Here is a 72,089-nt window from a genome sequence, read left to right on the forward strand (position 1 = left end):
AGCGGCAGTGATGATTGTTCTGTTAAGCTATGGAATATCAATCAGGCAATTCTATTTTTGCACTTGGTGGATGTCAGCTTTGAAACTAAACGTACTAATGCCGTCTTATTTTTTATTGTGTATATTTAATTATGGATGTTTAATAAGTTCCTCTTATGTGGATTGCTACTGCAGGGAGAAAGTATTGGTACAATCAGAACAAAGGCCAATGTCTGCTCTGTTCAGTTTCCATTGGATTCTAGCCGTTCTCTTGCATTTGGTTCGGCGGATCATAAAGTTTATTATTATGATCTTCGTAATGCAAAAGTTCCCCTGTACACATTGGTTGGACACAATAAAACTGTGAGTTATGTTAAGTTTATAGATCCAAAAAACATTGTCTCTTCATCAACGGACAACACATTAAAGCTCTGGGATTTGTCAATTTGCGCTTCTCGGGTTATTGATACACCTCTTCAGTCATTCACAGGCCACACAAACATAAAGGTATAATCACTTCTGATATTATATAAACCATCTTTAAGAGTATACTTATTGGTAGTACAGCTAAGACGTTTCGATGTGGATATTTCTTGTAAATTAATTTACAGCATTGTGATACCTTGTGTTGCCCTTCTTCTCAATGTCGTAGATAAATTTACTGAGATAACTACTCTAATAAGTTATTGTTATATGATTAGTATTTGTGCTACTTGTGAAAATACTTCTGTAGTTAACATGCGCTGTATTGTTTACTTTTTGCAGAACTTCGTGGGTTTATCGGTATCAGATGGTTATATTGCAACTGGCTCGGAAACAAATGAGGTACTGCTTATATTTCTTTATTGGATTATTAATGAACTGGTTATATGATATATGCAACAAAGATTTCTATATCCTTGAAGCATTTAACATGTTTGATGAGCAACCGCTTGTGAACTTGAGCTTTATTGGATGTGGATTTGCATACACACTGTAGTCGTTTCCTAGCACTTGCCGGAGATGTGAACTAGGATGTCCACAATGTGACCAATTTTATCGGTCTTCACTGTCTCTTTAGTTGATCAGTTCTCCGCCTTCTGTTCTTGGTTTAATTAAAGTGACCCATGCTTTATTGCGTATGGAACGGATTTTTTTGTACCTTGCATGCTTTTTCAAAATGAGTTAGAAACTGCCTCTTAGATGGCCGGCCCTTAGATATATGTTATGGTCATAAGAAGTAGGGGTATGCATGATTTGATTTGGTTTAGTTTGATCCTGTACAATTTAATATGAAACTATTAATTAGGAATAGAATCAAAACCAAACCATACTAAAGATTTATATTAATTGTCGGTTTGGTTAACCAATTTTTTTAATTATTTTGGTATGGTTTGGGTCAGTTCATAGAAATTTAGACCAAAATTACATATGATAACTAAATTAATATATATTTGTTTAATGGTGGTTTGAAATTTGATTTGTAGGTCAGTTTGGTTAGCAATAGTAAAACCAAATCAAAAGTTAAAACCAAATCTCCTACTCATTCACATTCAAACCAATTATCTTAACCATTTTAACCAAACTAGAATGAATTTCGTTATAGTCTAGTTCGGAAAAATAAGCGGTTTTTGCTCCTTGATGCTAAACAAAGACCAGCTGCACTCTTTGGTGGCACCTCTTTTTTGCTTTCCATATTGCATTGTATTTTCTTAATGAATGATCATTAGGTTTACCAACTGAATCCAGTATTTTTACGTGAAATAGGTTTTCATATACCATAAAGCATTTCCCATGCCAGCATTGTCGTTCAAGTTCGACAACACAGATCCACTTTCCGGCCACGAAATGCATGACCCTCTGCAGTTTATTTCTTCTGTATGCTGGCGTGGCCAGTCGTCCACGCTAGTTGCTGCAAATTCTACCGGGAACATCAAAATTTTGGAGATGGTTTAATTTAGTCTATGCCTTCCGCATGATACGAAACGATGACGGTGCTTGGCCTGAACTGAAATCGGGATAACAATGTTGCACTAGAGGAAACATTGTGAAGCTTAAATATGGTTGCAGGAAGTTTAAGAGAAGGTTGGAGTTGGAAAACAAATTTTTTGGCATTAGATAATAGAGAAATTCAGTGTACTACTACTGTAGATAAAATTCAGGGAAAAAAAAGGGAAAAAAACATAAGAATTATATTTTGCTTGTATATTCAGTTTTCAATTTTTGTTTTGACAAAAGGCTCTGCTACTTTCTGAATTGAGATACATTTTTTATTCACCATACGGATAGATATTTTGGGGGAAGGTAAAATAAGGTATGGTTTTTAAAGTATAGTAAAGAGAAACTAATAAGAAATGGCTAAAGAAGGGACTTTTGTTTTTATCTAAAGCACAACTGTTTCTATTTCCTTTTATTTAGTACCTGATGGTTCCGACTTGACGAGTGATATTTTCTTATCGAACCTACAATCATATGTAACAGTGAGAATGGGTCGGACTAGAGTTCGACGATATTCTGATGTTTAAGCCAGTGATCGGATATTTAGAAGACGATGTATTTAGTATTTAAAAGTAAAAGTTAGGGTTTATGTACCTTGATCATTGCAGTATATTACGACATTTTGCCTTGAGTATTTTTGAGTATTTATATTTTAGTATGGTTTTATTATTGTCATCGTATTTGAGTTGGATTCTTCTCTTGAGATATATCTTTAATTGAGTTTCTATAATTCGTCTCTCTGTTCTCGATATTTTTTCTTGAATATTTATGTTCGCTCTGCTTTAAATATTCTTTGGACGGACCTGTTCTTTAGAGAGGTTTTGTCAGAGGAATTACTTTTGATTCTGTATTTCGGGAAAGTCGTTCTTCTAGATCATTCCTTTAAGGTGAGGCGACCTTGCATGTCTTTCTTTTTCCGCATTTATTTAGTGTAATTTGTTTGTTGTTTTCCAGTGTTTTGAGATAGATTATTTGTGTCATCTTAGACATTGATAGAGCTTGTTTTATGGAAGATTTATATATTTACCTAAAAATAAAATTTTCACACTTTTTACCACAACGAAAAGTTACAAAAAATGCCTCATGTTTTTTTTCAGATTTATGTTTTTACTCTGGATATTAAAATAATTATACTTTGTTATAATATAACTGTCAATGACGTTATCATCTTAGTATCATAATTTTGCTGTAAAAATTATTTTTCGTCCTTTATCATACTATTATCTTTAACATTATCATGCTATTATCATAACCTGCTATTATAAATATTATAATAACAGTATCATAATATACTTTATCATAATAATATCATAAAATATTATCATAACATTATTGTGACGTACTTTGTCATAGTATATTATCATAACATTATCATAACTATATCATAACATTGTATTATAATTTTATCATATTATTATCAAACATTATCATATTATTATCATAAAATTTATCATATTGTTATCATAAAATTTATCATATTGTTATCACACCGTTATTTATCTATTATCATAACTGTATCACATTTTTATCATAATCATATAACTAAATATGGAAGAATGCCGAATCGACGGTGGAGCGAAGACAAAGCGAAGGCGGGGCAATTTCCATTTATTATGAACTCCTTTTTTAAATTCTAATTAAGAATTTTGAAAAATATGACTTTAAGTCATGAAAAGAAAATTGGTTATTCAATTCATGATTTGAAAGGGTTAAAACTTATCATGCGGTCATTTTAGAGAATGGTGCTAAGCCTTCAATCGAAGGTTAACGGCATCTAAATCCTATTTTAAAAGAAGTCGTTAAAAAGAAGTCATTAAACTACTTGACAATGGAATTATCTATTTTGTTAGTGATAGCAAATGGGTAAGTTCTATTCAAGTTGTACCAAAGAAAGGAGGAACGACGATGGTCAAAAATTATCTAATACCTATTAGAACCGATACGTGTATGTACATAAATTATAGAAAATTTAACAAAATCACCAGAAAAGACCACTTTTCCCTGCCTTTTATTTACCAAGTACCCAGATTTTTGTTATTGAGATGGCCTTAGTAGATTTTATCAAATTTCTATATTTTCTGAAGACCAGTTCAAAACAACTTTTACATGCCCCCATAGAACATTGTCCGAATAGACGTGTACCATTTGAACTTATGTGCGATGCAGAAAACTTTGCTGCTGGAGTTGTTCTTGGGCAAAAATAAGATGGAAAATTTTATGCCATCTACCATGCTAGCAAGTTTCTCCATGATGCTGAAATTAACTACATTACCACTGGAAAAAAAACTTGCCATTGTGTTATTTGTTCGACAAGTGTAGACCCTATTTGGGTAGCTCTAAAGTGATTATTTATTTCGATCCCGCAACTCTTAAGTACTTACTAAAAAGAAGGTTGCAAAGTTAAGACTAATCGGATGACCTATCAAAAAGATTACAAACATTTTCTCGCGGATCACCTATCAAAAAGGCGTGATTAAATTGAAAAACGTGCAAAATTGGTGAATTCTAATATCATTAATTCTAGTTTAAACATAAAAACATGTTTTTTTAAAAACATACTTTAAATGAAAAATTAACTAAAATGATCATTTTTTAAGGAAGAAAGGGTCAACGCGGCCATCAAATTTGTGTTTCATAATCAAATGCGTACATATTAATTTTTTTGGATCAAGTAGAAGCCAAACTTGTATTTTCAGAGTTAAATGAAGGCAAATAAGCTAAAAAACTATCCACTTTTAATTTTTTTTCAATGACACCCTGAACTTGCAAAAGGTTCAATAGCACCCTATTTCGTATTTTTACGTTTCAATAGCACCCCAAAGTATCAAATTAAACTCTTTTCACTTGGATAATATTCAGAAACATCCTTCAAATTTATCAAATATTTTAAATATTACTTGATGTTAGAAATTATACAAAAAGACCATCTTTTTCCTAAAATCAAAAGGCCTAATGTCTTAAAAAACCCCGATCTTTTAGCCCCTTTTCAATCATACCCTGACGTTGAAAATTTGTCAAATTTACCCTATTTTTCATTTTTGTGTTTCAATTGTACCCTGAAAAATTAAATTAACGTCTTTTGCGTTTGGAAATTTGTTTAAAACATTCTCCATGTCTCGCATATATTAATTGTATATTTTTAAAATTTATTTAAATTTAGTTAAATTAATTAAGAATTTAAATTAGTGTTAATTTGATTATGGTTTTTAGTTAGTTTTTAAAAATAAAGGACTTATTTGTACTTTTTTTGAATAAAAAAGAATTTAATTTCATATTTAGACTTAATTAATTGAATGATTTCATTATTTAAGTAAAAAAATTAACAATAATTAAAATATTGGGGTACAATTGAAAACGGAAAATTCAAAAGTGGGTAAAATTGACAAATTTTCAACGTCGGGGTGGAATTGAAAAAATGTTTAAAGGTGAGGGGTTTTTGAGTGATTAGGCCAAATCAAAAATATGTAAATTGATAAATTAAATAAAATATTTCCGTCACCGACTCCCTTCGAACCCGCCGCTCTCCGTCACAACGTTTCCAGAGACGACGAAGACCAGCTGCTGGTCTTCCGGCCATGGAAGACCAGCAACAGCTGGTCTTCCTTTAGGAAAGACGAGCTGGTCTTCCATGGGGAAGCTGCCCGTTGAAGACCAGCAGATCTGCTGGTCTTGGTCTTCTGGCCATGGAAGACCAGCTACTGCTGGTCTTCTATGGGAAAGATGCTCGTCTTCCCCGTGGATTAAAGACCAGCAGATCTGCTGGTCTACCATGGCCGGAAGACCAGCAAATCTGCTGCTCTTGGTCTTCCGGCTCTGGAAAACCAGCTGCTGCCGGTCTTCCATGGCCGGAAGGAGGCCAGCTTCTGGTCCCCGGAAGCGGCGACGGGTGGTGGCGGAAGCGGCAGTGGGTCGGGGGGAAAAAGATGTCGAGGAAGATATTTTTTTTTCTTTTTGAATTAGTGGAGAAAAAGGTTTGTTTGAATGTATTTTAAGTTAAGATGCTTGTTAAAATTTAGCCAAGTAAAAAAAGTATAAAATGACCCTTAGATTTTGTTGTTTTATAAAATTTAATCCTTATAAAAATAAAATCATATATTTTTTTGTAATTTAGGGTGCTATTGAAATGTAAAAATACAAAATAGGGTGCAATTGACGAAATTAAAAGGTCGGGGTGTTATTGAAAAAAATTAAAAGGTGGTAGTTTTCAGCCCATTTGCCTTAAATGAATCATTTTTAAGTCATTTTAAATTTTATTAATCAACTAAATCTCTTAACTCTCTTGATTTATGTTAAATAACTTCAAAATTAAATATCCAAATGTGTATTTATTTGATCACGAGAGATTAATTTAATGACTTAATTACCTACAATGAGCTATTTGACCCTGAAAACACAAGTTTAAGATCTATTTGACTCAAAAAATTAAATTGTACATATTCGATTCTCAGACATAAATTTAAAAGCCGTGTTGACCCTTTGTTTAATTTTTTTAGTTAAACTTTAACATTGATCATTCTAGAAAAAAATTAATTGTGTCTCATATTTTCAAAACACAACTATTTTTTAATTGGTATACTTGTTTTTGGAGTATTTTATATATTAAATAATCATCTTTACACTCTTTTTAAATTTTATTATGACCTTTAAAAATAATCAATTAAAATTACAACCTTTCAGGAAAAATTCAAACCCGTATAAATCCGGCAAATTTTAGCTGACTAAGCAAATGGAAAATGACGTGGCCGAATATGTTTTGTGGCTCAATTACATATTAAATCATCATTTTTACACCATTTTTCAGTTTTATCACGACTTTTTAATTTTTAAAAAAGTTTAGAGAGAATCACAAAAATACCACAAAATAGACTTTCATTTTCATACTTTACAAGGAATCCAACTTCTATTTCATCGGCACCATCTTCTAAAAATAAATTTCACAAACACCACCTAAGCTTATGTCATAATGATGTCAGTGTACAGTGACCCACGTGTTGCAATGACCCACCTTTTGCAACAAATGCAATGACATGTATGTTGTGTGGGTCAAAAAACCCTGTTTATGAATTGTTGCTAAAGAAATGGTTGTGGTAAATATTATTTTATTATTCAACTTAACATTTCATTTTACTTTAATTCTATATATAATATAATTATCTATTTTTACAAAAGTATTTCTACCATTGCCGTCTTAAAAATTATTATTTTTTTATTAATACAATTTAAAAAAATAATAATTTTATAAATTACAAATACATTATTTATACATATATAAATTAATATTATTAATATAAATAACATAAAAATAAATCTAAAACAAATATTAAAATTTTAATATATAACAATACATTAATTATACAAATTTAAATTTTTAAATAGCAATAATACATTTTTGATGCACATCATATACGACTCAAACAAATTTTAATATATAAAAACACATCTTTTAAATGTATTATAATAAATGCTATTTAAATTTAAATTTTTAAATAGCATTATTATAATATATTTAAAAAATGTATCTGTCATACATATATTATATAGTAAAAATAATAATTATCATATATAAATAATATATCATAGATGTATCATAGATGTATTAGAAACCTATCAAATATGTATAAAAAATATATGTAATAAAACTACAAAAAAGAAGTCTATAGAAAAACAAGAATGAGAATTCTAATGGTCAAATATGTATCAAATATATATCGGAGATGTATCAAATATGTATAGGAGATGTATCTGCTTTATAAAATTTGATGATGATCTATTTGAATATATCAGATATGTATCCACTCTACAAATAATACTCCAACGATGGCAGTCCTTGAAACTATAGAACTTGACAATAAAAATTGTATAAGCGATGTATTAAATATGTATCATATATGTATCGGAGATGTATCAAATTATATGTTTGATAATTTTTCAATTTTCAACGTAATTTGACAATAGTGTTTTTAAAATATGTATAAATTATGTATCGAAAATGTGTCACATATGTATCTGAGATGTATCAAATATTTATCGAATATTTTGCACTTCTACTCATTTTTTTCCTTTCTTCCACCTTGGGTTTCCGGTCAAATTATGAAACCGAACCGATCAAATATATATAAAATAATAAATATAATAATACTAATTAAAATGAACTAATTAGTTTATTTTAATTAGTATTATTATTTATATTTTTATAAACTTTTCTAAATATAAAAACGAACCAATCAAATTAGTCAGTTAATTCAATTAATGTATCAAATATGTATCTATTATGTATAAATTGTGTATCAGAGATGCATTAAAAATATATTTGAATTTCAATTAAATATATCAGAGATGTATCTATTAAATAAATTTTAAAAATATACCTATAATGTATCGAAGATGTATCAAATATATATATAAAAATATATATATAATATATATAAAAATATTTCGACACATCTCAAAAATGTATCAAATAAGAATAAAAAAATATATGTAATAAAATGTATAAAAAAATAAGAAATAATTTCGAACAATCGTGGAAAATTTTTATTATATAGTATATGAGAGACGTAATAAATATGTATCGGAGATATAAACAAAAAAAAGTAATATATTTATATTTTTAAAATTAAATTAAAATTAATATTTTTAAAATTTAAATATAATAAATAAATCTTTTGTATAATTTAAATGAATATATGAATATATAAATATATTTTATATAAAATAATAAAAACAAAATGTATCAGGTGCACTAAAAGGTGCACCTGAAATTTGTTAAGCATTTGCAACAAATGGTGCACCTTAAAGTTAGTAAGAATGACCGGCGCATCAGGTACGGGTCATTCATTGCAGCAGGTGTACATGCACCTGCTGAAATAATAAGGGTATTTTTAGTTTTTACATATTTGATATGGTGTATATTTGCGGCTTGAAAGAAAGGTGGTGTTTGTTGAAAAGAAATAATGGGAGTTGGTATTTTATGAAAAGAAAATTGTAATAAAATAAACAAACTAATTAATATTGTATTATGTGAAATAGTGAGTCATTATTGTGATTTTCTTGTTATTTTCTCAAAAGTTTATCACAAAATTTCCCATTTCACCTTCATATGTGGAATTTGAAGGGTCTGCCACATAATTTTTCGCTTGCCTAGTCTGTTAAAATTTTGTTGGATTTCAAAACGATAATAGATTTGAAATTTTTTTTAAAAGATGATAGTTTTAATTGACATCTTTTAAAGATTGTATTAAAATTAAAAAAGAATGTAAAAATAATAATTTAATATGTAATTAACTCCTTTTAAATGGTATATAAAAGGATAAAAATTGATTAATGTCTGAAAAATTCATAACTCTCCCTGTGACAAATCCCAAACTTTCTGGAAATAAGTGAGGAGTTCAATCCCCATTTTGCATGAACGATACACATTACTAAGTCCCAAATATCTGGGGATTAGATCACACAAACAATTATTGTTTGCACAATACTCTAAAGATTACACACAAAGTTCATTCCATTCATTTAGGGAATTTTATGCCTTTAAAATAATAAATAAATAAATAAATATAAGACAAGTCTGTTTAAAAATATGAGTTGAAAAATTAATAACTTTTTATTTGGAATACAAAATAAATTATCTTAATTAGCATTATCATAAGACTCATTACGTATAAAATAAAAGACAAATGTTATTTAATCCAACATTTTGTACCTCCTTTAATGTCACTCCGTATATGACAAGTTTTAATTTGTTCAATTCCTGTTGAATATTAAGTGTGATGGAAATCCCACATTGGAATATATGAGTAGAATGGTGAATATATAAGTGGAATGGAATACCAAACCCATTACCTTAGGGTTTTGGGTTTGATGTGGTATTCGGCCCGCGGTTATATGGTTCACATTCTGGGCCTCATGAATGTATTCTCCCATACATTGCGCTACTTCTGGTCCAACAATTGGTATCGGAGCCCGGTTCGGCTGGGTGGAACATGGTGACTCTGGTTGTGCAGCCCGAATGAGCTGGAGTCTGTTCCGAGAGAAGTTGAGCGATCCAATGTGGAAGGGAATCACACTTAAGGGGGAGATTGTTGAATATTAAGTGTGATGGAAATCCCACATTGGAATATATGAGTAGAATGGTGAATATATAAGTGGAATGGAATACCAAACCCATTACCTTAGGGTTTTGGGTTTGATGTGGTATTCGGCCCGCGGTTATATGGTTCACATTCTGGGCCTCATGAATGTATTCTCCCATACATTGCGCTACTTCTGGTCCAACAATTCCTATCCAAAAATATATTCTTTAATTTTTCTCTTTAATTTGTTCTACTATTTTATTGCCACGTCAGGTGATATTATAAGGAAGGATAAAAGTGTTGGGTTAAATAGCACTACCAATACTAATTAATTACATATGGATATCATTAAAAGTAAAGTATCAAACACACACAACTCTTATAAGGGAACAACTTTACGTATAAATAATAAAGTTGCCGTCTTTGGTTCAGAATTTAGATCCTTACAAACAATGTATCGGATGCTCCAATAAGTAAATTTTATTGTATAATATTGTTACTCAAACAAATTTTCAACCACCATTTTCGGCACACTAAGTATCAAGATTCATGATTTTGTTTGGCACGTATAATCTAATTACATATTCTATTATTTACATTTTAAATATTTGTGTTTTAATTATTTTTTTCCGTTGTAGTTAATAAATTATCAATGAAAACATTACTTGTTTTGCTATAAGCAAATTAGCATATCCACAACGCGTGGAAGGCAAAAACCAAAAAGATATAAATTAAACCGAAAAACCGAAAAACCAAAACAACATTAAACTCTAATGGAAAAATTTAAACTCCTATAAACATCGATCATTATCATCGTAGACAAAAGAATAGAAAGAAGAAAAGCCATGATATTTGTAATGGATCACTCTTTTTTTTTTTTTACAATTTTAAGTTTAAATATTCGCATATTAATATTTTTAAAATTTATCATCTCGAATAGGTTGATGACTAAATTTTTTTTTATAAATAATTTAAAAACACGAAAGAGAACACTGCCAATGAGTAAATCCAAACTATTAGCCTTTGCTGCAACTTCATGGGCGATTGTACTGGGAGTGAATGCCTATTGTATGCTTTTTTAACTACATTATATGATCAAATAGGCTGAAATTAGTTTTTTGATATCTATACTATACTAGTAAAATTCCCTTGCTTCGCTTCGGACAATTATTAATTTAAATGTAAAATCATGATTAAAATTTTAAAAAATAAATATTACCTAACTAAATGATGAAAAATACTTATAATCGATAAATGAAAATTGTTCAACGACACATATATTTAATACAATTTAAATTATTCACGAAAAAAATACAATTCTTTTTATCATATAATTAGTCATTTTTTCCAACCCCCCCCCCCCCCCCCCCCCCCCACCAACCAAGCACTGAAATCTAAAATTTATCAATACTTGGTAGTATTTTTTTTGTCAATCATACTGATTATTGATATGCAAAAAAGATAAATGTAATACAAAAGAATATTAATTTGTTTGTCTATATAATTATTGTAGCCTATATATACTTTTTTTAATAACTACAATTTTTATTTTTTTATAATTGGGATTGGGAGCGTGCGAGGAATTAAACCCAGAGACAGATTTAAGGTAGAGTTAGGGATAGCCCGAGCCCAATCTAAATTTTCTAAAAGAAAATACATTTAAAGCATTTCAAAAAAAAAAATTATATATTACCTTGGTTTTTATAAAATTATAATTTTTCGGAGTATATATTTTGTAGCATAATATTCTATATTTTTTTAATTAAATTATGATTTATCTTAAATAAACAGTCTGACTTCGTCAATGAAACCACAACTTTAGAAGTATATTGTTTAACGCTTATATTATGTAATTTGTAACACATTGTAATAACTATAAATTAAATTGTGCACTATTTGATTAAAAAAACAATATGATAAATTATTTTAACCATATACAAATATGTGTGGTTGTTTTAAGTAAGAATAACATTTTATTTATATTTTTTTTTGATGAAATATTGTGTCTAAACTACATTACCTAAGTAAATGTAATCTTTAATCATTTTAACCTTAATAGAAAAAGTAACATTAATCATGAAAATAATGTGTTTTTAAATAATTAGTAACATATTTCTGGGAAAAAATAACATTGCAGCAAAAATCTAAATTTAAACCGTTTAATTAGTGAAGCGATGGTAGCCATTTAATGAACCATTCATCACATCCGTTCATTATTATATCAAGCGATGCTCTCTACCGTTCAAATAAAGTTCATTAAGGCTTTGTTGTAAAAAAATTATGAAATAAAGGTCTTTATAATAAATTTAAGCTAATGGGAAGATAAAACTAATATACTTTTGGGCTTTATGTAAACACATGAGAAGATTTGTCCTCTTATATCGGAAAGAATTGGAAATTACTTAAAGACTCTAGAAGTGGCACAAATAGTATCATAACATTGCCTAAAATAATTGAATGAAGGACAGAATAGTAAGTGAACCCAAAACACTGTTCAATGTACAGTGTTTTGGGTTCTACTTTAAACTATATATATAGATTTGTGTGGTTTTACTTTCTTACTTATCACTATATCCACGGCTTAAATGCACAAAAAATCACCAATTTTTGCGTGTTTTTATATTTAACATGAACTTTTAGTTTTTGCATATAGATATATGAACTTTTAAAATCTTACAATAATGACACTGGCGCCATTTTGGGTGTAAAACGGCGCCATTTTAAATATAAAACGGCATTGTTTTGAATAAAAAACGGAAACATGATATATAATTGCGAAATTAGAAAGTTCATGTTAAATATGTCAAAAATTAAAAGTTCATATTAAATATTAAAAACACGCGAAAGTTTGTGATTTTTATGTATTTAAGTCTAAATAATTATTATTTTCATCTAATAATTAAATGAACATAATAACTGTAGAATTATTCTAAAAAAAAACACCCGTAGAATGTCTAAAATATGTAAACATGAAACCATATATATAAAAAAAGGAGGAACATTAAAAGATAAGTAATACTCCATTAGTTTCAATTAAAATAAGTAAAACTGTTAAAATTTCACCATACTAATAAGTTAAGCTACTGTACAGATTATTGAGAACAATACAATAATTTGAAACTTTGCGGATAAAACTTAAAATATAATTAATACAAAATTTCAATGTTATATATAAAAGCAAGATAAACAAAATATTATTGCAGCGGTTTAACTTTTTGGTTTAATTATTTAAAAAATTATCACCTTTAACTTTTTTTCGTTTATACCATCACCTTAAAAAAATCATTTGTACTTATTTTTGGATTTTTCGTTTTCATCCCTACATAAAGGCATTAAATTGTACTCTTTACATTTGATTTTTTTTTAATAATCTTTCATTTTTAACATATGTACTAATTAGACATTAATATTATTAATAGTGCAAAAAAAATTTCTTTTTCAAAAAAAATTAAAAATAATAATAAATATTTATTTATTAATTTCAAAGAAATTCTTCCTGGAACCGCCGCTGCTCCTTCTCCGACGCCTCGGTTGGTTCCGGAGAGAATTGTTTTTAATTTATTTTATTTTTTATAAAATTTAAAAATTTAATTAAGTTTTAGAATATATTTGAATTTTTTTAAGTTGAAAGACTTATTTATATTTTTTAAAATAAAAAAAAAGTATGGTATAATCCTCAATTTAGTTGTTTTAAATGATTTCATCTTTTAATTCATTAAATTGTCAATTATATCCTTATGTTGGGTAGGGATTGAAACTAAAAAACTAAAAATGGATATAAATGGTTTTTTTTTCAAGGTGAGGTATAAACGAAAAAAAATTAAGGTGGGTTCTTTTTAAGTAATTTGGCCTAACTTTTCAATTCTAAGTTTATTTTTCAAGATCACCTTTTGAAACTGTTCAAACAAATAACAAGATAATTGGATAACTTGTTCAAATAGTTTATGAAAATTTAAACGAAATACTAATGGTAAATTTGGCTGAGTTGCGGATTAGGTCACTTTCTTTAAGACGTTTCCGGCTCTATTCATATGTGCGAAACAGCCTATCAACCACGCTGTCCTCAGATAAAACAACCACTAGGATTTAAATACGATGAACACTAAACTGTGTATCGCAGTTCGAAGTACACCGCCAATATTGCTCAATAAGTCTTTTAACTTAGAGAAAACTCAGTGTTTTCTTTTAAGCAGAAAAACCTCTGGATTTCAGTGTGTTTTTGCAAATGAGAAAAATCAGTATGTATAGGAAGAAAGGAAGGGAACAATAGTATAATTAGTAATAAATACAAAAATTTTGTTTTCAAAAAATTAATGTTAAAAAACATTATTTTATTTAAAACATGGCTAAATAATGGGGATTTGACAAAAACGTTACAATAATATTTAATGTTTCAAAAAATTAAAACAATAATAATAAGTGCCCAACAAAACCGAACAAAACTAGACCAGTTGGTTGTCCGACAGCAGACGGTGCGCGTGCGAGTCTGGTAAATCGGGAAGGATTGAACTCCTACCCCGTTCCCAAAACTGGTTACGTCTTGGGGTCTAAACACAGATTGAAGCTCACTCTTATAATTTCATTAAAGAGTCTACTCTTCTCCAATGTGGAATTTCGCACTCTTACACACACACACACCTATAAGTGGTGTACCTACTCCCACACACACAAGGCACTTTTCAATTGTTTTTTTTTAATTCAATATAATTTCAACAATTCTCCATTTTGAATTTTTTTAAAAATATTTTCTCAAGCAATTCATGTATCCATAAGACTGCGCATAAATAAAGGTATCTTTCAGTTTGAACATTTGCATAGTGAGTAAGATTCTGATTCAACAAGAGTGACTTGTAGTCTTAAACTCTATCTCGGAATAAAACTACGCATAACTTTTTCAAAGATGTATTTATAAGCCCGTACAATAAAAGGCCCTGCACTTCATCACAGTTTAGTGAACGCTCTAAAAATATTTGCCTCAAATTTCATAGAAAGCTGTCCCACTTCCACATTTACAAAGATGAAGCTATCAAGAGTACACATATAGATAGATACTTCATTCCATTTGGAGTATAGACTTCATTAATAGATTCTATTAACTCATCTTTATTCACTTCAGGAATCATGCTTGAATATTACATGTTCTGACTCATATCATTTTGAACTTGTTACTACCCATTGAACTATTTCTTAAGATCTCCAGTCCGCTAGCTTGGATTCCCATCATGAGTGACTCATTATATAGGCAATAGTCTCACTCCTTTAGAAGTCTTATGGACTTTCCCTCTAACCAATTCTTTTGTTAAAGGATCTGCTAAATTATCTTCAGTGTGTATATGATCCACTTTAACAGCTCCTGTAAGATGAATTCTCTAACATGTTGTGCTTACGACGTATGTATTGTTTCTTACCATTATAGTAAAAGTTCTCAATTTTTGCAATAGCCACGGTACTATCGCAATGGATCAACACAATTAATATCAGTCTTTCCCATCAAGGAATCTCATCTAGTAGATTTCTTAGCCATCCTACTTCTTCATTAGCAGCATCTAGTGTTATCATTACTTACTCCATGGTGGATTAGGTCAGAATCGGCTGTTTCTTTGATTTTCAAGAAATAGCTCCACCAACTATACTAAAAATATAGCCACTCGTAGCTTTGGAATCATCTAACAATTTATTACAGTCTGCATAATTGGATCCTTCAAGGAGAGCATGATGCTTCTGATAATGTAACACATGGTTCATGGTTCTTTTAAGGTATCTCATTACCCTTTCAATAGCATGGCAATGCTCAGTACTAAGTCTACTTGTAAACTTGCACAACAATCCAACGACATATGTAATGTCGGGTCTAGTACAATCAGTGGCATACTGAAGGCTGTCAATGATGCTCGCATAATCTGACTGACGTATATTATCACTACTGTTCTTAAAAAAATTTACACTTGGATCATATGGTGTACATGCATGTTTACAATCAAAGCAATTATATTTCTTTAGAATCTTCTCAACATAGTGAGATTGATCTAAAGAGATTTCCTTATCAGACCTAGTAATCCTTATGCCAAGGATTACACTAGCTTCTCCTAGATCTTTCATATCAAAGTTGGCACACAACATTGATTTCACAACATTCACAACATGAATACTTGAACCAAAAATAACAAGTAATCAACATATAAACATATGAATGTACAAAGCTTATTCTCATATTTATAGTAAATTCATTTGTGATTTTCATTCACTTTAAAACCATTTGAGATGACAAGGTTATCAAATTTTTTATGTCATTGCTTATGTGCATGTTTTAGATCATACAAAGATTTTTCTAACTTGCACACTTTCCGTTCCGGACCATGTATCACAAAACTCTCAGATTGGTATATTTATATTTCTTCATCCAATTCACCATTAAAAAAATAGTCTTAACATCAATTGGTGTAAAACCAAATCATATAGTGCAACGATCGAAATCAGTATTCTAATGGATGTTATTTTAATAACATGTGAATAGGTATCAAAGAATTCAATGTTTTACGTTGTCTATTACCCTTTGGCAACAAGACAAGCTTTATATTTATCGACAATGCCATCATGTTTCAGTTTCTTTTTAAAACTACATTTACAACCAATGGTTTTGCAATGGGGGAATAAGTTAGTTAAATGCCATGTGTTATTGGACTCGAGAGAGTCCATCTCATTATTTATGGCTTTTTTCCAGAGATCAACATCTATAAAAGTAAGAGCTTTCAAGAGGTTCATAGGATCCTCCTCTACATAATAGACTTGGAAATAAGAACCATGGTCTTTTGAAATTCTAGCTCTTTTATTTCTTCTGATTTATTCTATATCAACATTAATCTCATTACTCTTGACAATAGGAATATTACTAGATAATTCGCCCCCACTATTTCCCAATTCAAAAGGAAATTTTTGTTCATAAAAATCAACATCCACATATTCAATAATCACACATGAAATCAAGTCATAGATTCTATAAGTTTTGATATTGACTCGATACTCAATAAAACACACATTTATAGGCTCGACTTGCTAATTTTATTCGTTTCGGATCAGAAATCCAAACATAGACTAAATAGTCCCAAGTTCTCAAATAAGACAAGTTCGGTTGTCTATTCTTCAAAATCTCATACGACAAAGTCTTACTATTAGACTTAGAAACTCTATTAAGCATATAGCATAACGTCAATAAAATTTTACCCCACCAATAAGAAGCAGCACAAGAATTAAATAAAATAGAAATAATTGATTCAGTAAGTGTTGTGTCTTTTTTATTTCGGCTTTACCGTTCATTTCGGGTGAATAACGTTCTATCTTTTCATGCATAATGTCATGTAAATTATAATAATCAATAAACATGCTCAATTCATATTTCTTTCCTCTATCACTATTGTAATACCCCAAAATATTTTAAGATAATTACGTCGTGCCACGTGTCGTGATTTCCGATAAATTAAATTAAGGAGAATTTAATTTAATTATATCGGAAATTCAGAATAAAAATTTAAAGAGTCAATTAACGGGATTTAAGGAGTTAATTTTGAAAAATTGGATATGGAGACATTTTGGGGCTAAATTGTAAATTTTGAAAAGTTTAGGGGCTAAAGTGCAAATTAGCCAATTAAGCCCGAAAATAGAAATTGGAGGATTTTCGATGAAAATCTATATTTTAAGTTAGTATTATTTATTCGGAGATAAATAATACGTATTTGAATTAATAGAAAGATTAATTAAATAGGTTTTGGATTAAATTGAAACTTTTGAAAAGTTTCAAGGACCAAAGTGCAAATTGACCATTATATATGTAATACCCCAAAATAATTAATTAGCTAATTGGACCACGTGTACAGTTTGGATTCGCCGGAGTGGCAATATCAGAAAGATTTCTGATAAAGATTAAAATGCATAATGTTAGTAGGTCGGTTTCGGGAAGTTAACGACGAAGTTATTAATATCATATGACAGTTGTAAAGTTAGAATTAGAATTAAAAGGAAAAGTGTTAAGAAAAGCCCAAAATAAAGTATAGGGACCAAAGTGGTAATTTAGCCACTTTGAGATAAAAATGGAAATTATTTCGCCAAGGTCCGCGAAATGTTTTATAGTATATGTGGTAAAAATTTCGGGTCAATCGGAGACCTTTTAAAATTCGGACGCGGATACGTTTTGGGCTAAATTGTAACTTTTGAAAAGTTTCAAGGGCTAAAGTGCAAATTAGCCAATTAAGCCTCGGAAATAGCAATTGGACGATTATTGACGAAAATAATAATTTTGGGTTAGTATTATTTATTTGGATATAAATAATACATAAGTAATTGAGTTAGAAGGATAATTTAACCATTTGGTTAAATTAGAAAGTTTAAAAGAGAAATGGTTTAAGATAAAGAAATGAAGGATCAAAGTGGCTAATTAGCCAACATATATATTAAGTGAAGAAGGAATCAGATGATTCCAGTGACAAAGTGAAGAACAGAAGAAAGAAAAAATGGCGATCGATACGTTTCGCCGCCGTTTCGCCGTTTCTCGCCCAAATCACGAGTTCTTTATATCAATTCGTTCAGAATTCGATTCCCTTTCATCGTTAAGCTTCAAATCGAGGTAAGCTTGACGTTTTTATTGTGAGAATTGAAAATTTAGGGTTATTTCGTTTAAACGAATCGAACGAATTATAATCGCGTTTTAATCGACGTTTTTGAAATGGATATTGTCAAGAATAGCGTGTAGATCGCGTTAGGGACATCGGAGCACGTCGGAATAGCCCGGAAATAAATTTCCGGGGCTGTGCGAAAGCACAGCCGTGCTGTGCGTATGCACAGCATGGTGTGCGATCGCACAGCATGGTGTGCGATCGCACACCAGGCTGTGCGAACGCACAGCTGAGGCAGCTGTGCGATCGCACAGCAACTGTGCGAACGCACAGTGCCCTCTGTGCGATCGCACAGCCAACAGGCTTACCTGTTTAGGCATTTGCTTGCCCCATGACGACCCGGTCGTTCGACTTCGAATATGTCGGATGTTGAAAATGGATTACAAACCTCGAAAACGGGAAATTTGGATATCGAACATAACGTGTTCGACTAGAGTTTCGAAGTATATAAAGAACCTAAGTTTATAACTTAGGAGTTTGAATACTAAGCCCACGTTTATGGATTAAACGTATAGGTAACTCAATTAAGTAGCTGACGTACCGACAAGCTACCAAGCCATTTAGCTGGAGTGGGCACGTGATTGGACAACGCATGGAGCTTACGCTTGCGGGATTATAATAATGCAGTTTTGGGATAGCGGTCACTGTGAGTTGCATTTTACTTTCGTGTATTATATATAAAGTTATTTTATATAAATACGTACACTGTTTTTACGCATCGCATGTTATATGATTTGATTGAATGTTATACGTTTATTTAATTTCTGTATATAAGAACTAGTATGCGATCCGATGAAACTAGCTACCTATTGGGTGTCAATAGGCTGTGTGATCACCAGTATCGAGTCAGTCTAGTATGTTTGCATTGAGAAATGACTTGACACAGCTGTGAGCTGTTGATGAATATGAAATTTACGATTGGGTTATGATTTAGATACGCAGAGTGAACTCGGCTACGGTGTAGCCTGGAAGTCCTCGTATCTAATGGCTGAGCCACCAGCGAGTTGGACTCGCAATTGATATTTACGATTGGATTGAATGATATATGATTATTTGGGAGATGTGTCGCATGCTAGGATATTAGTTTCACACGGATCAAGTACATGTTTATATGTTTTATACTATTGTTTTCTTGAGATGCGATGTTATATGTTTATATTAATACCGTTAGTAACTTGCAAGCTCACTCAGTATTTCCCAAAATACTGACCCCCTCACAGTGTTTCCTTTCAGGTAACCGGAGTCGGATCAGACAGACCATCTCCTTTGTGTCGGCAACCTTTTGGCTTACACAAAGTACGAGTTTTATAGAGCTGCAGTAGTCAGTAGGTGTCAGTATTAGGTTTATGATTCAATTTCAAACGGTATTTGAAAAGTAAACTCTGATATAATTTTATAAATAAATTGTTTAGAAAGATGACGTTTATCCGTTTGAATTTGATACCAATTACCGTGAATGGAATTGGTGATGTTTGTGATCAGAAACAGGGCGGTGCTGGATATGAGATATCGCTCGGTAAGACCCTGGTTTCTAGGAATTGTTTCGCTAATGTTTTCAGGAAAGGAATTCTATATTTTTATAATTGAATTATATTATTTAAAGAAGATTTCTGATAATGTATTATATATAATAAAACGTTTTAATCGCGAAAAATTTATATTGATTTTAGGCTTGCTACGGGTTCCGGAGCTACCACTCCCGTTCCCTAGCGCCGGTCACGGCTTAATAATTTGGGTCGTGACAATTGTGGTATCAGAGCAGTTGGTCCAGTTACCTCTGCTAATATGTGTTTTGTTAGTTAAGTGACCTAGGAACTACTGCAGCAATAGAGTTGAGTTCTGTCTGATCCAAGTAGTTTGCATTGCTTGTTTTACGATAAGTGCGATAGGTTGGTTTGTGAAATACTTGTTTGTTGTTGTGACATACATATATGAGATGCATATGCATATTTTATTTGTGGTAGGATATGTTTATGCGACATGCATATCCAGATGGAATTTCGGGGAGATGCAATGCCCCCTATGACTAGAATATAGTCGATGTTACTATGACTCAATAGTAACACGTATGTGGTTGGCATTGAATAACGCCAATATGCTGTCGAATTCGATCGATCAAAGCGTCAAAAATAGAATGAAGAAGGAATGCAAAGTTATAAAAGTTGAAGAACTTTCTGGATACAGAGTTTAAAGGTTTAGAGGACTTACAAAACTCAAAGTTTACAACTTTTACAAGTTGTTTTGTTTAAACGATTTTGAAAGCATAATTGTGCCTAGACCCGAGATAGTCATTGATAAATGCCACGACATTGATAGAAGTGCATCACTACATACACTGCTAATGAAAAGAACCATAAATGAATACATGCATTAATAGTACATGCATCATATGCATTATGTTCAGACGAAAAGGTGAGATGTGGCAACTCTTTGGGGATGAGAGACGTCATCACCCTAGTGCACAATTTTGCTAAGATTTAAATGAAATTTCGATTTATATTTCTAAATGAGATGTTTTGTTTGAAAGAGTTTTCAAGGAGTTTTGTTTTTATGTAAGTATACCTAGACCAAAACTCTGTAACGGAAGTGAAGTGCTCGCGAACAAGCTGCGATCAAGGCCATGAAGCGAATGAATACGTGTAACTGGGAAAACATAGAGGTTATGCCTTTAGGATATAAACTTAGTTTTGAGTTAACGCGTTAGAGTATAACTAAAAATCATAGATGTATTGGAAAGTGACGCGTACCAGATTAGTGATAAGTTAGGAAGTAAGTATCTCTTTGACAGGACGTCAAAGATATTAAACTACGAGATAAGGAAGGAGGTATATAAGAAGAATGAAGTTTATATACGAGAAGCGAATGGTAAGAGGTATGTGAGTAGCAAAATGTAACTAATCGAACGATGAACTGGGATATTCCTATCTTTAAACGAAGTGATTAGAGCATCATGCTACCATACCATAGAAGTAAGAAAGAGGATAGTCGAGCATAGAAATAGACTCACAGTTTATACCTTGAAGATAAAAGATTACCCTTATGAAAGGATAAGGTGAATATTGCGTAATATTAGAAAGTCGTCGGGTTCAATAAGATCGTGACAACTCTTTATTGAACCGTTGGATCAAGTTCTTACTGGGACACGATGTCCCTAAGATGGTTACCTAAATATTAACCATTACGATCGGCAAACCGAGAACGTGAAGTAGATTTCATAAGAATATCGATAATGGATATATGTCGATAAAGTGAATGAAAAGATTAGGACAAGTATAAGTGTGAATGATGTGCGCGAAGCACGAGATCTTAAGTTTTAAGTTTGGCTAATAAGGCGTAGAGTGCATGGCGCGATTGATGTGAAAGATTAATAGTAATCCATGAATAGTTAGGATGCAATATATAGCATCGAACATGTTTTGTATGTAATTGAAACTTCAGGCATTGAAATGCGTGAAAGGATGTAAAGAGGAGACTTAATGTCAGAACTGAGCTATACTAAAGAAAGTAACACCAGATAGATCGAAATATGAGACAAGAGGTAGAAGTAAGATATCTACAAGAGAGTACCCATGTGGAAGGAGGGATGAGGTATGTATAATAAGATATAAGGATTCAAAAACAGGTTATGGATAATAAGAGACCAGTTAAGGTAATAAGTATTAAGAAAGTACGGATAACCTGCGTATGTCGCAAGGGACTCGATAAGAGTGATCGAGGAAAAGAAAAGAGAAAAGTCACGTGGAGAGTTGACAAGGAGATTAGAGAAATGGAATTCTATGTAATCGCGGACACATAGAAACAAAGAAGGATAAAGAGGACAGGAACATAGGATTGGATCCACTGACAGTTAAATTGTCAGAAGAGTACAATAAGTAGATATGCGAGAGCGTAGCACGTCGAGTAATTTAAACGAAAAGATTGCAACCCTGTATTAATAGTCGAAGTTAAAAATGTTAAAACAAGAAATATAAGAGATACAAAGTATAATGAAGAAGAATAACAAGAATGCAATAGAAGACAAACGAGGCGTGCGATAAGAACATGAATATGGAACATAAGAAAGGTACCGTAGGGTTATAGCATTACAACTATTAATCCTATTGACTGATTAGGAACAAGAAGTCAAAGAAGAATTATGAAGAAATACAGTTATGATTTGGACAAAAGTAGGATTAGCAAGATCACATATAATAATGAGGAGTAAGCTTAACGCTACATGATAGTCAATGGAAATGATTTGAAAGCTAAGAGCACCTAAGATTGAGAATTGGAAGGAAGAAAGAAATAAGAAAGAGTTGGATTATAATGATAAATGCTAAAAGCATCCTTGAAGGTCGTAAGATGATCAACGTTAATAAGACAATGAAAGAACATAGATAAGATGAAACAAAAAGGTAAACGAGAAATTAAGGACGAGTATAACTTAAAAGTTAATACAAAGTTAATATCGGAATTCCAAAGGATGGATTATGACGAGACGCATAGTGAGAGACTCATAAAAAGGAGAAATTGATATCAAGAGGAGATTGATGCGAAGAGATTGTAAAAGTGCCAAATACGGCAATAAGGATTTGAATATCGAAATGATCATAAGGATCAGTATGGTATGAACATCGTAAACAATGTTTACGTTCATAATACGTATAAGCAAAGAACTTCGCAAAAAGTGCAGGGAGAAATTGGATAAGTAAGAGAGTAGATTGACGAATTGGAAGATTAGTGAAACATATATGCGATAAATAGGAATGATGACAGTGATGACACTGTCAAAAGCAACACACAACGACGAGAGTTGAAAGAATTAATGATTTTCATTAGAAGTGAGTAAACGAGATACACCGAATAGATCAAGAGTGGAGCTCCAATATGACGACAATTATTGTTTCCCTAGTACAAAGATCGTATGCATAACAGCTACGCTTGAACCAAGAAGGTTTACATAAAGACTAAACATCTCTTTCTTATGGGATATCAAGCAGTAATGTACAAGTGTCTGTGGTATAAAGAAACATCACGTAAGACTAACAATCTTTAAAAGATGTTAGCAATAATCGTAAAGTAGAATAGAGGACGGGATAATAAAGACAGTTATCCAAGAATGTAACGAATGAAAGATGAAACAGAATGATGAGAAGTAAAAAGAGGTAAGAACTTTCAATGTTTAGTGTATCGCATGTAGGGAAAAGGAAGTAAGTCAACGAGAATACGACAAAGGAAGTAGTACGTAAGGTACAAGAACATAAAAAGAAAAAGATCAAGTAAGTCCTTGCAGGGAAAGCAAAGACATTATACGGATGCACTATGAGAAATATCTCATATACGACAGTTGATAAACGACAATAGTAAAGGATGAAGTTGCATAAGTATAACAAGATAAGTGAGGATGGTGGATAATGGGATTAGATTCCAAATACCACAACGAATAGCAATCAGATGGTGACAACAGCAGTACGAAAGAGACTACGCAAGTAGCGAAGTACGGATCATTTGAGTGTTTACATCACTCAACAAGGAACAGATGAAAGTGTCATGTATATAAGATCGAAGCGAAAAGATTAAAGATAAGGGGTCACGAGGCATCAAAATACACCTGACATCACGATAGAAGAAGGTGGTAACATGAAGATCGTCAATGATGAATGACGTTATTGTACAAGAAGTACATAACTGAAATAATAATTTCACTCACCAATAGGCGTCGTGAAATGAACACGGTGTACCTATCATGAAGGGAATTCAAGATGTTAAGAGTTTAAGATAAGTCAAGAAAAGTATATGAAAATTCGAGGACGAATTTTTATAAGGGGGGAAGAATGTAATACCCCAAAATAATTAATTAGCTAATTGGACCACGTGTACAGTTTGGATTCGCCGGAGTGGCAATATCAGAAAGATTTCTGATAAAGATTAAAATGCATAATGTTAGTAGGTCGGTTTCGGGAAGTTAACGACGAAGTTATTAATATCATATGACAGTTGTAAAGTTAGAATTAGAATTAAAAGGAAAAGTGTTAAGAAAAGCCCAAAATAAAGTATAGGGACCAAAGTGGTAATTTAGCCACTTTGAGATAAAAATGGAAATTATTTCGCCAAGGTCCGCGAAATGTTTTATAGTATATGTGGTAAAAATTTCGGGTCAATCGGAGACCTTTTAAAATTCGGACGCGGATACGTTTTGGGCTAAATTGTAACTTTTGAAAAGTTTCAAGGGCTAAAGTGCAAATTAGCCAATTAAGCCTCGGAAATAGCAATTGGACGATTATTGACGAAAATAATAATTTTGGGTTAGTATTATTTATTTGGATATAAATAATACATAAGTAATTGAGTTAGAAGGATAATTTAACCATTTGGTTAAATTAGAAAGTTTAAAAGAGAAATGGTTTAAGATAAAGAAATGAAGGATCAAAGTGGCTAATTAGCCAACATATATATTAAGTGAAGAAGGAATCAGATGATTCCAGTGACAAAGTGAAGAACAGAAGAAAGAAAAAATGGCGATCGATACGTTTCGCCGCCGTTTCGCCGTTTCTCGCCCAAATCACGAGTTCTTTATATCAATTCGTTCAGAATTCGATTCCCTTTCATCGTTAAGCTTCAAATCGAGGTAAGCTTGACGTTTTTATTGTGAGAATTGAAAATTTAGGGTTATTTCGTTTAAACGAATCGAACGAATTATAATCGCGTTTTAATCGACGTTTTTGAAATGGATATTGTCAAGAATAGCGTGTAGATCGCGTTAGGGACATCGGAGCACGTCGGAATAGCCCGGAAATAAATTTCCGGGGCTGTGCGAAAGCACAGCCGTGCTGTGCGTATGCACAGCATGGTGTGCGATCGCACAGCATGGTGTGCGATCGCACAGCATGGTGTGCGATCGCACACCAGGCTGTGCGAACGCACAGCTGAGGCAGCTGTGCGATCGCACAGCAACTGTGCGAACGCACAGTGCCCTCTGTGCGATCGCACAGCCAACAGGCTTACCTGTTTAGGCATTTGCTTGCCCCATGACGACCCGGTCGTTCGACTTCGAATATGTCGGATGTTGAAAATGGATTACAAACCTCGAAAACGGGAAATTTGGATATCGAACATAACGTGTTCGACTAGAGTTTCGAAGTATATAAAGAACCTAAGTTTATAACTTAGGAGTTTGAATACTAAGCCCACGTTTATGGATTAAACGTATAGGTAACTCAATTAAGTAGCTGACGTATCGACAAGCTACCAAGCCATTTAGCTGGAGTGGGCACGTGATTGGACAACGCATGGAGCTTACGCTTGCGGGATTATAATAATGCAGTTTTGGGATAGCGGTCACTGTGAGTTGCATTTTACTTTCGTGTATTATATATAAAGTTATTTTATATAAATAAGTACACTGTTTTTACGCATCGCATGTTATATGATTTGATTGAATGTTATACGTTTATTTAATTTCTGTATATAAGAACTAGTATGCGATCCGATGAAACTAGCTACCTATTGGGTGTCAATAGGCTGTGTGATCACCAGTATCGAGTCAGTCTAGTATGTTTGCATTGAGAAATGACTTGACACAGCTGTGAGCTGTTGATGAATATGAAATTTACGATTGGGTTATGATTTAGATACGCAGAGTGAACTCGGCTACGGTGTAGCCTGGAAGTCCTCGTATCTAATGGCTGAGCCACCAGCGAGTTGGACTCGCAATTGATATTTACGATTGGATTGAATGATATATGATTATTTGGGAGATGTGTCGCATGCTAGGATATTAGTTTCACACGGATCAAGTACATGTTTATATGTTTTATACTATTGTTTTCTTGAGATGCGATGTTATATGTTTATATTAATACCGTTAGTAACTTGCAAGCTCACTCAGTATTTCCCAAAATACTGACCCCCTCACAGTGTTTCCTTTCAGGTAACCGGAGTCGGATCAGACAGACCATCTCCTTTGTGTCGGCAACCTTTTGGCTTACACAAAGTACGAGTTTTATAGAGCTGCAGTAGTCAGTAGGTGTCAGTATTAGGTTTATGATTCAATTTCAAACGGTATTTGAAAAGTAAACTCTGATATAATTTTATAAATAAATTGTTTAGAAAGATGACGTTTATCCGTTTGAATTTGATACCAATTACCGTGAATGGAATTGGTGATGTTTGTGATCAGAAACAGGGCGGTGCTGGATATGAGATATCGCTCGGTAAGACCCTGGTTTCTAGGAATTGTTTCGCTAATGTTTTCAGGAAAGGAATTCTATATTTTTATAATTGAATTATATTATTTAAAGAAGATTTCTGATAATGTATTATATATAATAAAACGTTTTAATCGCGAAAAATTTATATTGATTTTAGGCTTGCTACGGGTTCCGGAGCTACCACTCCCGTTCCCTAGCGCCGGTCACGGCTTAATAATTTGGGTCGTGACAATATATATATGAGATTTGAAAGAGAGAAGGATCCAGATCTTCTTCCTCAGTTCATTCTTTCTCTCTCGCTTCGTTTCATCGCCGTTTCCGTCGCTCGATTCCGTTTCTCGTCCGTTTTCGACGTTCTATAACTCCAAACGATCGTATTTCGACGGGTAATTACGCTAAAGCTTGACATTTTACCGTTTCGTTGATTATATTTTGAGTTATATCGATTCAAAGTTTTAGGCCACGAAACGATTTTATCGTTTATTTGATTATAGGATCGTAGTTGGGTGTTTTGAAGTTAGAGATAGCGTTTTGGATACGTTTTGAGCATTTTGGCGCGTTGAAGCTCGTCGGAAATAGATTCCCGGACAAAACCTCGTGGCTGTGCGTCGCACAGCCGAACTGTGCGAACGCACAATCAACTGTGCGAACGCACAGTCAACTGTGCGAACGCACAGTCATGGACTGTGCGAACGCACAGTCATGGACTGTGCGAACGCACAGTCTGCTAGGACTGTGCGAACGCACAGTCAACTGTGCGAACGCACAGTCATGGACTGTGCGAACGCACAGTCTGCTAGGACTGTGCGAACGCACAGTCACACCGTGCAGACGCACAGTCCCCTGTGCAATTGCACAGGCAGACGTGCGTACGCACAGTGTTTTCGTCAATCGACCTAGTTTTTCAAGAAAACTATATACGCGCATATTGAGATTTGAAATGGATTAGTAATTGATTAATGTGAGACATTAACCTAATGAGGTTAAAAGAGAATTGAGTTAAAGTGATATTTTATCCATAAACGAGTTTGATACCGTTTATCGGAGTATACGTGAGAAGCACGACGATTAATGAAAGTAAAACGTGTCGAGTCTCGAGTCTAGAGTCAATCTTAGAATAGGATTCTGATGTGAGTCAAATGTTTTGAAATTGTTTTAGATCCAGCGAGGCAAGAAGGAGTTGGACCAGGAGCTCGGGAAGCTTGACGTTCTAAAGCCCCGACGTATTTTTGGATAAACGTTTTCAGTGAGTTTATACGATTTGCTTTTGAAGTATTTATTCAAGCAACTATTGTATATTGCTTTCTATTTGAATTGCATGATTTATATATTAAATCTTTAAGTGAGTTGCACATATGCTTGATTTGAAACCAGTATTGATCCGATGGAACGTGCTACCTATTGAGCGGCAATAGGACTGTGTGATCACCAGTTTTGATTTGATACAGTTGTGAATACGATTAAGTACATGAATTCTGAAGGTGGATGTATGATTGTGATACGAGAGTGAACTCGGTTACAGTGTAACCTGAGCCCCGTATCTAGTGGGATAGACCCACCACTGGGATTAAGAGAATTGTCGCGACTGACGTGGTTGAGGGTGAATACTCCTGGGTCGGACTATTGGATAAGTCTTCCTCTGAGTATATACGGTTAACATATTTGAGGATTAGGGTTTCAATCGGATCCTGTACTTGGCTGCATATGATTGATTACGACTTTATGTTTTATTTGAATACTTATTAGTAAATGTATGAACTCACTCAGTATATCCCAATATACTGACCCCTCACAGATTTCTTTTCAGGATAAAGACGCTTTGAAGCAACGGACTTCTATCCTACTTCCAGAAGTCTGTATTTTTGAGTATGTAAAGAAACAGTACTTTACTATTAGAGCTGCAGTAGATAAGTGTTTTGTTAGTCAGCCTGTATGTAAAGTTTTCTGTAAATATAACTTTAACGTTTTAAAGTTCTAAACGTTTTACGCTTGCTGCGTTATATATATATTATGACTGCCAGAGGATATGTGTGCCTGGCATGTGTGCTTCTGCATGACGCGTGTTTATTTATGTCATGCATGACGTTTATGTTTTGCGAAAAATTATTTTATGTTTTTAGGCTTGCTACGGGTTTCGGAGCAACCACTCCCATTCCCTAGCGCCGGTCTCGGCTCTGAGATTGGGTCGTGACAACTATGAAATCTTTTAATCTTCTAATTAATTGATTTTTAATTTCAGTCACAAATAACTTAAATATGTCAAGTGCATCACTTTTATTCTTCACTAAATACACATAGGTAAAATCAGAACAGTCATCTATAAAAGTGATAAAATAACGTTTACCATTTCTAGTTAATTCTTTAAAACTGTTTTCCCCTTTTCAAAATAGAGCCCCTCGCCGTTTCAAATTTCTTCTCACCCAAACCTTCAATTTTCACTGATTAAACTCAAAACTGATCTATTAAAACGTGTTTAAAATTCCTCAAATCATCCTCTACTGTTTTATTTTCTCAAATCTCACTCAATTTTGAAGAAAAATGCAAACATTATCTTTTTCCCCAAATTCAATTTTCTTAAAATTTGTTGGTTTCTTTCCTTTTCTTCATATTATGTCATCCTCGAGGGCTACTAGAAAGAAAAAAAGTGCTTGTAAGGATCCTCAAGGCGGCTCACGTTCCTCCGGTTCTAGGGGACTTACGAATGACAAAAGGGTAAGACTCGCTCAACTTGTAAAACATGAATTCCTTAACTGTGGGGTGTATTCTTATAGTACTTGTGATACCCTAGGTATCAAGAGTGATATTCATGCTTGGATTTAAAAATTAGATTGGTCAAAATTCTTGAATATTGAAAATGTCAATGATCAAACTCATTCATTTGAGTTTTTTTTTTTCCACTCTTAAGCTTCAAAAGAAAAGTCATATTCTCGCTTTTCCTTATTACTCGATGTATTTTAAGACTAAGGGACGTTTTTACCAAATTTCAAAAGAAGAACTTGATGACTTGTTTGGTTTTTCATTTGAGAATCATGCTGTTGTAACCGATCATTTTAGTCCCAAAACATATTATGAAAATATTTTGGTGGATGGACGTCGTTAATCTCCAAAATCACGTAATGCATCGCTTTTCAATATTTGCAACTTTGGTATTTTCATCGTATCATTACGTATTCTATAAATGCGTGTGGTCTTTCTCATGAAAAAATATTTAAACTCGACCTATTTTTTATATGATACGCCTCTGAGAATGAGCCGATCCAATGAGGATTCTTTTTGGCTAATCTCCTTGTTACTCAAGCTAAGGACATTCGCGGTGCAATTACCGTTGGTCGGTTTATCACCTGCGTTTTGGTTTATATGGGGGCCACATCCTACAATAATGAGTTTCCCACAGGTTCCCCCACTCACTCATCCGCTATGGATATCGATTTTCTTCTTCGAACTCATGGCATTAAGCTCGATCTAGTGACTAAAACTTAAGTATATGGTGTGCCTTTGAGAATGAGCTGATCCAATGTGGATTCTTTTTGGCTAATCTCCTTGTTACCCAAGCTAAGGACATTCGCGGTGCAATCACCGTTGGTCGGTTTATCACATGCGTTTGGTTTATATGGGGGCTACATCCTATAATAATGAGTTTCCCACATGTTTCCCAACTCACTCATGCGTTATGGATATTGATTTTCTTCTTCAAACTCATGGCATTAAGCTTGATCCGGTGACTAAAACTTATGTATATGTTCGTAACATCGCTCAAGTTGATAAACATCTTATTCTTATAGAGCTTCTCCTCATCCCAAACCAATCTTCTTCAAACTTTTATCTCAAATATCGAGTCTTTTCAAACCACGATTCTCATTTTGATTCCTTTGGTTCATGGTTTAATACTATTAAGCGAGATTTTTTTACTGGTTTACTAACCTTGAGTGGGATATGAATCGTTTTCATTTGCACCATGGGATTGTTACAGCTTCCAATGCTCCGATGGATACCAATGTTGCTGATACAGATTATGTGCATGATGTTTGATGTTTGATGTGGTTTCATTTTGCTTTTACTTTGATTTTGTTTTTTTCTATCTTAAGCTAGTATGGACACATTTTAATATTAGCTTATGTTATGTTGGTTTTGCATATTATGTTTGGTTATTGTTAGTTGCTTTTTTCGGCCCTTGTTTTAGACCTCATTTTGGCTCGGTTTTGGACCTTTGGCTTCAATGCATCTTTTTTTGTTTTCAGATATTATATATATTTCGTGATTGAATTGCAATTTGATCTTATTATATTGCTCTTAATTATTGTATGTTTGCCAATATACCTAGTTTGTTGTTCATGATTTCAAACCCTTTTTGTTTAGGCCGATTGATTAAAAAAGGCCAAACTTTTCATAAAAGTTTCACAAAAGTTCAAACCTTTCAATTTCATCCAATTTGTCCCGAAGCGCATGATTTCGTTTCAATTTTGTCCAACTACACAATTTTGCTTATGTGGCGCAGATGTGTGACAATGCTACATCAGCACCATGTAGGCGCCACATGAGCAAAATTAAATAATTGGACAAAATTGAAACGAAATCATGCGTTTCAAGACAAATTGGATAAAATTGAAAGGTTTGGACTTTTGTAAAATTTTCATGAAAGATTTGACATTTTTTGGTCATTTGGCCTTTTATTTATAGTCAATCGAGGGAGAAATATTTATCAAAGTTATTGTTAAATTTTATCTAAAAATGATATCTTTAAAATACTTAAAATCTTGGTTTAATTACCTTTTTAAGGGGAGCATTTATTTCCGCATTTAATTCATTTTTAGGTCAACTGATTGTCTATATCAAAAAAGGAGAGAATGTTGGACCGTGTGTCTTTACATCCCTAATTTTGATACAAACAATCAATCGACATTTAATCATTTCTAACTAGACTATAAGAAATTTTCAAATTTCAATGTTGTTTTGAAGTAACATACGATCGTCTATCTTGATAAACGATCGTCTGTCACAACCAAAATGCACCGTTTTGGCTTGCCAAGTCATTGGCCTCATTTCCCCATTTTATCAAGAAAATGCATACTGTAGATGAGAATGCAAACGACTCGAGAGAGGATCGTCTATAGGACAGACGATCGATTATAAAAGACAAACGATCGTTTGTCCAAATGAGTTTTGAATATTTTGTGACCGTTGGAGATAGACAACGTCCACACATTTTAGACGATCGTCTATTGGCCTCTACAACTTCATTTATGATGAATTAGAAGACAAAATAACATCTACTTTTAGCGTGCGAGCAATGGAACTTTGTCACATAATTGGAGAATCTATAAAGACTTGTTCTAACCATTTGGGTTAGGTTAGAACATTTATTTCAAGAATTCAAAGTTCTCGAAAACTCTCTCAAATACTTTCAAAGTTCTTATTGTGCGTCAATTGTTTTGTATTGATTGTTTGTTTTTCTAGTTAGGTAGAACATTAATTGTTTTTGTTTGTGGTAAATTGATTAAGCCTTGTAAAAATCAATTAATTGTAAGTTAGGGGTTTAGTTTTGAGAAAAAAACCAAGTTATGTGTTTAGCTTTAAAATACCATTTGTGTAACTTGTAATCAAGTTTATTTTAGTGAAAATTTTAATCTTTGATTGAGTAATGGATGTAGGATTGTGTTTAATCCAAACAACTCTAAAATATATTTGTGTTCTTTTCTAAACCCTAACTTTCTCAGCTTCCTTTTTTTTGTTCTAATAGTTATTTAAAAATATAGATAAAGCAACATCCAAAACTTCATGAAATACTAGACCTTCATAGAAATGCATGGTAGAAGGTTGGGCTAAATTCAGGGTTTGACCAAGATCGAAACATAAAAAATAAATTCCTAGGCAAGATGGTGTGAAGTAGGCTGATGCCATGGTAGGATGTCGTCAACACTTTTGTATGGTGGTGTCAAGCTGATGCCTGGTTAGATGGCGCCAACACAATGTAAATTGGAGTCCATACCATCTCGACTAGGCAATGGAAATTTCACAAAAACATGATAAAATCAGTCGAATAATGATTTGAGTATTTTTAGAAATAAATTCATAACTGTGAGTGGAGCGAGGGTCGGGCTCGACCAGACTTATGGTAACCTCAGTATGTTTTAGTTTGAAAAATGGTGTCGCCACCTAACTTAGCTAGGAAATACCTTTTCTATAGACTAGACGATCTCACATGCCTATGGATTAGATGTCGTTCGTACATCAGACCAAAAGGTTCGGCTTCGTGGACACAACTAAATCTTGTACTTACATACCATCTTGAATACTAATACAACCATTAATTATAATTTTCATGGTGATCCTAGGATTTCTACGTGATATGATTATTTTAGAGCTAAATCTATTAGATTATCAGATTTTCCATGGTAATAATGGATCTAGACATATATTCAAAGCAATAAGCAATATTTACATACCCAAACGGCAGTTGATATACATACAAGATTACAGATACTTTTGAATCTCTTTTTGGAGTGTTTGGCGGTTCTCTGTCGTTTTTCTATCAATACACCCAAATTCATAATCTGGTCAAAACATGGAAGTTGTTCCTCTTGTCAACATAAGTCCACCGGTTCAAACCTGGATCGAATTTTAGTCTAGATGAAGCGGGAATTGCTACTAAAAGTTGATGGGCTGACGGTTGGGCTTCAAAGCCCTTGATAACATAGCATATGCCATTATTTCTGGCATGGCGAAGGGCTGCTGATTGGAACTTGTCCGAAAAATTATAAAAATAAATCTTACAACTAATTACATGGCTAATAGTTCTAACATGGAGCGATTCTGAGCTTGGATGAACCAGAAATATAAAAATGAGATGTGGATTCTAGATCGAAGATCTGAAAATCCTGAGGAACTGGGACCATGGCGCCAAAAAGAGTGGCGGCATCGCCACTCTATTTTGGCGACGGCACCAGAACTCTAACACCGCTCGAGTTCGGTTTTCAGCCAAAAACATGCATAAACACCCAAAACGCGAAATAAACATCTGGAAATTCATATATACGAAAATGGCATGTTTAATAGTGATTAAAAAAGAACTAAAGATGTATCAAGAGGTGAAAATAGTGAGAATCATGACAAATCACTCAAGAACGTAAAATAGACTAATTATGCATCTTAATGATTTGGAATTAAAACAACATGCGTATAAGACATTAAATATGTTATTGAAACTGAAATAGATTCCTCATAAGTATCGTCCTAAGTCTTGGGGTCAAATCCAGCGTAGATCGTTGTGCAACAATATAATTTTAAATATCTGAAGCGTAGAAGCCCGGTTTAATCAGTGTGAGTGCGTAGAAGCTCGGTTTAATCAGTGTGAGTGGCTGAATTTTATGTGTTTTTGGGCTGTGTGGTTTGGCCTATGGCAGTGTATTTAGGGTTTGTATATGCAATTTAGGTTTGAGTATGATTTGGCTGCCTCCCCCCTTGATCATGTTTTCTAAGGTTGTATTTATAGAGATCTGAATTAAGGTTAGGTGTTAGGTATTTATATTAGGTTAGAATTCTATCTTAGGTTATTTATTAATTAAATTCGTATTAATTAATTTATGCCATAAAAGGTGACAAAATGGCTGTTTTGGTCCCTGAAAGTGTCAAAAAGAGTCTTCCGGGCCACTAAGCTTAGGTTTTAGGCAATTCCATAAATTTTTCAGGCATTGTAATTAGTCCAATTTCTTAGATTTCTAGCATAATTCCTTTGAATTTTTATGGGTTATTTGCGGCAATTACTCTTCAGTTTTTCAAGTTTGGTGTTGCGTCGATCTAATCCGCTTGAATTCTAACAGGCAGATTATTATCTCGTCATCCGGATGGGTGTCTCTAAAAATTATTGTTGAACGCTGCAGTCTTTTATCACTTTTCTATTTGTCCGAAAAGAGATGTCTATAATAATCAACATAAATAAAATCTAACAATTTAAGCAAAACAAACAATTCAAACATAAATAAACAATGAATATGATGCTTAGAGACTGATTAGGTCTTTAGAAGTATTGTTGTGAGTCCTTGTCTTAATTTTAATTGGAGATTTTCTTGAATTTGCAGGTAGAAGAGATGAACTTGGCTTCTATGATTTGTTGGCACCTTTGGCTTCTAAGAAATAATGCAATTTGGAACAATAGATGCAGTTCTGTTCATAATATCATCAACGATGCAGCTCACTATTTGGCGGTATGGCAGTTTGCTCAATCCAGTCGAGCCAAATTATCAGAGTTGGGCATGAACAAGTTTGATGGAAATGCAGTATGGACAGCCCCACCAACTGGATGGTTTAAAGTGAATGTGGACGGAGCAATGTTCTCATATGAAAGAGGCATATGAGTCGGGTGTGTGGTTAGGGACAGTGGAGGGTTCGTTGTCCAAGCTCGTTCAAATTATCTTATGGGTTATTACTCGGAAAATTTAGGTATTTACTCCAAAAATAAAAATATTTGCACATTTTACCTCAACACGAAAAAGTTGCAGAAAATACCTCACATTTTTTTCAGATTTATGTTTTTATTATGGATTTAAAAATATTTATAATTTTACTCCGTTATCATCTGGTTATCATAAATCCTTCTGTAATTATTTTTGCGTACATTATCATCCAATTATCATAGTCTTATCATACTTCATTATCATCTAATTATCTTACTGCATTGTTATGATAACGACATGATAATGTACTGATACTGACATGATAATCAGACACTGTTTTATCATAATATAATCATAGATATTATCATAATATTATCATCTTAGTACCATAAATATTATCATCTCGGTACATATGATAATATTATGATAACGATATATATAATATTATGATAACGATATGATAATCAAACATTATTTTCTGCATATTTTTTTTTTCGTGCAATGTTATGATAACTATATGATATTACAGTGATACTCATATGATAATTAGAGGAAGTTTTTTTATAAAAAATTATTTTTTCTGCAGTGTTATGATAATATGATGATAATGCACTGATACTCATATGATAATCATATGCTGTTTTGTTTGCAGAAAATCATTTTTTATGCAGAAAATCGTTTTTTTCATCATAAAATCGTTTTTCATGCAAATTTTTAGATCTGAAATTGAAAAAATCAAAGAGTAATTTATTTAAATATGAAAGTTAACACAAATCGTATTACTCACCACGAATTATAAAAAAGTCTAAAATCAAATATGAAACGAACGGAGAGCGACAGTAGAATGATGGCGGAGAAGCGGCGAACTGATGGCGGAGCGACGAAGAATAGAAAAACAAAGATGGAAAAGAAAAGAAGAAGAAGAAAAAAAAATGGCGGAAAAAAACAAACAGAAGAAAAAGAAGAAGAAGAAGAAGAAGAAAGGAAAAAAAGTGACAGTTGTCACTTAAAGTAAAAAAAATATGGTTAGAGTAAAATAATAATAAAAGTTAGGCATAATTATAATATAAATATGTGTTAGAGTAAAAAAATAAAGACAATAAAAAGGTGAGGTATTTTCTTCATCTTTTTCTTATTAAGGTAGGAAATCAAATATTTTTAAAAATGAAGTATTTATCCTAATTTTCTCTTATTACTCAGCTAGAGTTGCAGAGACCATAGTGATTAAGGAGGCGCTAAGCTGGATGATAGGAGTTCCTAAGATTATCATCGAATCTGACGTGCTGGACGTTTTCCGATCTCCAGACGCCATTAAAGCCCGGTACTGATGTACTCATTGATGATTGTGTTATTCTTGCGCAGCAATTTGATAATTTATGTGTTAATTTTGTAAGGCGATCTGCGAATGTTGCAGCGCATTGTTTAGCGCAAATATCTCGTTTTTTGTCAGGTCCGCAGGTTTGGTTCGATAACTATCTTGTATTTTTTACGAATGTAATTGCTTTCGTTGTGGCTTAATAATATGGTATCTTCTAAAAAATATCGACAATTTTTGGGCTTATTAGGGTCCGAAAATCTCAATATGGTGGAGTTACTTTTTTATTTGTAATTACGTATATTTTTCAAATAATATTTTCTCTCCTTTAATTATGTTTAAGATGGCTATTTATAGTGTTTAGGCTGATTTTGAATTTGTCTAGTGCTTGCTAGTTTATTTTTTATTTTTGAATTTATCTAATTTGCTAGTATTATAGAAAATAATTAAAATGCCAATTTAGTCTTTAAAAGTGTATAAAAATAACTTTTAAAAATTATTATTTTGTACATACCTTTTTTTTCAAGCCATGCAATTTAACAAATTGATCCATAAACGTCTAAAGTTTTAGGATTAGTTTGATTTTTGAGATTTTATATTAATATTTTTTTGAATTATTATGGGATATTCATATATGATAGTAGGTCTCAAGTTTGCTGCTATGCCGATTCATTTTTAATTTTTTTTCTCAAATAGATTAATTGCTCGTTTTGAATATATTTTTCTAAAATTATTATTAGATGTTTCAATATTTTTTATCGCTTTTTTTGAATGATTTAGAGAAGGGAAGAATTTATGGGAGAAATTGATCCCACGATCTAGCAATTTGCTGGTTAACGCTTATACTATTTGAGCTATATCTCAATGGTTTTTATCGCTTTCTTTTGTTGTTTTAAAAAATAAAAAGAAATAAAATGTCTTTTAATCCAAAACATAGTTCGAAAGAACCAACAATTTCTTATTTTATTTTAGCAAAAAAGAAAGGCAAATAATACTAATTACTAAAAAGTGAGAATTTGTTGTATAGACGACGTGTGTAAAGCAAAAAGAAAGTGATTCAGTTTCTTGTTTCATTTATTTTTTAATTAATAAAGAATCATCACTCCTTTCAAAAATAAAAATGAAAATTAAATACATAAAATAAGTTACTAAAATATTCATTCATATTCATACGCATATATAACACAGACACACATTCATTCTCCCTCTGTTTTTTTTGTTAAAGTTTCTGCCTTTTCCTTTAACTCAAGTTTTCTTGATTCCTACCCACAAAATTTCCCCAGGTTTTTTTCTTTTCTTAATTTAGCAATGTTCATCATTATTATTGTTATAATGCCCATGTTTTTGATTTGATTTCTTGATGGGTTTTTCTTGATGGGCACCTCTGTTTTTATGTCAGATTTGATATTGCTGTTTTTTTTGGTTAGTTTTGTTGATTTTGTGATTTTGTGATTTGAATCTTTGAATTTGTTTTTTATTTGATTTGGGTTTTTTTTGTATTTTTTTAGCATGATCTCTTTTTCATAAGTTTAGTGATAGATGATTTATTTATTTATTAACATTTTGGGATTTATAATGAATGCTTATTTTGTATATAATTGCGTAACGGAGCGCTCGTGGGAGGAATAGAACCCACGATCTTGGCAGAATGTTGTCCGATGCTTATACGAGCTATATAGCTCGTTGGTTATTAGCCATTGTGAATGCATCTTTTTCAATTGTTTCCTTCAGAAATTGGATACCATTTAGCTCATTGATAATGAAATTTTAACTAATGGTTTATTGTTTGATTTATTTATTGGTCATTAGTCTATTTTCTTGATGTAATTTATTTATGTATTTTGTAATTTCTGTTATATTACTTTTTTCAGTTTTGTATTTGTTTCTGTCTGCATTTTTTATGGTCAATAATACTATATTAGCTGAAGTTTAAGTAATCTTTTATATATCTTTGTCACCTAACTAATATGTGATTCTGATATGCTATTTTGTTGTTGGTTGGTTGGTGATTGAGCAGCTGCAGCATTACAATTTAGCAAGGAGTTATTTTGGAGGTCAATCTTGACTTTAAGTGAATATTGATTATTATCCGACGGGGTGAGACGATGAACGAATGAACGATGAAAATGGGGATGTGAAGATTGGTTATTAGAGCCCATGATAAGGTATTGCAATGGGGTCCCTAAACATGGAGAAGAAATGGGTGTTTCCTCTAGTTATAAGCTCTCTCATATGCGTGTTCCTTTTAGCAACTTCCTTCAACATGGGTCTTATTTCTTCATTGCATACTATTAATCGAATATTTAACATTTTTCCGTCGAGAGGGAACCTATCCTCCGAAGCTTATGCGGAAACGAAAATTGCGCAATCTCAACCTCAACCACCTCAGAATCCTGGACTTCCGAGATTTGCTTACTTGATTTCTGGGTCTAAAGGTGATTTGGATAAGCTTTGGAGGACTCTTCATGCGCTTTACCATCCGAGGAATCAATATGTTGTTCATTTAGATTTGGAGTCTCCGGCAGAGGAAAGACTAGAGCTTGCTTCTCGAGTGGAAAAACATCCTCTGTTTACCACGGTTGGGAATGTGCACATGATCAACAAAGCTAATATGGTTACCTATAGAGGACCAACAATGGTTGCCAATACGCTTCACGCTTGTGCTATTCTTCTAAAGCAAAGTAAGGAGTGGGATTGGTTTATCAACCTCAGTGCTTCCGATTATCCTCTTATAACTCAAGATGGTTCGTATATGTTGTTTGATCTTTATGTATCTTTTTATTTATCTATGTTTTGATTGCGATAGAATCATGATTTGTTGATTGACTGGTTTGTCATGTGCAGATCTTCTTGATACGTTTTCAACCATAAATAGAAATTTGAATTTTATCGAGCATTCAAGTCAGTTGGGTTGGAAAGAGTAAGCTTTCTCTCAAGCTCATATGCACATAGACGCACTCTTAACAACCCATTTTCACTGAATGATTATGTTTTTTACTGTGTTTTTTAGGGATAAACGTGCAATGCCATTGATTGTAGATCCGGGGCTCTACTCAACAACAAAGACAGATATATACTGGGCCACTCCACGTAGAACTTTGCCAACGACATTCAAATTATTTACTGGTTAGTGTTAATCTACATTTTTCCCCATAATTGCTGTTAACTAGGTTGTCGATTCATGTCGGATTCGTTCATCCTGTAAAACTTTTCGGAGTTAGTATGATCGATCTATTTAACAGAGTTGTGTTCAGTCTACTGACAAACTACTAGTTGCCCAGTTCACCTGGCAGTGGTGATTTATTTCTTGTTGTTGGGATTTAATTAGGAAATGTAGTCATAGGAACTGTAAGGAAATTTTTTGTTGTTGCTAATCGATCTTTAGCGTTTATTCCCTAAGTCATTTATGGCAGGTGCTGTGAAAGAATTTCCGTGAGCCTTTTGTTTTAGAGGTTCTCTTGTGTGGAAGTAGCACAGAAAATTCTAGCTGCTAGCTCTAACTTATATTATGTCGCTAACTGTTTGGCGATTTTAATGCTTGGTTGCTTCAGCAAGGAATCATTTAACAGTTATACTCACTTGCTATGTTGTACGGAAACTTCTCGAGTCCTAGTTTTGGTGTTTCGTTTCATTTCTGGAAGCCAAAAACTTTATATTTATAACCTATTATTGTAAGAAACATCCTTTTATCGTTTCCGTTTCAGCATTTCTCGTTTCAATATTTCCATTTCCGTGCAACATCGCTCAGCTATTTGGTAGAATTAATCACTTAACAAATTTTTTACTTCGAACAGCAACGCTTGAACTTTGGTGAAGGCTAGTTTAGCTATTTCAAATACGAATCCTAGTTTTGCAGCATAAATGTAAGGACATGCAAAGATTTGCAACTCCGCATTCTGTAAAAGAGCACTGATCAGCATCTATTGTTGTGCAGGTTCGGCATGGATGATTCTCACTCGTTCGTTTGTAGAGTATTTAATTTGGGGTTGGGATAACTTACCGAGAATTTTACTCATGTACTACACAAACTTCATCTCATCTCCAGAAGGCTATTTTCACACTGTGATATGCAATGTGCCTGAATATGCTCAGACGGCTGTCAACCATGATTTGCACTACATTTCTTGGGACAATCCCCCAAGGCAGCACCCGCACACACTTTCCATTAACGACACTCAGAAAATGATCGACAGCGGTGCTGCATTCGCTAGAAAATTCAGACACAACGATCCTGTCTTGGATAAGATCGATAATGATCTACTCCGTCGCAAGGAAGGGAGCTTTACTCCTGGTGGGTGGTGTTCTAATTCCGAATGTTTAAAGGTTGGGGACCCAGATAAAATTAAACCGAGTCCAGGAGCTGACAGATTTAAACGCCTCATAGCTAGGGTAGCTTTGTCATCGCAGCGGAAACAAAACCAATGTAAATAGATTTATCATTGTTCTTTCTTCGCAGATGGTACCATATTGGAAGATGCTCATAATTTTGATGCCAGGGTTGCATTCTTCTCCGGATCGAAGGTATGCTGATATCGATACGATCGATTATTGCAATGATCATAATTTAGAATAGCACAAATTCTCCTTTTTTTTTTGTAGGTTCTATTCTATAAGATCTACTGAACTTCCATATCTTACATTTTTTTCAGATAACAGTATACGCCACTTCTGTATTTTCCTTTCAATTTTTTCAGTATGGGAATAATTAGAACATTATCGTTTGCTCACTCAATTTAATGTTTTAAACATGCAAAGTATTGGAATAATAGGTCCATGAAAAATCTTACCACGATAGTCAATAAAATTATCATTAAATGATTGAACTTTTTTTGGCTTAATTAATGCATAATTTGACTCTTAAATTTTTACCTTTTCACCTATCTGTTTTTTTGTTTTTCACCTCTGATATTTCAACTTTCAACTTTTATCTTTTTAACCTCTGAAATAGGGTTATTAATCAGCTATGACACTCTAATTTAGAGTCTCCTATAACTAAATCCCCTGAACTTTAAAATTGGCCGCTAAATCTCCTTTAATTCATCTAATCATCAACTAAACCCCTTTTGTCTCAAAACCGCCCAAAAAAACTGTCACAAGCCCCTTATTTTTTCAAAAATATCCAAAATATTTTTAAAGTAAAAAAAAAATAACCAAGTCAAACCAATCTAACCAAATCTAAAGTCACCTATCCAAACAAATCAAATATAATTTATCCATCCAACCAAATCATACTTAAATTTTTAATAATTATTTATTTATTTATTTATTTAATTTTTTTAAAGGTGGGTCTGTTCACCGGAGAACAGATCCACGCCGGTGGGTCTGTTTGAGAAGAACACCTGGACGGCCAGAAAGGTGCTGCATTATCTCTACCTCTCGATGCACAAGATCCTCACCCTTCCTCTTATGACCCCTACAAGGTGGATCCAGCGACAATGTGGGGCAGTTACTACTCCTTTAACTATCCTCCTAACATTAACAGAGCCAATTTCCTTGCCATCACCCTCCTTACACTTTTTCTTCTGCCTTGAATAATCTTCCAACCACCAAATAACACTTTCCGTATGATGGAAAAACTTTAAGGCCTTTTCTTTTCTGAGAAGGGCGGTGGGTCTGGTAGGTCTACTCACTTAAAAATAATTAAAAAAATAATTATTATCTATTTAATTTTTTAAAATTAAAAAATAATTATTTATTTAATTTTTAAATGGATTTAGGTTTGGTTAGATTATGTTTGATTTAGTTGGGTTATATTTAATTTGGTTGGGTTATATTTGATTTGGCTGGATGGGTGATTTTAGGTTTGGATTGACTAAGTTTGTTTGGTTTGTTTGTATGTTTTTATAGATTTGAAGGGTGTTTTGGTTAATTTATGCCAAAAGGGGTTTATTTGATCGTTAAATAAAGCTTAGGGGATTTAACGGCCGATTTTAAAGTTCAGGGGGTTTAGTGATAGGAGGCCCTAAGTTGGAATGTCATAACTGATCAATAATTCTGAAATAGAGAAAAAAAAAAAACAAATTACTCTAAGATTCTTATGTTTGTCATCAATATCTCTTGTTTGAAAATCAAACGATGTGGTACCCCAGTTTTGATCCCGTCAATTATTAGGGGTTTTTGTTAGCTCTGTTAATAATTTGATATTTACTTTTCAGACAATTTGGTACCTCACTTTTAATTATGTTAACAATTTGTTACCTCACTTTCAATTATATTAACGATTTAGTATCTCATTTTCGAACGATTTGGTATCTCATGTTTCATTCTATTAATAATTTGATATCTATATTTAACATAATGTTGAAGTGTGTCAAATCAGAATTGAGGTATCAAATCGTTTGATTTTCAAATAAACAATGTCAAATTATAAATTATGACAAATATGGAGAGACTTAGAGTAATTTGCTCAATAAAAAAATTAAAATGCTACTTAATTTGATACGTCATTAAAACTTGGCTTAATCACCAAAAAATGCCAAACCTATACGTCTTGTGTCAATTATAGCCAAACCTTTAAAAATCACCAAATTTAGCCAAACCTTATATGTTCTGTTTCTTTTTTAGCCATTTTTGAATCGAACCGGTTTTTGTGACACCGAGTCGTCCACGTCACCGCCAGCTAAGCAATTGGCTGACATGGCAGCTGAAATATATAAATAAGGTTTGGCTATAACTGACACAAAATGAATAGGTTTGGCTATAACTGACACAAAATGCATAGGTTTGGTATTTTTTAGTGAATAAAACTAATTTTAAAATTAAATAATTAAATGATTAATTATATTATAATAAAATTTATATATATTTAAAAAATAATATTTTAATTTAACGCTAATTAAAATTAATTTATTTTTTACTAAATTTAAATAATTCTAATAAATTATTTTTACATATTTGATGGATATATAATTAATTTAAATTCTATTAATAACAAAAAATGTCATATTCATCTTAAAATTTATTTATTTTTAAATTTCAGTCGTCGGTTCTTTGACACCGCCGCCGTTTGAGACCCAATTGTTCATCTTCCGTCGAACAATCTGAGAGTAATATACACTACAAACATACGACAGTGTTCATAATTCAACTATACACACATAAACATAAAAATAATCACTGAATAGACTGCTTATTTAAAGGACGAGTGTAATTATTTTTTCATTTTTTTTCTTTAAAAAGTGAAGTTCATTTTGGTGGAATCAATATATATCATGATGTTTATGAGCATAAACGCATATGTCATTTTACTTCGAATAGCCAAAAATTTACCTTTATTTACACATAATTATTTTATTTATTACCCAAATCCAGTCATAATAAGATCTCAACAACATTAAAAATAATAAATCAAGTTCAAAATCATCATGAACATTAAAACCTTTTACCAAATTTAATTCAACATTAATTTCTAAGTAATACATTAATTTATTTTTTAATTACATATTCATTAAAATATATTATAATATAAATTTATTAGATTTAATTAGGTTTAATAAAAAATTAAAATTAAATTTAATTAGTATTAAATAGGAAATATTAATTATTTTTAAATATATACTAATTTTATAAATGATATAATTAATTTACTAATTATTAAATTTAAAAATTGGCTTGAATTTAAAATTAGGTTTATTCACCCAAAAAATACCAAACCTATTTTTTTGTGTCAGTTATAGCCAAACCTTATTTAAATATTTCAGCTGACATGCCAGCCAATTGCTTAGTTGGCGGTGATGTGGACGACACGGTGTCAGAAAAACCGGTTCGATTCAAAAATGGCTAAAAAAGAAACAGAACATATAAGGTTTGGCTAAATCTGGTGATTTTTAAAGGTTTGGCTATAATTGACACAAAACGTATAGGTTTTGCATTTTTTGGTGATTAAGCCTTAAAACTTTAAGATAGAGGGCTAGATGTTATATCGGAAGATTAAAATATAGTTGAAATGGTACAAGTTTATGGGTGAAAATACAAATTATCTTATAACATATCATTTTAAAATTCAATTACATGTCATTTTAGTTTGTAACTAAATACTTGTTTCAGTTAGATAAGAAGATTTAAACAATTAATTGTCTATTTTTTTTTATTTCAAAATATTTGCTCATTATAAATTTCAATAACAAATTATAAAAATATTTCTACTGTTTTCCTTTATATTAGTTACAAACTTATTCAATAATAATTTTTTTTTTCTTTCCATTTTTTTTTTAAAATTTTCATTTCCATCCTTTTTTTCATGTAGATTTTTATTTTAAATTTTTAAAAATCATTATAAATTGCTTTATATATCTTAATCATAGTACTTGTGACTTTAATATTTTTAATTTAAAATGTTCATATATATATTTAATAATTTTATATTATAAAAAAATATAATGATTATTTCTACTTAAAGTAATTTTAATAAAAAAATTATAAGATTAATTTAGAAATAAAGTTATAAAAATTTAATTTTAAAATTTATTCTAAATATAAATATATAAAACTTATTTCAGTTCTAAAATTTTTATTTTTTTCATTTTAGACGGTATAATTCATTTTCATATGATTTTTATATAGAAGTGTTTCAAATGGAGCCTAAAGTGATGATAATAAGTATAATTTGTGAGTCCGTGACGGTTATGCAACCGTATTTTTAAAGAATATGATATTGAATTTATTATTTTATTAAAAGCGATGGATGGATTTTGGAAGTTGATTCAGTAACTTATATTTAGGGGAAGTTTAGGAGAATACCTAAAAAACTAAAATATTTGTAAATTTACCTCAAAAACTGAAAGTTTATAAGCGTACCTAAAAAAAATAAATATTTATTTTTTTACTCCGCAGTTTCAAACAGTTTCAAATACAGTTTCTGATAGAGTTTCAAACGGTTTATAACGGTTTTATAAAAATAGAGTTTCAAACGGTTTCAAATACAGTTTTAAAAAATACAATTTGAAACTGTTTTATAAAAACGTTTCAAATAGAGTTTTTAATAGAGTTTCAAACGGTTTCAAATAGAGTTTCAAACGATTTATAACGGTTTCAAATAGAGTTTCAAACGGTTTATAACGGTTCCATAAAAATAGAGTTTCAAACAGTGTCAAATACAGTTTCTAATAGAGTTTTAAATGGTTTATAACAGAGTATTTTTAAAAAACTTTGACATTTTTAAAATCGTTTATAATACAGTTTCAAGCAGTTTAAAAAAACGGAGTATTTTTATAAAAATTTTCAGAGTAAAAAAATAAATTTTGAAGTAAAAAAATAAATATTTCGAAAAAAAAGTAGATAAATAATTTTTCAAAAAACGGAGTATTTTCTGCAAATTCCTCTATATTTAGTGGCGAATTAGAGTCCAGTATTTACTATATTTGTTTACTTTGTTTAAGTCAAAAGATTATTTATATCAATTTTGTTTTTAAGTAGTTAAAAAATAAATTTAGTTCATTTGAAATAAAAAAAACCAAATTATTATTCAAGTGCTTGCACTTTAAATAATTATTTTTCATCCCGAAAATCACAATTTATTGAATTCTTTTTAATTAAACTACTTATTCTATTTCACCTTTTCAATAATTATTTAAATTTCACAATTTTAATAACTTTATATTTTATATAATCTTCTTAATCCATAAAAACTATTTATTTTATTTTATTATAATAAAACATTATATTAAAATTTGATTTACAGTAATTATTTATTTTATTTTTATTTCATAATTTTCTCTATCTATTTTCTATTTATAAGAATTTCTTAATATATTCTATAGAATTTTCTTAATTTATTCAATAAAATTTATTATAGTAAAATATATTTTTTTTAAAAATAAAAGCATATTGATTTTGCACAATGGCGCGAGCATATGACTAATCAATATGTTTATATAACTGAGATGCAAATGGAGCCTTCACATTATTCTTACAGAATAGAATTTTTTTATAAATTCTTATCAAATAGAGAATTCTCATCGGTGCCCATTTTTTTTATAAATCACTTATTTAAATTAGGCCAAATGATAAAAAAAAATGTCAAATCTTTAATTTTTTTTTATAAAAGTTCAAACCTTTCAATTTTATCCAATTTTTCCTAAAACGCATGATTCATTTCAATAATATCTAACTGTGTGATTTTGCATGTGCCAGCTACGTGGCATTGATGTAGCATGCCACACATCACCGCCAAATAAATCAAATTGTGTTGAACATAATTGAAACGAAATTATGCGTTTTAAAATAAATTAGATAAAATTAAAATATTTAAATTTTTATGAAATTTTTACAAAAAGTTTTACCTTTTTAAATCATTTGGCATTTAAATCATAGGCCTTTATTGATAAATACGCAATTTCCCTAAACTATTACCAAAAATATGGTAGTTTTATCTTTTTTAATCATTTGTTAGTCAAAGAGTTAATCTAATTTTATTTTTTTTGCAATTGAGAGTTAGTCTAAACTCTCTTGATCTTGTTTTAAGGTTATTTTAGACCTCTTAGGATTTTTATTCAATGTTTGAAAAAATTCTTTTTTTTTGGGATTTTATTTTAAGTTTTGGGGGAATTTTTTTTTTCTTGGTGTTTTTATTTAAAGTTCGGACGAACCTGTCTTTTTTTTTTCTTTTAGAGTTTTAATTTGAGGTTCGGGCGAACCTATCTCTTCTTTTCCTCTTGATGTTTTTCTTCAAGATTCGAGTGAACTCTCTTCTTTCTCTCCTGGAGTTTTTATTAAGATTCGGGCGAATCTATCTCTTGTTTTCTTTAAAATTCAGACGAATCTATCTCTTTTGTCCCTCTTGAAGTTTTTCTTCAAGGTTCGGACAAATCCATTTCTTCTTCTTTTTTGGTTTTTTTTTTAAAGTTTAGACGAGTCTATCTTCTTTGTCCCTCTTGAGGTTTTTTTTTAATAAGTCTTCTTTGGCTGATTCATCTTTGCCAAACGTTATTGGGGCGAGTCCCGTTTTTGGATGTTTTCTTGGTTTATTCTTTTTGACCAAGTCTTATTAAGGCGAGTCCCTTTTTAGTTAAGTCTTGACTTATATTTTTTGGCAGAGTCTTCTTGATTTATTATTATTCTCTTCATGTTTTGATTTTTGTTTCTTTTTTTATTCTTCTTATTTTTTGATTATGCTTTTTGCGGTCCTTTATCCGCTCTTTTACTTTTTATAAGAGTCCCTTCTTCATCTATTCGTTCGTTTCGCCCGAGGTTTTTTTTTCTTTATTTTTGCATCATTTCGCTCTTCATTATTTCGAATGGTGTTCCTTTTATTAATTTTTTTCTCCATTTTCATTATTATTTTCGATAAAATTTCTTTGATTTTTTGTTTCTTTTCTTTCTACAGACTTTAATTTTTTTTACTTTTCTTGCCTCCAATTTTTGTTTTATTTTTGTTTTATATATTTTCTCTTCTCTTTGTAATTATTAAATATGAGTAATTTGCTCCCAAAGATTGTTTGCCTTTTTTTTTCTTTGTGATGGAAACTTGTCGTTTTTCCTCCTTTTATCATATGGATTGTTTTTTATGATGATCTTTTAATTGTTCATTTTTACATTTGGTTTCTTTTCTCTCTTGATTAAATCTTGTTCGGCTTTTCTTCTTCTTTATCGAACCTTATTCGCGTATCCTTCTTAATTAAGCCTTAATTAGCTTTATTGTTTTAGGCTGAGATTTGTTGGTGAATAGTTAAAAAAACAAAAAGTATAGTCCCTGAATTTTTATTTTAAAATCTATATGGAAATTCAACTTTTAAAATTATAAGGGCTATAATTGAAAATTGAAAATTGAAAATATTAAATATTAATTTAAAAATGAAATTAATATTAAAGATTATTTAAAAAAAATTCTATTTTAAAGTAGAGAGTGTCTCTTACTTGCAAGAATGAGAGTGAAGGAGAGTATATTTAATCCGGTTTGACATAGTTGTGTGTTAAATTGATCCGATTTTATAAATTTGGACCTCTTTGATTTTTCATATCAAGTTGAACGGGTGAATTGGTCTTTTATTCAATAAAAGTCTACTTATTAGACTCTTTTTAAAAGGTCAATAATGATATATTAATCATTATATTAGTTTGGGTTAGTCTACGACTATGGATAGTAAATGGTTATGGACCATACATATATGGTCCATTTATTACCCATATGAATGCACAGTTTTGTATGTTTTCGAATGGCCATTGCTGGCAACTAAGCAAGTGTTATAATAATGATGCCTATAAATACCTTTCACTTAATAAACATCTCTAGTTAAGATACAACTCCTATAAATTTTCTATATTTTATAAAGTTCATAGTTGTTCAATCCAAACTAAAATAGCGTATTATTTCTCATTTTTCTAAACAATCTTCAGTTTTAATGGATAAAAAAGAGAAAATTGTACGGTTTATGCGACAATTGAAATTAGATAATAAAAAGTGTGTGCTATGTAAGAAAGTATTTAAGAATGAAAAATCCAAAATCAAATTTCATAATTGCGGTTGTGTTGTACATTACGAATGTTTTTATAAGAATAATAAGGTTATCAATGATAAAATTTTATGTCCCGAGTGTCCTCCTCTTCTTACTCAACCAAAGCGGTATCACATGTGCACTCCAAATTTTAATATTGGATCTTCATCACGGTCATCTTTCAAACATAGAGAAAAAAATACTTCAACCAGCAGCAGATGTGAGAGAGTTCGAAGCCATGATGGGAGAAGTCGAGGCGGAGCCGACTCCTTAAAATCCGTATATGTGGATCACTCGCTGCGCCATAATTGTAAGTTTTGTACTAATACTAATAATGGTCATTCTCTAATTAAAAATCTAAATGAACTTTCTTACCACTATTGTGGAGCTACATATCATGGAAAATGTTTACGGGACGAGTGTGGTTTTTAGAATAAATGTAAGGGGTGCAACATTAAATTAAATGGTTGTAAATGTGTTTATGTGAGCTCATTATTATTATAATTAACAACTAATGAAGCAATGAATAAAATGAGTGTGCATCAACCTGAAGAGGAAGATGAGGAACACGGTGTAGATGAAGATGACGACGATGATGATAGTAGTGTTGATGAACGTGAAGACCAGAACCAGAATGAGGAGAAAGAAAAAGATGAATATGTCAAAGACGACGATGATGAAGACAGCGATGAAGGCGGCGAAGAAGAAGAAAATGATGAAGAAGGTGACGATGAAGATGGCGATGATGACGAAAACAACGACGACAATGATGATGATGATGATGATGATGATGATGATGATGAAGATTATGGTAAGGACGATGATGATGACGGAGACAATGATAGTGAAGACGACGATGAAGATGATGATAAAGACGATGAAGATGAAGATGACGAAGACAATGATAGCGAAGACGAAGATAATGATAGTGAAAATGACGATGGTGAAAACCACGATGAAGAAGACGATAGCGATGAAAACGATGATGATGATGAAGACGACGACAATGAAGATGACGACGAGGATGATAATGATGGTGATTATGCATGATGACTCAGAAGAATAACAATTTATTGTAATTTAAATTTCGAGAATTAAAAAGATTAAAATTATTTTGTATACGTTATTATTTTGTGGAGGCTTATTAATGGATAAATGTTTGGAGTTTATATTTCAAGTTCTTACTTGATTCATTTAAATGTACTTTTCAAAAAGTTAATTTTATGGAAATTATCTTTTTTTAGAAAATTAACTTTCCATGAACTTATGGCGGATTCTTTGGTTCATAACGGTTTGGGAGATTTGAAAGTGTAGAAACAGCAGAATCTTTCAAGAAAAAGAGGTTTTAAAGGAGGATGTCATCTTCAACTGTTTTAATAAAGCAGCTTTTACTTTTAAAAACTTTAAAAGAAGTTTTTGTTATTCGGGTTTGGATTTTTTTAGAAATCCTTCTTGTATTTTTTTCTCGGCTTTGTGACTTTTGTCTATCTCGCGAAGTTGTAGCCTATAGTGTGCCACCTAGAGTGTGCCACTTTTGTGCGAAAGCTTTGTGTTGTTAGTCTTGCCCTTTTTGCGGCTTAATATAATTTTTATTCATCAAAAAAAAAACTTTCCATGAACTTTCGTATATGTTGTTTGTTGTATTTTTTTACTTTTTGTGAAAGTTTGCAATTAATTTTAAAACTTTAATATTATTATATTATATTTTAAATTTAAAAATATAAACATTCGTTTAAATTATATAAGAATAAATAGTGTTTTTATGTCATATTGATAAATAATTAAATTACCATTCAGCGATCATTGTCTAATGATTCAAACACTATTTTAGTCGTTGTTTACTTGAAAGTAAAAGAATTGACACGTATGCGTAATACAAATATTGTTACTTGTTGATGTGATAATAATAAGAAATAAAAAAAAGGAAGACGATATTTCCATATCAACTTTTTATAAAGTCAGAGTAGTTTTTTGATTTTGGACCTTACTACCTCTTTAATAATTAGAAATTTATTTTCTTCTTTTAATTATCTGTTTATTCCTTTTTTATGAAAATATGTTTTTTATTCCTAAGCTAGCCTTATTTGATATTTGATAGTAAGGAAACCACTTAAATTTCAATATCTCTTTCCATATCAATTTCTCTGTAATTAATCGAAACCAAACCCATTGATAACCTTGCAAAACTTTTTGTACTCTTATTTTTGGCATAAGATACAAAAAAACCCTCGTAGTTTTTCCAAAAAGACAAATCAGCCTTTAATTTTTTTGGGTATAAAAAAACCCTTATAGTTTTTAAACTGAACAGATAAACCCTTTAAAATTTTAAATCAAACAAATAAACCCTTCCGTCAAATATGGCAGTTGACGGAGTTAGATCTGTTAGAAAAAAGTTCAAAAATGACCCTATTATTTTCATTATTTTGCAAATTAATCCTCCAGGTATTTGTTTATTAAAAAACATTAAAATAGAGACCAAATTGACACTTTTTTAATCATTATTTTTTAAAAATTAAAAAAAGCCGACGAACCCAGTTAACTGGGTTCGTCGGAAACTGGGAAAACCCAGAACTGGGTTCGCTCCAGTTCTCTCAGAACAGAGCTTCGTCTGGTCTGTTCTTAGAGAGCAGACGAGCTTCGTCTGTTTACTCAGAACAGACGGAGCTCCGTCTGGTCACTCAGAACAGACGAGCTTCGTCTGTTTTGAGAAAATAGACGAAGCTCGTCTGCTCTGAGTGAACAGACGACTCCGTCTATTCTGAGATCCGTCAAACGTGGTGAAGGACGAGTCCGGCTTGTTAATGGAGGACGACGGCAGAGTTCTCTAGAAGGTGGAGGCCGACGGTGATTTTATTAAGATGTAATCAGGTATGGTTCATTTTAATTAGCTTAATTTAGGTTGATTTGGTTTCTTTAGATTTAATTTAATTTTGATTGGTTTCTTTAGGTTTAGTTTAATTTTGATCGGTTTAAGTCGGTTTTGGTTGACTTAATTTGGTTTTAATTTGTTTAATTAAATTTAGTTGGATTTTAATATGTTTAATTAGATTTAAATCGGACTGCAATTGGTTTCGATTGATTTAATTAGGTTTAATTAATTGGATTTTAATTGGTTTAATTAGGTTTATTTATATTTTGATTGATTTAATTATGTTTATTTAGGTTTTATTGATTGGATTTTTGATTAGTTTAATTTGATTTAATATAATTTTAATTGAGTTGGTTAAATTTAAATGAGTTTAGATTACTTTAGTTGATGACCATTAAATTTTAATAAAAAAAATTAATCAATTAAAGCCAATTAAGAAGAAGGGGGTGAAAAAGTGTTAAAAAATTTATAAATTTAAAATTGGTAAATATTTCAAACAATAAGGTTATTATTGAATATTTCTCCTATCGCCACGTCATCGATTAATGGCAGTTTATAACATTGATGGACGGAATTTGTTCAATTTAAAAACTATAAGGATTTTTTTGTGCCCAAAAAAAGTTTAAGAGCTGATTTGTCCTTTTGAAAAAACTACGAATTTTTTTTTTTTTGTACTTTATACCCTTATTTTTCATGGCTCTGGTTTAAGTATTCTGCTCTAGTTTAAGTATTTTTCATGGCTCTGGTTTAAAGTGTTATGCAAAACCCTTTGATTTCTTTTTTTGTTTAATCGAAACCAAACCCTTTGATTTCACAATAATAAGGCTAATTTAATAAACAAAAGATAACCAAAACAAGAAAATAGATGCCGATTTATTAAAGGGATAGTAAGGTCCGAAATTAAAAAAATGCTCTAGCCCTATAAAAACCGATCTGGAAATATCGCCACCCAAAAAAATACTATTAGCTATGTTATATATAATAATTGTAAAACAAAATAGATATATCTTGTGAATTTAATAGAAGTATTATTTATATAAATTTCAAAGAAGTTACATAAAATTAGATAAAATAAATTAAAAAACAATAGATCAGAAACTCTCATGAAGTTCAACTTATCTGATTTTTTTGTTAAGAAAGTAATACTTTTAGTTAAAAGGAAGTTGGATTTTCAATTTTTTAGAAAGTAAATGCAAAACTCGAAATAAACAAAAACAATTAAGGCCAGAGAATGTTAGTAGTTTACTGTAATATCAGTTATGAATGAGTAAATGTTTCTGTTTTCTGTTTTAATTTTTTTTGATTTTCTCTGTTTTTCAATTTTTTATTTTCTAAATAAAAAACTAAAAAATTGAAATTGTATTTGCTTATTGAATTTTTTTTATTTTTTATTTTGGTAAATCACCAAAAAGGCAGCAGAATTGCTATAGACCTCAAAAAACAGAATTCCAACAAAGCTAATGCAGCAAGTTCAATCTCAGCAAACGTATTCACTAAGCAAGCTCTCAACATTGGATTCTGGATGAGTCAGCATTCTGCATTGGGATCAGCATTGGATTCTTCTTTGGTGCTTTTCTGTTTTTGTAGTTATCATGCTTATTGCATGTTTTTGTAACCGTTTTATACAGCTCGGCAACAGCTAAGCATTCTGTTACTGAGACTAGTATAAAACCATAGCTTGTAACCTCATTGATTTCTTAATGAGAAAAACACTATTATCGTGTTATGGTATCAGAGCAGTTATTTTGTTCTTCTTCTTCTTCTTCGTTTTTCTCATTCTCTTAAACTGATTTCTTGAGCTTTTCATAGCCTTGTTAATGGCATAATTTTATAATCAAAGGCAAGAGGATCTTCCCTCGAGCCCTTACTTTGTTCATCCTAGTGAAAGTCCTTCACTATTATTGGTTACCAATGTTCTTACTGGTGGAAATTACCACACATGGTGTAGAGCCATGAGAATGTCATTGATTTCTAAAAACAAACTGAAGTTCGTCGATGGATCCATTAGAATTCCTGATAGAGCAGATTCTCTTTACTCTGCTTGGGAGAGGTGTAATAACATGGTTGTTTCCTGGATTTGCAGAGCTGTAAGTTCTTCCATTGCTCAAAGTCTTTCTTGTATTGATGTTGCATCTGATGTTTGGGATGATCTCAAAGAACGTTTTTCTCAAGGAGATTCACACAGGATCTCTGATTTACAGGAAGAAATCTATTGTTTTAAGCAAACAAATTTGTCAGTTACAGATTACTATACACACATGAAAATTCTTTGGGATGAATTGTCAAGTCTTAGGCCTTTACCTTGTTGTTCCTGTAATCCAAAGTGTTCTTGCAATGCTTTCAAAATCATCAAAGACTATCAGTCTAATGATTTTTCTATAAGATTTGTCAAAGATCTTAATGACAGTTTCAATGTTGTTAAAACACAAATCATGATGCTTGAGCCTTTACCTCCTATCAATAAGGTGTTTTCCATGGTAAATCAGCATGAGAGACAACTAGGTCTTGCAGCTACTGTGACAGAGTCCAATATTTTTCTTGCTAAGGGATCTAGCTCAGCTCCATCTATGATTCATCAAGAAAATATGAATGCAGGTTCTTCTTATGAATCTAGTGTTTGTTACAGCAAATTTGGACAGGGAAATTCTGGAAATCCTTCAAAACCAAAAAGGTTCTTTTACAATCAGAACAAAAAGCCAATTTGTTCTCATTGTGGTTATGAAGGACACACAGTTGATATATGTTACAGAAAACATGGATATCCTCCAGGATTTTTCAATAACAAGAAACCTGCACAAAGTCATGTTAATCAGGTTGAGGCTGGACAATACTCAGAAAATGCAGGTTATTTTTCTGAAGGCTATGAAACAAGTGAAAATGACTTGAACTTTGCTTCCAATAATGCTGCTACTCACAGTTTTGCTCCAAATAATGTTGTTGTTCACAACATTCCTCCTGCTCAAAATGCTAATACTTCTGGAGGAGGATCAAATGGTATTACATTTCCATTTACACAGGAGCAATATGCAAAGCTGTTATCTCTTATCCAGCCAAATACTTCTGGTGCTCAAGTTAATACAATTTCAGCACACTTCAAGCCTGAATCTTCAACAGGTATCAATCCACACATATGCCTTTTATCTAAAGTAATTGGTTCTGGAAATTGGATAATTGATACAGGAGCTACAGATCACATCACTTGTGATTCTGAATTATTCAAAAACAGCAGAACAGTCAATGACATGGTAGTTAAGCTACCAAATGGAGAACAAGTTCCTGTTGCAAAAATTGGCAATGTCCAATTGACTGATTCATTGTTACTGATTGATGTACTTTATGTGCCTTCATTCAGTTTCAATTTGATTTCAGCTAGTAAGCTTACTAACTCAGACCATTTATGTTTAATCTTCTATCAACAACAATGTTTCATTCAGGATTTACTCACCTGGAAGATGATTGGATCAGCTGATAAGAAGAATGGTCTTTATGAGTTTAAGACTTTTGATAAAACTAGTTGTAATTCTATTTCTGTAAAAACTAAGGAGCCTGCTGATCTATGGCACCTTAGACTTGGACATTTGTCTTTTCCTAGATTGAAAATGTTACAGAAAATAGATTCATCAATAAACTGTTCTAACAATCTGGTTTGTGATACATGTCATTTGGCCAAACAAAGAAAGCTTCCATTTCCTATAAGTCAATCTACTACTGATTCTATTTTTGAAATGGTGCACATGGACATATGGGGCCCTATTCAAACTGCTTCTATAAATGGTCACAGATTCTTTCTGACTATTGTTGAAGATCACAGCAGATACACATGGACTTTTATGTTAAAACACAAATCAGAAGTCAGAGGCATAATCCAAGATTTCTTTTCTCATGTGGACACACAGTTCTCAAAGAAAATCAAAGTAGTAAGAACAGACAATGGAGCTGAATTCAACATGCCAGTTTTCTTTAACAGCAAAGGAACAGTTCATCAAACTTCTTGTGTTTACACTCCAGAACAGAACAGTGTAGTTGAAAGGAAGCAACAACATATTCTAAATGTTGCAAGAGCTCTCAAGTTTCAAGCAGGACTGCCTTTAAATCTCTGGAATTATTGCATCCAGCATGCTGTTTACTTGATCAACAGAATACCCTCTCCTATCATAAACAGCAACACTCCTTTTCAACTACTATACAACACAGTTCCTGTTTATCACAACTTAAAGGTTTTTGGATGTCTGTACTTTGCTACTGTTCCACAAGCCTTAAGATTGAAATTTGATGAAAGAGCCACAAAATGTGTATTCCTTGGTTTTCCTTCTAACACCAAGGGATATATTTTATATAACATCAAAACCAGACAGTGCTTGGTATCCAGAAATGTTTTCTTTTATGAAGCTCATTTTCCTCTACTAAATAAACAACAATCCTGCAGTTCTTTACCTGAACCTATCCAACCTACTTTTTCTTCTCTCATACACCCTCCTTCAGACCTCAACTCTCTTTCTCCCAACCCTATCACTTCACCATCTAATTCTCCTTGGTCATCTCCACAAACTTCCTCTTCTCATTCTTCACCTTCTATCTTCACTACTGAAGACTTTCCAGCATTAAGAAGGTCCTCTAGAACTTCTCATCTACCTTTTCATCTGCAGGATTATCAACTTCCCTCATCTCTATCTAATAAAACCATCAACATGGTTACTTCACCTCATTCACTGGATAAAGTTTTGACTTACAATAACTTGTCATCCAAGCACAAATGTTTCTCTGTTGCTCTTGCAGCAAGTGTTGATCCAACTACATACAATGAAGCAATTAAACATGCTCATTGGAAGCAGGCAATGCAAACTGAGCTTGATGCTCTTGCTGATAATGAAACCTGGATTGTAACTGAGTTACCTGCTGGAAAGCAACCCATAGGCTGCAAATGGGTCTATAGAACAAAGTACAAGTCAGATGGATCACTTGAGAGATACAAAGCCAGGCTGGTTGCTAAAGGATTCACTCAACAACCTGGCCTTGATTTTCTGGATACATTCTCACCAGTTGCCAAAATGACAACTGTGAGAACTCTATTAGCTATGGCTGCAGTTAAAGGTTGGCATCTTGAACAACTGGACATTAACAATGCATTTCTGCATGGGGACTTAAAAGAAGAGGTCTATATGATCATGCCTCCAGGATTCAATGCTTCAGCTCCTAACCAAGTTTGCAGACTTCTAAAATCCTTATATGGCCTTAAGCAAGCCAGCAGGCAATGGCATACAAAATTGACCACAGCTTTAATAGATCAAGGTTTTCAATCTGTTGCCTCTGATCCATCTTTATTCATCAAGAATGTTGCTGATACATTCATTGCCTTATTGGTCTATGTTGATGATGTGATTATTGCTAGTAATTCTACTGATGCTATTGCTGAGATCAAGGCTTTTCTGCATACTACTTTCAAGATCAAAGACCTTGGTTCTTTGAAATATTTTTTGGGAATTGAAGTAGCTCGTTCAAAGGCAGGTATTAATCTTTGTCAGAAGAAATATGTTGTTGATTTGTTATCTGGTACTGGCTTTCTGAACTCTAAGCCAGCTTTAACTCCTATGATCACTTCAGTAAAATTATCTCAGCAGGATAGTCCTCTTCTAGTAGATAATAGTGATTATAGGAAACTTGTTGGTAAGTTGTTGTATCTGTGTACTACAAGACCAGATATCTCCTTTGCAGTTCAACAATTGTCTCAGTTCTTAGACAAACCAACAGAGAATCATTTAAAAGCTGTTCACATGGTCCTTAGATATATCAAAGGTACTCCAGGCAAAGGAATTTTCCTTTCTTCTTCTTCTGATCTTCAGCTACAAAGCTTCACAGACTCAGATTGGGCAGCCTGCATGGACACAAGAAAATCAATATCTGGTTTCTGTGTTTTTCTGGGAAAATCTTTGATATCTTGGAAATCAAAGAAGCAAAGTACCATTTCCAGATCATCTTCTGAGGCTGAGTATAGAGCACTTGCAACACTCACATGTGAGCTACAATGGTTACTTTATTTGCTTGCTGATCTTGGTTACAAACACAGAAAACCTGCTCTAATTTTCTGTGATAATCAATCAGCAGTCCAACTGGCACATAATCCAATATATCATGAACGTACTAAGCACATTGAGATTGATTGTCATCTCATACGTGCTAAACTTGCTGATGGAGTCATTCATTTACTGCCTATTGCTTCATGCAATCAATTGGCTGATTGCTTTACAAAGCCACTATCTCCCATGATGTTTCTTCCTGCCATCTCCAAGCTGAATCTACAAGATTTGTACATTCCAGCTTGTGGGGGGGTAATGCAGCAAGTTCAATCTCAGCAAACGTGTTCACTAAGCAAGCTCTCAACATTGGATTCTGGATGAGTCAGCATTCTGCATTGGGATCAGCATTGGATTCTTCTTTGGTGCTTTTCTGTTTTTGTAGTTATCATGATTATTGCATGTTTTTGTAACCGTTTTATACAGCTCAGCAACAGCTAAGCATTCTGTTACTGAGACTAGTATAAAACCATAGCTTGTAACCTCATTGATTTCTTAATGAGAAAAACACTATTATCGTGTTAAAAGCTGATACAAAAAATAACTGGTTCAAAACCAGAGGCAACACCCTGCCATTAACAGGAATAACAAAACCAGAAACTCAAGATCTAACAGGCTAGACTTGGCTTCCAATAGAAATTAGAATGCTATTAACAACATCCTCAATTTGCTGAACTTTTTGGTTGAAAACCAAATCATTTCTGGCTTTCCAGATAAAGTAGACAGAGGCAGTAAAAATTATTCTTCTGTGTTTAGCTTTTCTTGATCTCCCTGCAGCTTTTTTGATGAAGAAATCTACCTCTCTTCTCCAAGGAAGAATGCTTCTATCAATCTTCAAGAACTTCAGGACTTCCTTCCAAATTTCTGTAGTATAAATGCAGTTGAAGAACAAATGTCCAACACTCTTTTTATGTGCATTACAGAAGTTGCAATAATCAGAGTCCAACACTCTCCATATTTTCAGCTTGTCTTTAGTCATGAGCCTATCTTTGATTGCCAACCAAGTTATAAAAGCATGTCTAGGGATATTTCCAGAGGACCACGCCAGCTTGAACCACCTCACTCTATTCAAGTCAGGAACAAGCTTTCTCCATAAACTACCAATTGAGAATTCACCATCTCTGCTTGGTTTCCATCTAAATGTGTCCACTGTATTCTCCTTAACTTTGAAATTATTTATAACATAATCCCAAGCTCTCAGAGTATCATTATCAATGGGGTCTGGCATATTCCATCTATTATCCTTCCAAACATTTTTAACCTTAGTCCACTTAGGAACCTCAGTGTCTCTAATGTTGACATTAGGAAATCTATCAGCTAAAGAGATCCCATCTGGCCATGGATCATGCCAAAAGAAGAAATTATTCCCATTGCCAAGCTTATATTCAAAGTGAGGAGCTATCATATGTCTAATTTTGAGAAGATTTCTCCAACTCCAAGAGCAATCTAATGGCTTAGAAATCCCCCAGAAACTAGAGAGCCTAAGTTTGTTCTCAATGACCCAGATTGCCCACAAGGTAGGCTTTAAAGTGACCAAGTTCCAGACATTTTTAGCTATGACATCTACATTCCAATGAAAAATAGCTTTAATCCCCAGACCCCCATTAGATTTTCTAGTACACACATCTTTCCAGTTGACTAGACTCCCCTTTTTATCAGAATCTGCTCCATGCCATAAGAACTTTCTACAACTGTTCTCTACCCCATTAATAACAGCTTTAGGCAACATGAAAGTAGTACACCAGAAAACATGCATATTAAGCAGGACAGAATTGATGAGCTGCAATCTCCCAGCATAAGAAAGACACTTAGCAGACCAGGAAGAAATTCTACTAGTAATTTTGGAGATAAGAGAGTTGCAGTGGTCTTTGGAAAGTTTAGTAGAAACTAAAGGCAATCCTAGATACTTTACAGGTAAAGCCCCTTCCTAAAACCCTAGGAAATCAGAGATCTCTTTCTTATTCTCCACAGACACACCATCAAAATAAATGCAACTTTTATGAGCATTAGGATTCAATCCAAATATACTAGAAAAATCTCAAAGGGCATTTTTTAAGATCTTTATAGACTCCATATCACTATTACAGAATAAGAAAAGGTCATCAGCAAAAGCTAGATGACATAGCTTAATTTTCTTACAGCTTTTATGAAATTTGAACCCAGTTCCCTCTCTAGTCCTAATAATCAAGGATCTAGACAAATAATCCATGCACATCACAAAAATAAGAGGTGAAATGGGGTCCCCTTGCCTCAGCCCTCTACCCCCAGCAAAGTACCCTGTAATCTCACCATTAATCTGAATTGAGAACATTGCAGACCTAATACAAGCCATGACAAGATTAATAAAACTTGTGGGAAATCTAAGCCCAATTAAAATCTCTTCTACATAATCCCAAGACACAGTATCATATGCTTTTTGTAAATCAACCTTAAGAGCACAAGAATTCCCTTTGTTTCTGTGATAATTCCTAACCAACTCATGGGCTAGAAGGATATTGTCAGCTATTCTTCTACTAGGAATGAACCCAGATTGACTAATATTAACAATCTTATCAAGCAAAACACTGAGCCTTTTACACAGCACCTTAGAAATGGCTTTATAGAGCACATTACAGCAAGCTATAGGTCTGTAATCACTAATAGTGCTAGGAGAGTCTATTTTAGGGATTAAAGATATAACAGTAGAGTTAAGTTGTTTCAGAATTTTACCTGACTTCTGGAAATCTTTAATGGCCTGAATAACATCCCTGCCAATGATGTTCCAGCTTTTTTTGAAAAATTGCACTTCCATAACCATCAGGCCCAGGGGCTTTATCCTCATTGATGTCAAACAAGGCAGTTTTAATTTCTTCATCAGAAAATGGAGCTTCCAGGCTATTTCTGTCTTCATCACTTAGCACATAGCCACTATTAAAAACCTCAGGGTCAGAGTTTCTTCTATTAGGATTAGAAGAACCAATGAACTTCTTATAATGCTTGATAATCTCTTCTTTAATGAGATCAGGGTCTACTATATCACTACCTTCAGCATCTTTCAGCATCACAATTCTTTTCCTATTCAGCCTTTGTTTAATACTTCTATGGAAGTACTTTGTATTCTGATCCCCTAGTTTTATCCATATCATCCTGGATTTCTGCCTATAAATATTTTCCTCCCAACTCAAAAGCTTGTGAAAATGCTTGTTGATGGCTCTCTCTTCATCCTGCAACTCAGTGTTGAAAGGATTATTTTGGATATCAGCTTGCAATCTGCAGATTAACTCCCTGACTTTTTCCACTCTCATTGAAATCTCACTGAATTCCTTCTTGTTAAGAATCTTCAACTCTTTCTTTAGCAGCATTAACTTCTGACAAATTTGGAACATAGTGAAACCATTGATCTCTATATCCCAAACCTTCTTAACAATATTCAAGAAATTATGGTGCTCACACCATACATTAAAGAATTTAAATCCCACACTACTTTTCATCACTCTGTTATTCAGATGCACAATGAGAGGACTGTGATATGAGATTCCAGAAGATAAAACTTCATAAAAGGAATCAGGCCACTTTTCAGACCACTTGAAATTGACAAAACTCCAGTCAATCTTCCTCCAGATTCTATCCATCCCACTTTGATTATTAATCCATGTATAGGTATTCCCTATCTTCTTGAGCTCAAGAAGATTAGAGTCATCCACCCAGCTTTTGAATTCTTCAGCAGCTTGCTCATCAATGTCATTACCTCCCACTCTATCTTGATTACTCATGACTGAGTTGAAATCCCCAAAGACAATCCAGGGGTCCTTGATATTCTGACTTTTGGCAGCTAATTTCCTCCATAGATCTATTCTATCAGCAACAATATAAGATCCATACACTATAGTGCAGACTAAAGTGATCTTTTCAAAAACCACTTTACAATGAATGTATTGATTATGAGTATCCAACACCTCCACATCAATCTCCTTATTATTGAAGATGATCCAGATCCTTCCCATAGAAGAACAACTATAATTATTAATCATATCCCAATCAGGCAACTTGACTTTTAAACTCTTCCAAACCTTATCAAAATTAGGAGAGTTAACTCTAGTTTCTGTAATCCCTAAGAACTTTAGCTTATTTTTGCAAATCAGAGAAACCATCTCTGTTTGCTTATTGGGATTATTAATCCCTCTGATGTTCCATGTACCAATCATCGGTCAATATCTAGCATTCTAGAATTCAACCTATTCTGACTCCCTCCCTTACCAGGAATATCTCCCCACTTCTTGTTCTTACTTTTAGCTTTTTCATCTATCTTGCTGCTGATTATCTCTTCTATATTATAACTTTTTTCTAAAGTATTGAAAGAGTTGGTAGTACTTACAATACCTTTTTGCACATTAGGACTCTTCTGCACAGAATTATTACTTCTCGTCTCAGTTTCAACCTCCACAGGGATGGACTCAGTGACAGAGTCTTCATTGATCTCATTAATAACCGAATCAATCATAAGGTTTTCCTTCTCCTGCTCTTCCTTATCAGTTTTCCCCTCCAAAGCTTTTTTAGTGTCTTGTGTAACTCGACAGGTAGCTTTTGAGTGTCCCATTCTGCAGCATTTATCACAGATTAGAGGTTTCCATTCATAGCTGATTTTCTGTTTAAACACATTCCCAAATTCATCCAGCATTTCCACCATTTCAGGGAAAGGGCCCATAGCATCCATTTCCACCAAGACTCTAGCATAACCTAGTTTAGTCTTGCTTATTGTGCACTGGTCACAATACAGAGGTGTACCACAGAAGCTGCCAATCCTGCTCAAAATCTCTGTAGACCAAAACTCCCATGGAAATCCAGGGAGTTGAATCCATATTGGAACAGATCTGATCTCATTTGGATCCATAATCATCCTTGGGTGCCATCTCTTCAGCATTAATGGCTTTTGATCTAAGGTAAAAGGATCAGATCCCAGTACCTTATTGCACTCCTCTTCAGATCCAAATTCAAATAAGAACATCGACGCATTGATACGGCTTACATTGCGGAGACCATATTTGGTCCATCTGTTCTTAACATAAGAATTTAACCGTTCAAACTTGGGATACATCCATAAACACAGCCAACCACAGAAAATTTCCATTTCTCTTCTTCCTGGATAATTTCCTTCGAAGTAAAACTCACAAATCTATTCCCGTCTTTCACTGAGGGAGGAATAAATTTTAGTTCACTAGACGAGCAACGAGAGCGATTATCAAAAAGAGAACTCCATTTCTTGGGAGGAGCCATAGGATTCTGGATCTCTTCAGCTTTCTCTACAATCAGAGTTTCACTGCCATCTTCTATCATATTTTCTACTAGATCTGGCTCTGCTCCAGATATTTCCACCACATCTGATTTCTCACTTTTCTCTTCATTAAGCACATCAATCAATTGATCTAAAGAATCAGTAGACAAAATAGGACTCTCAACAGCTTCTTTCTCTTTGGTCTTGCTCACCGGAGTAACAGTCGGAATCTTCGCTCTTTTTCTCGCCATACTAGCAACAGCGTATGTTAGCAGGAGCTAACCAGCGCTGAGAGAAAAGGAGTTCTAACTGTTTAATATTAATTTAAAATAACTACAATTAAATATGGGGAGGAAATATATGCTGGGCAACTTTTTTATATCATGATGAATTTGTGGCTTAATTCGAAAATAAAATGATTAGATAATTGATTATGTTTAAACTAACATCCGATAAACAACAACTAAAAGAAACTTCAGCAAATTAATTTTGTTTTTTATATTTTTAATTTTTTTTCTTCAATAATTATGCTGAAGTTTCTTTGAATTGTGAACTAGTTTAGAATTAGACTGGTCAGACTTGCCTAAAAAACGATCAAATTTTAAACCGGGTCAAAAATGGACCAGAAATGGAGACAGACTAGTTCAATATTTTTGTGGAACCAAAAATGTCGGTTGGTATTTTTAATAAAAATATACATTTTACATTATCTACTAAATATATTTATATAATTAATTAATTAATCGATTATACTAAATTTAATTTAAATTTTAACTTAGTTTTAATGTATTTTTAAATTTTTCGAACCAGGTGCAGTCAGAATTTTCCAGTTCCAAAACTGCCTGGAACTATTCAAGTGGCGATTTAGGCCTGGTTCAAGTGTTTCTCGAACTGTGGCCAATTCTACATACAAGTGTTTGTTAATGGTTAAAAAAATTTCATCAATATTTATCTTGAATAAATAGTGATTCTTGTTGTTAAATTTTTAAATTAATTTTTTTAGTGTTTTTAAACTCGTTAGACAAAAATATCAATTAGAGAATAGTGTTTTCTAAAGTTACTTTTAATAGAGAAAAAGTAGTAAAATATCTTTTTGATATTTACCAACCATTAGTTATAATATGGAAAATTAAGAAAATTGTTTTCTAGTTTTCTAAATTAAAAATACTATAACTAAACACCAAATTCTGTTTTCCAGTTTTCTTGGAGTAATTTTATGGCAAACAGGCACTATTTTCCACAACTAAACAGGGTCTAGATGTTTTTATTTGGCGTTTCATTTTTATAGCGATTTGATTTTAAGGTGTAAAAAGTTATGAAATAAATTTCTATCTTTTCTATTTTTACAATTTGTAGTCCAATTAATTTTTCGGCAGTTTTATCTCTTTTTTTAGGCTTTAAATTACAAAAACACAAAAAGTTTAGAGGATTTTATTTGAAATTTATTTTTAAATGTTGGAATTTAATATACTAATACTTATATCTAATATGACTGCCACGTATGTACAAAGTTACCAAAAAAAAATGGTTAGGGTTGCAAATTGCCAAAGTTAGAAAGAGATTTATTCGTTACATTTTAAATATTGGGATTTAATTGGTATACAAGTGAAACCTTGATATTTATATTATAGGCATCTCTTTTTATTTTAACATATTGAAAAGACTTTATATTTACATGTAAAAAAAGTATTTTTTATCTTGATGTTATAGGAAGAAAGGAAGATTGAAATTTTAAATCTAAAAAGGAAAGAAATATTGCGTTTCTAAAGAAAAAATTGTCATTTTGTTTGTGGGTTCTTTGAAAAATGAAATGGGAAAAACAGTGCCAGCATTTTTCTTCCATTTGCTTATAATTCAAAAATATAGTTATTTTTTACAGGCAAAAGGTGCAAATCTTCAATCTCTTCAGAGAAAGCAATTTATTTTACAATTTGAGCCCTTAACGTTATAAATATTACAAATGAACCTCCAAAAGTTTTTTTTGAAAAAAATTACAGAATAAATATTGAGCAATCAAGTGGCAAAGAAATAAATTAAAAGCTTTAAGTGCTCTTTTAAAAACAATTTACAAAAAGGTTATACCATTAGTATACATTGAGAATTCAAGTAGTAAAAGAATAAATAAAATAGCTTATGTGTTCTTTATAAACAATTTAAAGGATTTTTTTATATATTTTTGATCTATTTATATAATAAAAAAAGGCCTTATGGTAAAAAAAAAACTCAAACCTTTACGACTTGTTGCAATTATATCCAAACCTTTTAATTTTTGCAATAATATTCAAATTGCATTTTTTTATTGCAATAATATCCAAATTGCATTTTTTGTAGCAATAATAGTCAAATTGATGGCTAAACTTGTTCTTTACAATTAAGATATTAGACTATTATTATGTTTTGATGTATAATAATATAGTAAAAGTCCCAAAAAATGGCAAAAAACTCAAAAAAATTCACATAAAAAGTGCAATTTAGATATTATTGCAACAAAATAATGCAATTTGGATATTATTGAAAAAATTAAAAGGTTTGGATATAATTGCAACAAGTCGTAAAGATTTGGGTTTTTTTTGCCATTAAGCCTAAAAAAAATTGGAACTATCTTTATTTTTGTCAAATGACTAAAAAGGGTCAAATCTTCAAAAAAACAATTTCACAAAAGTTCAAACATTTCAATTTTATCTGAATCGTATTGAATCGCAGGATTTCGTTTCAATAATATCCAATTGCGCGATTTTAATGATGTGACGCCTACGTGGCGCTGAAGTGGGAATGTCATACATCGTGAAAACATAAGCAATTTTAATAATGTGGCGCGATTTTAATGATGTGGCGCCTACGTGGCGCATATTTAGATATAATTGAAACGAAATCCGGATAAATTAAATAAAATTAAAAAGTTTGACATTTGTAAAACTTTCATAAAAGATTTGATATTTTCTAATTATTTGACCTTTTTTTTTTTTTATATATAATAAGAAGATGTAGGTAATTATTCAACAAGGGGTGCATCGTTTTCCATAGTTTTGAAAATGTACAACTTTGGACCAGTATTGATTTAGTGGATCTAAATCTTAGTGAAGATGTTGCCCAAAATCAATTGGAATGGAAAATGACTATCCATTTAGCTGACTTCTATTAAATTGGGAATAAGGCTTAGTGCGAGTCTAGCGGACCATTATAATGTGACAATTTTGTCAAAATCTTTTGAGAAACATCTAAGAAATGGGTTCTCTCTATTATTTTGGAGAGTTGTAGGTAGAGGTGGCCACCAGGGGCGGAACCGCCTTAAGTCCGACGCAGATTTTATATAAGGTTACCGCCAAAAAAATTTAAAAGTTTATAAATTATTTTGAAAGTTTTTTTTTGAAAAGATGTAGAATTTACAGTGAAATTACAGATAGATTAAAATTAATCTCGGGTTATCGGAAGAACATAAATAAATTAAATTGTCAGATAAATTTAACCCGAATAGAAAAAAGTCTAGATTTCGCCGTTGGTAGCCATGGTTTAAGAATCGGTGGCTACGAAATGGTTCCATGAAAATTGGAACTGGCCTAGAGCCACCCCTTAGGCGATTCGAGCCGGTTTCGGTTCTGAAACAGTTCCATGAAAATTGAACTGTCACTTATATTGTTTTGGACCACTTCAACAAATATATTTAAAGTAAATATACAATTTAGTAACTATTATGTCATTTACTTTTAATATTTTTTGAAAAGAAATAAAAAATTTAACATATTAATTGTTAACCAACATCTACACATTAATTTTCAAAAAAAATTACAAAAGGATATCTTTTTACCAAAAACAAATCTTATATCAAATTAAATTCTTTGAATTTGTAGCCAATTGTTATTAGAGTGTACGAAAATCACAGAAAATATTATATGCAACTAATGTAATCTTTCAATTATTGTCTATAATTCGTGCAGAGAAATTATTATACTCCCTTCATTCCGTTTAAGAAGAAACATATCAATTTTATATTTAAATTAAAAAATATTAATTAATATTGTTATCTCTCAATTTCCCTCTATTGATTATGATATTGTAAATTGCGTTTAGAATTATAGTCATTAATGTTATAAAAAGAAGGCTTAATGTTCTAAAAAAACCCCGACCTTTCGTCCCCTTTTCAATCCTACCCTGACGTTGAAAATTTGTCAATTTTACCCTAATTTATATTTTTTTATTTTAATTGTACCCTAAAATATAAAATTGCCCTTTTTTCTATCAAGCAAAAGTTCAAAAAAATTTCTTTAAAAATGATCAATTTAATATAAAAAGTTAATCTAATGTAAAAAGGGTCAATTTAGAGAATTCTTTTGAACTTTTGTCAAATAAAAAAAGTTCAATTTTATACTTCAGGATACAATTGAAGAAAAAATACAAAATAGGGTAAAATTGACTGATTTGCAACGTCAGGGTAGGATTAAAAAAAGGGTGAAAGGTAGGGATTTTTTAAGACATTAGGCCTAAAAAGAATAATAGACAAAAAATACAATAGAAATTGCCACAAACAAATTATATGGACGTTTTAGATGGAAGATAGAAAAATAGAAAATTCCTTTTTAAATGGAACAGAAAAGGTGCTATTTTAGTTATTGATAGGCGTGAAAATTTTACAAAGGATTATAGTAAAGTTTCTAGTGCAGATTCAGATCGAAGTATGAGTTTCAGATCCAGTTACGTAATTATGTGGTATCTCTAGGTGTCTTGATAAGATCCGGATTCTTTTTGGTGGCTTGGGACTGTCCTATTTATAAGTGAGCGTGCGTTTGTTTGTTTTTTTGGTCGATGTGGGATCTGTGTGCTTAGTGGGATCTGTAGTTTAATCTCCCCTAATTCCCGGTTTATATAGATTTTATGTCTATATTGCGAAGCGGGCTATAATCGGCCGGATCGTCGGTTCGGTTTCTCCTCATCTCTCTTTTTGTGCTTTTTTAACAGCCTGCTATGTTGCAATCAATGCACTTGCACCCTTTCGTGTTCTGTCGCCGTTTCATTTCCCTTTTATTTGCACAATTTGCTTAAATTGTCTCTTTTTCTCTTGTTATTCTCATTGTTTTTCTGCTTTCGTCGTCTTCTTCTTCTCCTTCCTTATTTTCTTGTTGAATTTTATTCCTTAATCATGGATGAAGATTACTCGAAGGTCGTTGCTTCTTTAAAAAAAGTGGCCTTGCTCTTTGACTTAAGAGTCACTGTGTAACACCCACATTTAGAATTGCATTTAGTTATGCTCAGGCATTTTATTTATTTTAATGGTCGATCGTCAACGCCATTCATTAGCATTTAAGTGTACATTTAAGGTATGTTTGATATTCAATTAAATTGATTTGATTAAACTTTAATGAATACAACAACTCTCTCCACGGCGAGCCGTTGACCCTTGCCGCATCCATTACTAGATGAACTCTCCTTACCGCCGTAAGAACCGGGTGTACTTTTGTGCATTCTACAGATACAACTGAGCATATGGGAATTTTGTGGGTCATTTGGCAGCTGGAGAAATAGACAGTGTGATAATAGATTCGGCTGTAAATCTGTTTATGCATGTTTGGCATTCAAAGACTCCTCCCCGAGTTAAATTTTTTATTTGGTTAATTGTCCATAACATAATTCCCTCCTTTGATTTTCTGACCAAGCGTTCTATTATCACTTTGGATAACTCTCTTTTATCTTTTTGTGGTGTGCTAGAAACTTAGAATCATATCTTTATTCACTGTGTCTTTGCTAGAAAAATTTGGTGTGATGTTCTGCACAGAATTGATGCAATTTGGTGTTTTCCTTGTTCGTTTGTTGATTTCATGATTTAATAATAATATGTTATACCAAAGGGAGCTAATTTGATTTTATGGAGGATATTATGGTTTATTTTGGTTGGACAATATGAAAATGCATGAATAGAATAATTTATCAAAACACAGAGAAGAACGTAAAGAATGTGATTTCTAAAAAAATTCCCAAATTATATTTCTTTTTAAAAATTGTAATAGAGATTTCACTTATTCGGGATTAAATTTCTATAGAAATCTGGGTTGTGTCTTATTTTTCAGATTGTAATGTTTTCGCCTTTACATTTAATCGTAATTTTTAATGCGTCTCCTTAAGTGTCACTTTTTATGTGAAAGTTTTGAATTAAAATTCTACTTTTATGGTTTTTAAAATATTTATATTCAACAAAAGACATTAACATATATAAGCAATTAAATGTGTCATGAATAAGTTTAACTTTCTATTATATTTGTAATGTTGCAGTTCTTCATAAAAGGTATTATATTGCATTATTTTCATACAAACTCATATAATTAACTTGATTCGAGTTATTCTCTTTCTAGAAAGAATCTCATTCAAATCAAAAATTACAATTTTGAGGAGGTGGTTTTTGCCTTTGACCGGAAAATTACCTCCTCCATCTTTTAATTTCTATTTTTTTTAATGATCTTTAGTTATTATCCAATAAAAAGAATTCTTTTATTTTAAATGGTTGAAGAAACATAGTTTGAAGGTGATTTTAGTGCCCGGAAAACCATTTTCTAATTTTAGCTAGTGGTTTTCTTTAAAATTTATTATTGATGTTTTTATTCTCTTTTTGTTTAGTCGATTTAAAGGATTTTTATTCGGATCAAGAAGTTGAATGTTTCTTTTATCGAATCTAAATCCCCAAACTTAAAAAATAAAGTCTTATGGTTGTTTTTTTTCTTTCTAATATGTTATTTAATATTGTGTTTGTGTTTTTTTTTTGTGACGAGGACTCACTGTACTGAGCCGAAACTCAATATCATTGTCAAACCCGGAATATGGACCGCCCGCAAGCCCACATACCTGGTAATTACGGGCTATAATGGCCAGCAATCCAACCTCAACCACTCCATATTAAGAAAGGGCGTAGCCGGGGTTCGAACCCGCGACCTTTGGCGCCCAAATGGCTGATGTTTAGACCACTAGACCAAACCCGTGCGGGCGTTTGTGTTTTATTAGAACTAATCTTTGAATTCATGTTGAAAATGAAACTTGAACTATTGAAGATTCAAGGATAGAGCGGTTTTAAAATTACATTTTTAATGTTTGAATCATAAATATATTAGGTGATTCATTTGATGGTTTAAAAAGTTTTAATCGATGACTGTATTTACAACTGTATCTATAACTCTAATCATTATCTTAGAATATTTTTTTTTAATTTGTTAAAAAAACCGTTTATTTATTGTATTTTTATAATTATTAATGAAAACTTTAGTTTTTGGCTAAAAAAAACCTTGATTCGAATCAATCCATTATTAACGACCCGACCTAAAACTAACCCAAATCTAAGCATAGCATAAACTCTCGTGAGTTTCAAATAACAAAAAAACAGAATGCTAACGGGCCTAGCAAAGGTAGATTCCCTCAATTTTTTCTTCTTTTTAAATAAGATTCCCTCGTCTGGGAGCTTTGGCCTGGTTGGCAAAGCTCCTATGACATCTTTCTGAGATTCTGAGTTCAACCTAGGCCTCAACAGCCAGTGGCTAATTTAAAAAGGAATGTATATAATCATAACTGATTTTCGCTAACCTCCGCTAACAAGTAGAGTTGGTCTACTTTTGGCAAAAAAAAAAGATTTCCTCAATTAAAAACATGGAAATTCATGGAAAATAGCATTTAAGCAATTAATTGTTGGAATAAGGGGTATTACAGTAATTAAACTCCTCAACCCTATCCACATATGTATTGAACACTCGCTTAAAACGTTGCGCTTGTTCTCGTAGTCATCGACCAAACGTGTCCGGGATGCACTGAAACTGAACAAACTATTTTAGATTCATACGGAGGACACGTGTCAGCATCAGAAGCGTATAAAGCCAAGATAGTATTTTGACAAGAGAAACAATGGTTTTAAGACAAAATAATTGTTAAGGTGATTTTGCCACATAAGCCAAGCCATGTCCATTGCTTTTTGTATTTTCTCCCTTTTCACCATTGTGTTTGTCACTAATTAAATTTTTTTTAGATAATATTATACTCCCTCCGTCCCACTCTAATTGACAAAATAACTAAATTACAATAACCAATACAAACTAATAAATGACATAGATAGTTACTTCTATACCCCTCTATTGATAATGGAGCTAATTAATGCTATTAGTATATTAGTCAAATTCTCATTAAATATTCACCATTTTCCCATAAAAAGTTTAAATTTAAATGAGGGTAAAGATGGAAAGTTAAAGGAAAAAATTATAGTTATATTAGTTTTGTCAATTAGAATGGGACACCAAAAACTCTATATTTTGTCAATTAGAGTGGGACGGAGGGAGTAATCCTGATTTTGTATCATAATTATTTATATTAATAAAGTTAATTATTTTTTTAATTATTTTTGTTTAAACGATTGATATTATTTTCTTAATTGTTAAATTTTTAAATTATCCCTTATAAATGCAGATGTTATAAAAATAAATTAAAATATAATATCTTAATTTTTTTGATATAAATTAAATTAAACAAAAAAAAGTTATGCTAATATAGAGTCATTTTTTATATTATTATTTTAATAAAATATCTATTTTTATAGTTTAACTCAACAGAAATTGAATTAAGTTTATAATATAAAAGAAAAAATTATGAATTTCACTCATTTATTTCTATATTATATATAAAATTAAGAATAGAAGAAGGGAACATGTATATATGTTAAAGTCCTTTTTTATTTTATAAAACATAATTTTTAATTAAAAACAGTTGAAATAATTATTAGAGTTAGAATACAACTATAATAAATTATTCATAATATTATATCAATATAATTATCTAAAGAACTCATTAAAATAGATTATTTTAATATTATTAATTATTATTTAATTATCTAAAATTCTAATTAAGATAAATTATTTTTA

The 72,089-nt window shown here is 31.9% G+C and overlaps 3 protein-coding genes across 5 annotated transcripts in view; all 3 read left to right on the forward strand.

Annotated features, from left to right (window-relative positions):
• Positions 1 to 2,238, forward strand: part of LOC126667741 (protein SPA1-RELATED 3-like) — a 6,191-nt gene extending 3,953 nt beyond the window's left edge. For 2 of the 3 annotated variants that reach the window (XM_050360800.2, XM_050360802.2), the window contains exons 4-7: positions 1 to 45; positions 175 to 486; positions 745 to 804; positions 1,726 to 2,238. The exon at positions 1 to 45 is cut by the window's left edge and continues 102 nt beyond it. In XM_050360800.2, coding sequence (XP_050216757.1) covers positions 1 to 45; positions 175 to 486; positions 745 to 804; positions 1,726 to 1,914 — 606 coding nt within the window. In that variant the 3' untranslated portion in view covers positions 1,915 to 2,238. Of the gene's footprint in view, positions 92 to 174; positions 487 to 744; positions 805 to 1,725 lie in introns of those variants that run through there. The other variant, XM_050360801.2, reaches the window with a different exon arrangement.
• Positions 2,239 to 37,750: 35,512 nt separating this feature from the next.
• LOC126670330 (beta-glucuronosyltransferase GlcAT14B-like) lies at positions 37,751 to 41,320 on the forward strand. The gene is made up of 5 exons (XM_050364032.2): positions 37,751 to 37,871; positions 38,606 to 39,332; positions 39,433 to 39,508; positions 39,599 to 39,714; positions 40,523 to 41,320. Exons 2-5 carry the CDS (start codon positions 38,762 to 38,764, stop codon positions 41,017 to 41,019), a joined length of 1,260 nt encoding a protein of 419 aa, XP_050219989.1. The 5' UTR covers positions 37,751 to 37,871; positions 38,606 to 38,761; the 3' UTR covers positions 41,020 to 41,320.
• Positions 41,321 to 48,534: 7,214 nt separating this feature from the next.
• LOC126669616 (uncharacterized) lies at positions 48,535 to 50,201 on the forward strand. The gene is made up of 2 exons (XM_050363123.2): positions 48,535 to 49,329; positions 49,540 to 50,201. Exons 1-2 carry the CDS (start codon positions 48,927 to 48,929, stop codon positions 50,067 to 50,069), a joined length of 933 nt encoding a protein of 310 aa, XP_050219080.1. The 5' UTR covers positions 48,535 to 48,926; the 3' UTR covers positions 50,070 to 50,201.
• The last annotated feature ends 21,888 nt before the right edge of the window (positions 50,202 to 72,089 follow it).

This window comes from Mercurialis annua, linkage group LG2, assembly GCF_937616625.2.
Source record: "Mercurialis annua linkage group LG2, ddMerAnnu1.2, whole genome shotgun sequence".
NCBI classification, from domain to species: Eukaryota; Viridiplantae; Streptophyta; class Magnoliopsida; order Malpighiales; family Euphorbiaceae; genus Mercurialis; species Mercurialis annua.

Coding starts and splice junctions, on each gene's coding strand:
- LOC126670330 (XM_050364032.2), top strand. CDS start 38,762: ATGGGGTCCCTAAACATGGAGAAGAAATGGGTGTTTCCTCTAGTTATA. Junction 39,509..39,598: donor AGTCAGTTGGGTTGGAAAGA/GTAAGCTTTCTC, acceptor TGTGTTTTTTAG/GGATAAACGTGCAATGCCAT. Junction 39,715..40,522: donor GACATTCAAATTATTTACTG/GTTAGTGTTAAT, acceptor ATTGTTGTGCAG/GTTCGGCATGGATGATTCTC.
- LOC126669616 (XM_050363123.2), top strand. CDS start 48,927: ATGGATAAAAAAGAGAAAATTGTACGGTTTATGCGACAATTGAAATTA. Junction 49,330..49,539: donor TCACTCGCTGCGCCATAATT/GTAAGTTTTGTA, acceptor CAACTAATGAAG/CAATGAATAAAATGAGTGTG.